The 60,948-nt window shown below is 38.3% G+C and overlaps 1 protein-coding gene across 1 annotated transcript; it reads right to left on the minus strand.

The window, feature by feature from the left end:
• Window positions 1-36,194: 36,194 nt before the first annotated feature.
• Window positions 36,195-45,774, minus strand: LOC128053040 (protein LEG1 homolog). The gene is made up of 6 exons (XM_052645459.1): window positions 45,459-45,774; window positions 44,028-44,114; window positions 41,570-41,754; window positions 40,948-41,084; window positions 38,930-39,168; window positions 36,195-36,298 (listed from the first exon to the last, which is right to left on the minus strand). Exons 1-6 carry the CDS (start codon window positions 45,772-45,774, stop codon window positions 36,195-36,197), a joined length of 1,068 nt encoding a protein of 355 aa, XP_052501419.1.
• Window positions 45,775-60,948: the final 15,174 nt, after the last annotated feature.

Here is a 60,948-nt window from a genome sequence, read left to right on the forward strand (position 1 = left end):
CATCTATCTATGCAGCCCCATCATACTGTGAAAATTGATCATTGTGCTCAGCAGTATGGGCTTCCCAGATGGCTCAGAGATAAAGAATTTGCCTGTAATGCAAGAGATGCAGGAGATGTGGGTTTGATCTCTTGGAGGAGGAAATGGCAACCCAGCCCAGTATTCTTGCCAGGATAATCCTATGGACACAGAAACATGTTGGGCAACACTCTGCTGCAGCTGCTGCTAAGTTGCTTCAGTGGTGTCCAACTCTGCGACCCCATAGATGGCAGCCCACCCGGCTCCCCCGTCCCTGGGATTCTCCAGGCAAGAACACTGGAGAGGGTTGCCATTTCCTTCTTCAATGCATGAAAGTGAAAACTGAAAGTGAAGTCGTTCAGTCGTGTCCGACTCTCAGAGACCCCATGGACTGCAGCCTACCAGACTCCTCCGCCCATCGGATTTTCCAAGCAAGAGTACTGGAGTGGGTTGCCATTGCCTCCTCTGGGCAATAGTCTATGGGGTCTCAAAGAGTTAGACAGGACTGAGCTCAGCCTTATAGGTCCTTGGTTGTGGGTGGCAGAGTGAGGAGTAAGTACCGCACGTCTCCTGGCTTCTTTAACACAGGTAAACATGTTTCAAGCATGCATGTGTACTCATGTCTGACTCTTTGTGACCCCGTGGACTGTAGCCCACCAGGCTCCTATGTCCAGGGAATTTTCCTGGCCATGAATACTGAAGTGGGTTGCTGTTTCCTACTCCAGGGGATCTCCCTGACCCAGGGATCGAACCTGTATCTCTTGCATCTCCTGTTACGGCCAGTGGTCTTTACCGCAGTGCCACCTGGGAAGTCAACACAGGTAAACTTTTCCTTGAAGAACTTATTTCAATCCTAGTTAAAGAATATTTTATTTGTTACAAGACAATAGTTATTAAAGATGACAGAGAACATACACACAAAGCAAACTTTATTTTCAATCTCCCAAAATCTTTCATAGATGAGCATGAAGTATACTACATCTTTCAAATTCAAGAAAGCCAGAAACAGTACATAAAAGGACTTGCATTATTAGAAATGTTATATATGATTTCGAGAAGGCAATTGCAACCCACTCCAGTACTCTTGCCTGGAAAATCCCATGGACAGAGAAGCCTGGTAGGCTGCAGTCCAAGAGTTTGACTTGACTGAGCGACTTCACTTTCACTTTTCACTTTCATGCATTAGAGAAGGAAATGGCAACCCACTCCAATGTTCTTGCCTGGAGAATCCCAGGGAAGGGGGAGCCTGGTGGGCTGCCGTCTATGGGGTCGCACAGAGTTGGACACGACTGAAGCGACTTAGCAGCAGCAGCAGCATATATGATTTCCACTAGAAAGCGCTTGATGATTTACGACTGAAATAAGACATGCATTCTCTTAATTTTCTAATCAAAGAATTGTACTTAATGAAAGTACAGACTTAATTGTGCTCACATAACAAATAAAAATACTAACTATTCATTATTATTTGAAAATTAACAAACTGGCCTATGAGTTTTATGCATTTGCCAAAGTTGTTGAGAAAGGATTCTCAGTGGACTTCAATAATCAAACGTGGGGCATAATCTTGTTTTTATGGGCACAAACAATGGAAATAGATAAAAGTGAAACATCAGAAAATTTCAGAAATCATAAATAACAATATATTACCATATCAAATCACTAAATAATCCTTATGGTCCTGGAAATCAGGGTCCATTTCCACTTAAAAAGGAAGAAAAATGGTACAGAGAAGCAAGCTAAGTCAGCATATAAGAATTTATGAAAGATTTCTCATTGTAATTTTTTTTCTGTTGAAAAGTTGTTTCATGATTTGTCTTCAGAGACTAATACTAAAAGAGTGAATAATTTCTATACATAATATAAAATAATTACAGGATGTGAGATTACCTATAGTTTTGTATACAGCACAACCTGTGAACCAAGTCCAAAGTTGGCCATTGAATTCCTGTCTAATACCTGTATGGATTCCCAGGAATCCAGAAACTAGCTGAGTGACTCCTACATATCAGGGTTGGGGGTGGGGAAGCAACCCACACTGAGACAGGAAAGAGAAGCTGTGCCATAAACTCCACCCCTGGCACAGTGACACACATCTGGGATGGATCTTACAACTCCCAGCTTCCCGCTAAGGATTGAAGGGTTTGGACCTACATTTGCTTTCCCAACTTTTAGGACTTCCACCTGAGAGACGAACCCCAAAACATGTAGCTTTGAAAGGACAACAGGGATTCCATCTATGGAACCCACAAGGCTAAAGTGAACCAAGAGGTACTTTTCAAGGGGCTTATGTAAACTCACTGTGGCAGAGTCCTCAGAGTCCACAGCAGAGGCAGCAGACTGAAACAGGCCCAGGCTTCCCATGAAGGAACTCTATTTTTTATCTTAGTAACTGCAGACTACGAGCAGTCTTCTAATTTAACACCCATCAAGATGCTGGCTACATCACACTCCAGAGACTGGAGTCCCAGTGGGTTCCATCTTCACAGTCTTCCTCCATCTCACTACAGATTGCTAATATCTCCTGGAAAGGAGCTTGTGCACACATTTGGTGCCCCACTTGTTTTTTACAGCTGCTGTGTTGGGGATACCCTATGAGTCCCTGGCTGTGGTCTTCAGCAAACTTTAAGCTCACAGGTTCCACAGGACTGTAATGAACCAAAACTATTGGCTGAGGATCCAGCTTGCCATCAACATACATCTAGGTTCTATCTGAGATCCTCCCCTTTGGGACAGTGGCTGGTCTCAGCATACCCTCAACTCCTTTCAGCCACTAAGAACAAAAAAACATTGCTTAGACAATCATGAAGGATTGAGAAACAACCAAAAGCTGGGTCAGGGTTAAATGATAAATTTCATCTTCCATACGAGGCCGCTCCTTCAAGATGGAAAGAAGTGGCTGTTTTTTGCTTTTGTTTTTTAATTGGAATATAATTGCTATACAATGTTGTGTTAGTTTCTGCTGTACAACAAACCAAATCAGCGTTATGTGTGTGTGTATATATATATGTATATATCCCTTCCCTCTTGAGCCTCCCTCCCAGCTTCCCCCATCCCACCTCTCTAGGTCATCACGGAGCACCAAGCTGAGCTCCCTGTGGTATACAGCAGCTCCACTAGCTATCTATTTAACATGTTCTGGAGTTTATACGAACAGGGAAGCCTGGTGTGCTGCAGTCCCTGGGGTCTCAGAGTTGGACACGACTGAGTGACTGAACTGAGAGTATATGTGTTAATGCCACTCTCCCAATTCATCCTACCCTTTCCCTCCTTCCCCCAACCCCAGCCTCATGTCCATTTTCAAAATCTGTGTCTCTAGTCCTGCCTCACAAATAGGTTCATCAGTACCATTTTTCTAGATTACATACATATGCATTAACGTACAATATTTGATTTTCTCTTTCTGACTTATTCACTCTGTATGACAAAGTGTAGTTTCATCCACACCACTACAAATGCAGGGGTGGCTGTTTTATACAATGTGTAGAAATCAACACAGAAAATCTAGAAAAGTGAAGAAAAAAAAGGAATATATTCCTAATGAAAGAAAAAGACAACACCTCAGAAGAAAATGCTAATGAAACAGAGATAACGGGTTACCTGATAAAGAGTTCAAAGTAATGGTCATGAACATGCTCACTGAGGTCAGGAGAGCAATGCATAAACAAAGTAAAAAGTTTAGCATAGAGAAAATACCAGAAATCACAGAGCTGTAGAATACAATAGCTGAACTGAAAATTTCAATAGAGTAGTTCAATGACAGAATGTTGAAGTGGAAGATTGGATCAAAGAGGGGCCAATGAAGCTCATCCAATGAAAGATGCAATGGGATTCCCTGGTGGTCCAGTGATTAGGACTTTGCAATTCCACTGCAGGGGGCACGCATTCAACTCTTCTTTGGGAGACTAAGAATCTGCAAGGTTTGCAGAATGGTCCAAAAAGAGAAAAAAGAATATTAAAGATAGCTTAAGGACTTATGGGACAAAATCAGTTCAGTTCAGTCGTTCAGTCGTGTCTGACTCTTTGTGACCCCATGAATTGCAGCACGCCAGGCCTCCCTGTCCATCACCAACTCCCGAAGTTTACCCAAACTCATGTCCATCAAGTTGATGATGCCATCCAGCCATCTCATCCTCTGTCATCCCCTTCTCCTCTTGCCCCCAATCCCTGCCAGCATCAGGGTCTTTTCCAATGAATCAACTCTTCACATGAGGTGGCCAAAGTACTGGAGTTTCAGCTTTAGCATCATTCCTTCCAAGGATAATCCCAGGACTGATCTCCTTCAGAATGGACTGGTTGGATCTCCTTGCAGTCCAAGGGACTCTCAAGAGTCTTTTCCAACACCACAGTTCAAAAGCATCAATTCTTCGGTGCTCAGCCTTCTTCACAGTCCAACTCTCACATCCATACATGACCACTGGAAAAACCATAGCCTTGACTAGACGGACCTCTGTAGGCAAAGTAATGTCTCTGCTTTTTAATATGCTGTCTAGGTTGGTCATAACTTTCCTTCCAAGGAGTAAGCGTCTTTTAATTTCATGGCTGCAATCACCATCTGCAGTGATTTTGGAGCCCAGAAAAATAAATTCCTCCACTGTTTCCACTGTTTCCCCATCTATTTCCCATGAAGCGATGGGACCAGATACCATGATCTTCATTTTCTGAATGTTGATCTTTAAGCCAACTTTTTCAGTCTCCTCTTTCACATTCATCAAGAGGCTTTTAGTTCCTCTTCACTTTCTGCCATCAGGGTGGTGTCATCTGCATGCCTGAGGTTATTGATATTTCTCCCAGCAATCTTGATTCCAGCTTTTGCTTCTTCCAGCCTAGCATTTCTCATCATATACTCTTCATATAAGTTAAATAAGCAGGGTGACAATATGCAGCCTTGATGTACTCCTTTTCTTGTTTGGAACCAGTCTGTTGTTCCATGTCCAGTTCTAACTGTTGCTTCCTGACCTGCATATAGGTTTCTCAAGAGGCAGGTCAGGTGGTCTCATATTCCCATCTCTTTCAGTATTTTCCACAGTTTATTGTGATCCACATGGTCAAAGGCTTTGGCATAGTCAATAAAGCAGAAATAGATGTTTTTCTGGAACTCTCTTGCTGTTTCAATGATTGGGGACACAATCTAATGGTCCCATATTTGCAATATAAGGGTCCCAGAAAGGGAAGAGCGATAGAAAGGGGCAGAAAATTTATTTGAAGAAATAATGACTGAAAAGTTTTTTAACCTGGGGAAGAAAACAGACATCCAAATCTAGGAAGCCTAGAGAGTTCCAAATAAAATGAACTTAGGACCCATGCCAAGACACATTTTAATTAAATTGTGAAAAGTTTTAACAAGAAGAGACCCTTCAAAGCAATAGATAAAAGCAGCTTGCTGTGTAGTAGGCAACCCACAAAGGACTGTCAGCAGATTTGTCAGCATGAGCTTGTTGGCCAGAGGGAGTGGCACAATGTATTCAAAGAGCTGAAAGAAAAAACGTGGCAAACAAGAATACTCTTCCTGGCAAAGCTGTTGGTCAAAACTGAAGGGAGCAGAAAAGCAAAAGCTGAAGTCCAATACCATAAATCAGCCTTACAAGAAATGTTAAAGGGATGCTTTAAAGCTGAAAAAAAGGATGCAAATTAGTAACAGGAAAATATATAAAAATATGTCCCATGGATAAAAGTAAAATGCAGCTAAATTCAGAATAATTGAATGTTATAGCAGTTAATCATTTATAAATCTAGTATGAAGGCTAAAAGAAACTATAGTTATTTGTTAATGGATACACAAGACAAGGGGCTTCCCCGGTGGCACTAGTGGTAAAGAACCCACCTGCTAATGCAAGAGACATAAGAAACATAAATTCAATCCCCTCATAGGAAAGATCCCTTGGAGTAGGACATGGCAACCCACTCCAGTATTCTTGCCTGGAGAATCCCCATGGACAGAGGAGCCTGGAATTCTACAGGCCATAGGATTGCAAAATGTCAGACATGACTGAAGCAACTTAGCATGCGTGCATGCACACAAGACAAGAGATGTCAGTTATGACATAGAAAACATAAAACGTGGGGGGGGGGGTGGAGTGTAAGAGTAAAAATGTAGAACTTTAGAATGTCTTCAAACTTAAGTTGTAGACTTAAGGTAGACTGTTATAACATATTTTATGTAAATCTCACTGTAATCTCAAAGCAAAAATTTATAGTAGATACAAAAATGTAAAGAGAAAGTCATCTAAGCATACCACTACAGAAAATCATCAAATCACAGAGAAGGAGAGCAAGAGAGGAAAGGCACAAAGGAATTTTAAAACAACCAGAAAACAATTAAGAAAATGGCACTAAGTCTATATCTATCAATAATTAGTTTAACTGCCAACAGACTAAATTCTCCAATCGAAAGACATAGAGTGGCTGAATGTATAAAAAATAAGATCCGGCTGTATGCTGCCTACAAGAGACTCATTTTAAGCCTACTAGGACAGAAAGTGAAGAGTTGTAAAAAAATATCCAATGCAAACGGAAAAGCTCAGGTAGCTCTACTTATACCAGAAAAATAGACTTTAAGACAAACATGGCAATAAGAAATAAAAAAGATGATTGCTATAAGAATAAATGGTCGATCTCACAGGAAGATGCAACATTTGTAAATATTTGTTTACCCAACATCTTAGTACCTGAATATATAAAACACAGTAACAAATTTTAAGGCAGAAATAAGCTGCAAAAAGTAATACCAGAAAACTTCAGCACACAACTTTTATTAATGGATAGATCATCTTGGCAGATGTTTCACTACATCTAGGATTGAAGAGTATTTTGGAGACTATTAGAGTTTGCAAACCACTGATCCAGTAATGGATCGAGGCTTCTTTGTTTGGTCTACAAATATAAATATTTAAAATATCAAATTATTTGTGAAAATATAATAATGATAAATTTCATGAGAGTATTTATGATTTAGATTTAAATTTCTGAGACTCTCCTAAAAAATATAATGTAGGATATGGTGGGACCACATTTCTGCATGTCACCAGACTCCTGAAGTTGAGTAGCAACTGCCTCTTCTTGAAATGGTGTTTATAGCTAACATCACTACTAATTTTGTTTTTCCTTTTACTTTGTTATTCTTCTTCTTTGTCTCCACCCTAGATTTATCTTAAGGGGAAATTTCAGGGGCCCCAGTTTCCCTCCATTTGTTTTCACATGGTTGGATCTGCAAACACCTGTCCCCAGTGAAAGAGACTGTGCAGTGAGGGCCATATCTTATTTACTCTTTCTACTACTGTTTAAGAGGCAAAACTCAGGCTTTCAAGGGAAAGTATGTTTCTTACTTTAATTTGTAAGAAACCTCACCCTGGGTTTCATAGCTGAAAGAAACTTTGTCATATATCCTATAATACTCTCACCTCATGCAGCAGAGATATTTTGGTACCACATTGCCCTGAGAAGCTGTGTCTACTCAGTGGCTAAGTCCTGTCCAACTGTGTGGGAACCCATGACTCTAGCTGGCCAAGCTCCCCTGTCCATGGGGTATCCCAGGGAAGAATACTGAAGTGGGTTGCCATTTCCTTCCCCACGGGATCTTACTGATCCAGGGATGGAAACTGGGTCTCTGGTGTCTCATGCTATGGCAAGCAGCTTCTTTACCACTGAGCCAGATGGAAAGCCCAGGCTCTCAGTCATGTCAGCAGTAAAGAATTTGCTGAGACTTGTAAGCAGACAAAAACTTCAACAAAAAATACTTGTTTTTCCAAAGAATAAGCTTTTTCAGTTTACAGGAATTTATATTATTAAAAACTGAATTTTTAAACTAGAAAGTCTATAAAAAATGTAAAGAAAAGGTATACCATATACTTTTACTAATCAAAAGAAGTGTTTAATAGGTCCTAAGAGATCCTGAATCCTGGAAGATAAATGATTATACTGACTGCATACTCCATCAGCATTCGGACAGTAAAACAGATTAGATATGACTTTCAGTAACAAACAAAGAAAAAAAGCAACTTTTCTTGCTGTTAATTAAAATGTACATACCTGTTTTAAATAGCTCTCCATATATTAAAGTTACGGCCCAATGTACATTCCCTGTATTGTTTTTTCCAAATGAAGTAAAATATTTGTCTGATTCTGTTATAAGGATATATATATTCTTAATCGATCCATATATTTCCAGGGATCAATGATTATCTTGTTATTCTGCACTGGAAATTCTGCTATGTCTCCATTAATCTGGTCCCCAAAAGGGAGATAGTTGTTGTTTGCATTGGTGGTTGGCACTGGATCTGGGGCCAATCCCACAGAAAAGAAGCTCAGGAAGAGAAAAGTAGGGATCAGCAAAGAAGACCACATCCTGTCACTGCCTGTTGTACTTCAGTGTAAGTCTCAAACAAAAGCAAGTTGTATAGCAGATGGGAGGTAGTCTTCTGGCCAATTAGAAAATGACGAATAAAGTGCCCAACAAGCACCTGAATTGATGAGCAAATAAATGAGCATTTGCTAACACAGATTTAGCAATTAAAACTGTTAAAGGATTCAAACAAATTGTAAAATGCTTCAAATAAATTATTTGCACAGATAATTTATTGCAAATAGGCATTATTTCCTATAGTTCAAATTATGTAATCATTGTCAGTTTTTCTAAAACAACGTATTAAATTTAACCCAAAGGAATACTTTCATGTTTTCCTGTTTTCCTGTGAAATAGTTGACATATGTTATTGCCTAAGTTTAAGGCATAAAGCATGAAAGGTTGCTTTACATATTTTGTAAAATAATAACCACAAAAGTTTCAGATAATGTTCATCCTCTCATCTAAATACAATGAAAAGAAAGAAAAAACAGGGAAAAGCACTTTCTTCTTGTGAAGAGAACTCTTAGGTTTTACTGTCCTCACAACTTTTCAGTATATAATACAACAGTGTTAGGTTTCCCTGCTTTCTCAGTGGTAAAGAATCTGACTCCCAAGGCAGGAGGCCTGGGTTTGATCTATGAGTTGCAAAGGTCCCCTGGAGAAAGAAATGTCAACCCCCTGCAGTATTCTTGCCTGAGTAATCCCAAGGACAGAGGAGCCTGGCAGGCTATGGTCCACAAAAACTCTACATGACAGAGCGTGCACTGGCACTGCAGTGTTAGCTATAGTTATCGGGGTGTACATTACAACCCTAGTATTTATCTTATAACTGGATGTCTGTACTTTCTGACCAGCTTCTTCATTTCCCTATCCTCCTGACCACCTCCTCTGGTAACCCCAAATGTGATCTTTTCTACAAGCTTTTTTTCCTTTCTTTCAGATTCTGCATATGAGTAAGATCATATAGTTTTTTTTCTTTCTCTGACTTACTTCACTTAGTACAATACCTTAAAGGTCCATCCATGTTTCAACAAATGTCAGGATTTCCTTGCACTTTATGGCTGAATAATATTCCATCGTATGTGTTTACCACGATTTCTTTATCCTTTCATCCATCAGTGGACACCTAGATTTTCAAGACTTGGCTCTTGTAAATAAAGCAGCTATGAATATGGGGTGCAGATATCTTTTGTTAGTGTTTTTGTTACCATTTGGATATACTCTCAGTGCAGGTGACCTCAGTTTGATCCCTGGGTCAGGAAGATCACCTGAAGAAGGAAAGGATTACCTACTCCAGTATTCTTGCCTAGAGAATCCCAAGGACAGAGGAACCTGACGGGCTATAGTCCATGCGGTCTCAAAGAGTCAGACATGACTCTTTCATACTCTAACACTTCCCATAATTCCAGAAGTACAATTGCTGGGTCATAATGGTAGTTCTACTTTTTATTTTTTGTGGCTCCATACTGTTTTCCATAATGACTATACCAGTTTACAATCCCACCAAAAGTGCACATTCATGCTAGCATTTGTTATCTGTTGTCTTTTTGATAATAGACATGGTGAGGTGGTATAACTGTGTGAGGTGGTATCTCATAGTGGTTTTCAATTGCATTTTCCTAATAACTTGTGATGTTGAGCATCTATTTATGTACCTACTGATCTTTTGTATTTCTTCTTTGGAAAAATATCTTTGTGTTTGCCCTGAGTTGTTTGAGCTTTTTGTATGTTTTGGATAGTAAACCCTTATCAGATAAGAGTTTTGCAAATATTTTTTCCCATTGCCCTGGTGGTCTTTTCATTTTGTTGATGGTTTCTTCCTCTTTTTCGTTTGATGTAGTCTTTCTGATTCATTTTTAAATTTGTTGCTAGTGGTTTTTTGAGTTATATTCAAAAAAACATTAACAAGACTACTGATGAGCTTTGTTCCTATGTTTTCTATGTTAGCTCTTCTCTAAATTTTTGGTAAAATTCAGCTGTGAAGCCATCTGGTCCTGGGCTTTTGTTTGTTGGAAGATTTCTGATTACAGTTTCAATTTCCATGCTTGTGATGGGTCTGTTAAGATTCTCTATTTCTTCCTGGTTCCGTTTTGGGAAGTTGTACTTTTCTAAGAATTTGTCCATTTCTTCCACATTTTCTCCTGTAATTGACATCTAATCTTACTGCATTGTGGTCAGAAAAGATGCTTGGAATGATTACAATTTTTTTTTTTTGAATTTACCAAGGCTAGATTTATAGCCCAGGATGTGATCTATCCTGGAGAAGGTTCCATGTGCACTTGAGAAAAAGGTGAAATTCTTTATTTTGGGGTGAAATGTCCTATAGATATCAATTAGGTATAACTGGTCTATTGTATCATTTAAAGTTTGTGTTTTCTTGTTAATTTTCTGTTTAGTTGATCTATCCATAGGTGTGAGTGGGGTATTAAAATCTCCCACTATTATTGTGTTATTGTTCATTTCCCCATTCATATTTGTTAGCATTTGTCTTACATATTGCAGTGCTCCTATGTTGGGTGCATATATATTTATAATTGTTATATCTTCTTCTTGGATTGATCCTTTGATCATTATGTAGTGTCCATCTTTGTCTTTTTTCACAGCCTTTGTTTTAAAGTCTATTTTATCTGATATGAGTATTGCTACTCCTGCTTTCTTTTGGTTTCTATTTTCATGGAATATCTTTCTCCAGCCCTTCACTTTCAGTCCGTATGTGTCCCTTGTTTCAAGGTAGGTCTCTTGTAGACAACATATATAGGGGTCTTGTTTTTGTATCCTTTCAGGCAGTCTTTGTCTTTTGGTTGGGGCATTCAATCCATTTACATTTAAGGTAATTATTGATGAGTATGGCGACTGAACTGAACTAATCTGATGATCCTGTTGCCATTTACTTTATTGTTTTGGGTTCGAGTTTATACACTCTTTCTGTGTTTCCTGTCTAGAGAAGATCCTTTAGCATTTGTTGGCGAGCTGGTTGGGTGGTGCTGAATTCTCTCAGCTTTTGCTTGTCTGGATAGCTTTTGATTTCTCCTTCATATTTGAATGAGATCCTTGCAGGGTACAGTAATCTGGGCTGTAAGCTATTTTCTTTCATCCCTTTAAGTATGTCCTGCCATTTCCTTCTGGCCTGAAGAGTTTCTATTTAAAGATCGGCTGTTATCCTTATGGGAATCCTGTTATGTGTTATTTGTTGTTTTTCCCTTGCCACTTTTAATATTTGTTCTTTGTGTTTGATCTTTGTTAATTTGATTAATGTGTGTCTTGGGGTGTTTTGCCTTGGGTTTACCTGTTTGGGACTCTCTGGGTTTCTTGGACTTGGGTGATTATTTCCTTCCCAATTTTAGGGAAGTTTTCAACTATGATTTCCTCAAGTATTTTCTCATGGTCTTTCTTATTGTCTTCTTCTTCTGGGACTCCTATGATTCAAATGTTGGGGCATTTAACATTGTCACAGAGATCTCTGAGGTTGTCCTCATTTCTTTTAATTCTTTTTTCTTTTGTTCTCTCCGTCTCATTTACTTCTACCATTCTGTCTTCTACCTCACTTATCCTATCTTCTGCCTCCGTTATTCTACTGTTGGTCCCCCCCCAGAGTGTTTTAGATCTCATTTATTGCATTATTCATTATATATTGGCTCTTTTTTATTTCTTCTAGATCCTTGTTAAACCTTTCTTGCATCTTCTTGATCCTTGTCTCCAGGCTATTTATCTGTAACTTCAATTTGTTTTCAAGATTTTTGGATCATTTTCACTATCATTATTCAGAATTATCTACCAGGTAGATTCCCTATCTCTTCCTCTTTTGTTTGGTTTGGTGGGCATTTATCCTGTTCCTTTACCTGCTGGGTATTTCTCTGCCTTTTCATTTTGTTTACATTGCTGTGTTTGCAGTGGCTTTTCTGGATTCTAGCAGTTTGTGGTTCCTCTTTATTGTGGAGGTTCCTCACTGTGGGTGGGGTTGGACAGGTGGCTTGTCAAGGTTTCCTGGTTAGGGAAGCTTGTGTCGGTATTCTGGTGGGTGGAGGGAGTTGGATTTCTTCTCTCTGGAGTGCAATGAAGGGTCCAGTAATGAGTTTTGAGATGTCAGTGGGTTTGGTGTGACTTTGGGCAGCCTGTGTATTAAAGCTCAGGACTATGTTCCTGTGTTGCTGGAGAATTTGTGTGGTTTGTCTTGCTCTGGAACTTGTTGGTCCTTGGTTGGTGCTTGGTTTCAGTGTAGGTATGGAGGTGTTTGATGAACTCCTATAGATTAATGTTCCCTGGAGTCAGGAGTTCTCTGGCATTCTCAGGGATTTGGACTTTAGCTTCCTGCCTCTGGTTTTCAGTCTTATTCTTACAGTAGCCTCAAGACTTCTTCATCTATAAAGCACTGATGATAAGACATGTAGATTAATGATGAAACGTTTCTCCACAGTGAGGGACACCTGGAAAAGTACACAGAATTACATGGAGAAAAGAAGAGGGAGAAGGGAGAGAGAGGTGACCAGGAGGAGAAGAGGGGGAATCAAAAGGGGCAAGAGTAAGCTAGCCAGTAATCACTTCCCTATATGCTCTCCACAGTCTGGATCCCTCAGAGATGTTCATGGCGTTACACAGAGAAGAGAAGAGGGAGGAAGGAGACAGAGGTGGCCAGGAGGATAAACAGGGGAATCAAAAGGAGAGAGACAGATCCAGCCAGTAATCAGTTCCCTAAGTGTTCTCCACCGTCTTCCACACACAAAGAGATTCACAGAGTTGGGTAGAGAAGAAAAGGCGGGGGGGGGGGGGGGGGGGGGAGATAGAGGCCACCTGGTGGAGCAAAAGGAGAGTCAAAAGGGGGAGAGAGCAATCAGGCCAGTGATGTCACTCCCAAGTAAAAATGGGTACTGAAATTTGGGTTCTTAAATGTACAAAGTTGATAACAAATACCAAAAATCAAAGATTAAAAATCTAGAGTAGAGGTTAGATTCTCAAAAATACAGTAAAAAGTCACAAAACTATAATATATATATATATATATATATATATATATATATATATATAAAGTTTGCTTTAAAAGTAGGGTCTCTTTTTTTGCAAGGTAAAAATAGGTTATAAAATGAAAATTAAAGGAGTAATGGGGGACTTAAATACTTTTTTTTAATTAAAAAATGATAATAGCAAAAATATATCTAGGACTTTTTCTGGACCTGTTGCGGACAGTGTCGGGTCAGTTCATTTTCAGATAGTTCCTTGGTCCAGCTTGTACTTCTCAATGTCTATAGGCCCCTTCCTATGTAGTTGGTGCTAACTACAGGGTTTTAGTCTATTGCACCTGTCACTTCCAAAGTGGTTCCCTCTGTTTATTTTAGCTTCTTCTGTTTGCTGGTCTCTTCAGTGTCAAATTTCTTCCCTGACACAAGGGGGGCAGTGATGATCATTTTTTTTTAGGCTCACTTGTTCAGTCGTGCTATGGGGAGGGAGGAACACTGCAACGAATATCACTGGTGTGTGCTCACAGTGATTCAGCCACACTGGGTTTGCCCCTACTCATGGCATATGTGCTTTCCCAGTCTACACTGTTCAGGCTCTAGGTTACTCTGCCAGGAACTGTCTGATGCAGGCCCTGGGCTGCATGCACTCCCCAGGTTTAAGCCGCTCAGGTTCAGGTTCTTGGGTACTCCACAAAGGCACAGACTTGGTTGGGCCTGCATTTTGTGCCCATCCCAGGTCTGAGCAGCTCAGGTGACTAGGTGCTTGGCAAGCGCAGTCACCCCCAGTTGAAGGCTGCAACTTACCGCCTCCCCCATCCCAGCCCTTGGTTTTCTGGGTGTACAAGGAGCATGCCTTCTCAGGTGTGCCATGTGTCTCTTCTGGGGAGCTGATCTCTGGCTGTGACTCTCCCGGCGGATGTCAACCATCCAGAATCTCAAGAAGTCTTGGTTAGCAATGAAGTCTGCATGCAGAATTTGGTATAGGATGCCTCTCTGGGGCCACAATTGCCCCCGGCTGCCCTCCCTTGCCTGTCTCTGGTGGGAGAAGGGCTGGTCCACAGCCAGCTAGCTCTGCTCAGTCCTTTGTTCTGTGAGCAGCCCTGGTGGTGTCTTAGGTTAAGACTTTTTGTGGGATAGCTATCCCACAGTCTGGGTTGCTATCTGAAGCTAGTTCCCTCAGGTTGCCCTCAGGGCATTCAGGCCTGGTCCTTACCCAAAGCAATGCAGCCCACACCTTCCTGTCCAGCCCCTGCTTGCTAGTGGGGGATGCGAGCATCTGGGCTGCTGCTCTGCTGGGAGTTGCTGTTAGGCACATAATCTGTGGGTTTTAGTTATTTATTTATTTTTCCTCCCAGTTATTTTGCCCTCTGAAATTCCAAAGCTGGCCACAGACCCGCCGGAGAGAGTTTTTCCTGGTGTTTGGAAACTTCTCTCTTTTTTAAGACTCCCTTCCCTGGACGGATCTCCATCCCTACCTCTTTTGTCTTTCTTTTTATCTTTTATGTTTTGTCCTACCTCCTTTCAAAGACAATGGGCTGCCTGTCTGGGTTCCTGATGTCCTCTGCCAGCATTTAGAAGTTGTTTTGTGAAATTTGCTCAGCGTTCAAATGTTCTTTCAATGAATTTGTGGGGGAGAAAGTGATCTCCCCATCTTATTCCTCTGCCAAGTTGAGTCTTGTCATATTTATCTGATTATTTTATCTGTGTATTTGAGTAATAGGATTTCTTTTCAAGGCCTTATAAGTTTGTTCTTGCAGAGATTGTTCTTTACAGTTAAGCTCAATTTGGTTTTCTGGGCGTGTCTGCTGGTAATGTTTTCAGGCAGGAGGATCCTGCTATTACAGTCTATTCTAGGGCAAGACACATGTTCCACCTTTGAGGATGGAGATGGGATGGGGTGCACCATTGGCTGAGGACAGTTGGCTAGGACTTCTGGCTTGGTTTCCTACCCAAATGAGGTTGCAGAATGGAATCTATGACTGCATGAGTTCTCTGGTCAGGACTGGGTACTATATTCTGTAGTAGGTGGGACTATGAATTAGCTTGCCTACTCTGGCAGAACAGCAGATCAGGACACAGGGATTGTATAACTCACTTTTTCTGATCCAGATTCAGCCTGAGTGTGCACTGAATTCTCTGCTGAAGCCACTAGCTTTGCTCTGCTTCACTATCTCCCAGAGTTTGTTCAAATTCATGTCCACTGATGAGTTAGGTTCGATCCCAGGGTTGGGAAGATCCCTTGGAGGAGGGCATGGCAACCCACTCCAGTATTCTTGCCTGGAGAATCCCATAAACAGAGAGGCCTCGTGGGCTATAGTCCATAGGGTGGCAAAGAGTCAGACAAGACTGAAGTGACATAGTGTGCACAAATCGGTGATACTATCCAACCATCTCACCCTCTGTTGCTCTCTTCTTTTGCCTTCAATCTTTCTCATCATCAGGGTCTTTCCAATGAGTTGTGTGTGATTTTTGTCTATTCATCTGTCAATGGACAATAAATTTCCTTCCTTACTTTGGCTATTGTAAATAATGCCAAAATGAACTCTAAAAGGCAAATATCCTTATGAATTTTTTTTTCTTTGAGTAAATATCCAGAAGTGAAACTGCTTAATCACATGGCAGTTCTACTTTTAATTTTTTGAGAAGCCTCTATACTATTTTCCACAGACTCATAGATATTGTATTCTTGCCTGGGAAATCCCATGGACAGAGGATCCTGGCAGGCTACAGTCCATGGAGTCAGAAAGAGTCTATCAGGACTTAGTGACTAAACAAAAGCAACAATTATACAGGGAACAAACAGATTATTGCTGGGGGTGAGGTGGGGAAAATAGGTGAAGAGAATTAGACGTACAACCCCCCAGTTACATAATAAATAAGCCACAAAGATGTAATATGCAGCACAAGAAGTATGGTCAATAATATTGTAATTACTGTACAGGGACAGATGGTTACTAGATTCATTGTGGTGATTATTTCATAATGTATACAAATGTCAACTCATTATGTAATACACGTGGGACTAACTTGATATTGTATGTCAACTATTTTCAAGAATAAATAACGAGTGTTCCTGAAGCAACTCTAGAGTCACCTTTGCCTGGGACTAGTTTTCTTTACTACTAAAAAGTGACATTCATGGAGTGTTTAATGAATATTTTACTTATTCAACAAAAACTCCATATGGCTGGAGGAAACTTGAATGAATGATGGCCTTCTAGGAACTTAGGGAATTTGAAGGCTTATGCACCCCCAGAAAATGTTTTTCTTTTGGTCTTTTAGAGTTTCATTCTATACGTATGCCAATTGCTATTCAAATTGAAGATTGGAGGGGAGGAGAACTCTAAGCAAATTTCTGAAGTTCTGTCTTTGCATGCTTTCCTTTTTATTCTGGCATTATTCTTTGAAAATTCTGATAGCTTTAATTTCCCTAAAGTCCAACCTTTTTCTCCTCAAGTCAGGATAAGCTCTGGAGTCTTGGGTTTTTGCTTCTTGAGCTTAGCAAATAGCAGAAAAATATGGCTTTTATAGGACTCATTAGATTTGTTTCCTTTTTTCTAAACCATTACTTCCCTCTTCTGATTGCTTTCTCATGTCTGGAAATAAATTTTATATATTCTATCCTGGTTTTTAGTTTTTATGCAAGCAGCAATTCCAGTTGGAGTATCTTTGTAATAGGCTGAAGCAGAATTTCTTAAACTTAAAATATATGAGCATCTGGAATAGAGTTTCTAAGTTCTTTATTCTCAGGGACACTAGTGACAGATCTTGGTATAATATTCATAAAAGAGGCAAGGTTTCAGTGTTTGGGTCCTATCAGTAGCACTTTTACCTTAGAAAGTCAACTCTGAACTATTCAAGAGCAAAAGGCCCAATCTGATAATTCTTTTTTTCCTAGACTTGAAACCAGTTACTCCTTGAGTGACAATCAGGAGGATAATTTTTTCTTCATCAGAACACTACTGACATTAAGAAAAAAATATCATAGACAAAGTAAATATTCTGAATCTTACTAAAAAGACTTTTGCCCATAAAAATATTTTAGATACACATCAAGAGGATGATATATAATTTTGAAGATTAGAAGATAAATATAGAAAGAAACAAAAGACTTTTTTCTCAACGCTTTGAACATGGACCACATGATCTAAAATTTTCTAGTAATTGCAAGTCCAGAAACATTGTTGAAGTTCAAAAATCTAAGAAAAAGAGATCTGATATGAGAAGCAAGTTCACTTCAGTTCAGTTCAGTCGCTCAGTCGTGTCCGACTCTTTGTGACCCCATGAACCGCAGCACGCCAGGCCTCCCTGTCCATCACCAATTTCCGGAGTTCACTCAGACTCACTTCCATCGAGTTGGTGATGCCATCCAGCCATCTCATCCTCTGTCGTCCCATTCTCCTCCTGCTCCCAATCGCTCCCCAGCATCAGAGTCTTTTCCAATGAGTCAGTTCTTCACATGAGGTGGCCAAAGTATTGGAGTTTCAGCTTCAGCATCAGTCCTTCCATAGAACACCCAGGGCTGATTTCCTCTAGAATTGACTGGTTGGATCTCCTTGCAATCCAAGGGACTCTCAAGCGTCTTCTCCAACAACACAGTTCAAAAGCATCAATTCTTCGGTGTTCAGCTTTCTTCACAGCCCAACTCTCACATCCATACATGACTGCTGGAAAAACCATAGCCTTGACTAGATGGACCTTTGTTGGCAAAGTAATCTCTCTGCTTTTGAATATGCTATCTGGGTTGGTCATAACTTTTCTTCCAAGGAGTAAACGTCTTTTAATTTCATGGCTACAATCACCATCTGCAGTGATTTTGGAGCCCCCCAAAATAAAGTCTGATACCTTTTCAACTGTTTCCCCATCTATTTGCCATGAAGTGATGGGACCAGATGCCATGATCTTCGTTTTCTGAATGTTGAGCTTTAAGCCAACTTTTTCAATCTCCGCTTTCACTTTTATCAAGAGGTTTTTTAGTCCCTCTCCACTTTCTGCCATAATGGTGGTGTCATCTGTATATCTGTGGTTATTGATATTTCTCCTGGAAATCTTGACTCCTGCTTGTATTTCTTCCAGACCAGCATTTCTCATGATGTAATCTGCATAGAAGTTAAATAAACAGGGTGGCAATATACAGCTTTGAAGTACTCCTTTTCCTATTTGGAACAAGTCTGTTGTTCCATGTCCAGTTCTAACTGTTGCTTCCTGACTTGCATATAGGTTTCTCAAGAGGCAGTTCAGGTGGTCTGGTATTCCCATCTCTTTCAGAATTTTCCACAGTTTATTGTGATCCACACAGTCAAAGGCTTTGGCATAGTTAATGAAATAGAAATAGATGTGTTTCTGGAACTCGTCCTTTTTCCATGATCCAGCAGATGTTGGCAGTTTGATCTCTGATTCCTCCGCTTTTTCTATATCCAGCTGAACATCTGGAATTTCACGGTTCATATATTGCTGAAGCCTGGCTTGGAGAATTTTGAGCGTTACTTTACTGGCATGTGAATTGAGTGCAATTGTGCGGTAGTTTGAGCATTCTTTGGCATTGCGTTTCTTTGGGATTGGAATGAAAACTGACATTTTTTCAGTTCTGTGGCCACTGCTGAGTTTTCCAAGTTTGCTGGCATATTGAGGGCAGCACTTTCACAGCATCATCATTCAGGATTTGAAATAGCTCAACTGGAATTCCATCACCTCCACTAGCTTTGTTCGTAGTGATGCTTTCTAAGGCCCACTTGACTTCACATTCCAGGATGCCTGGCTCTAGGTGAGTGATCACACCATCGTGATTATCTGGGTCATGAAGATCTTTTTTGTACAGTTCTGTGCATTCTTGCCACCTTTTCTTATTATTGTCTGCTTCTCTTAGGTCCATATCATTTCTGTCCTTTATCGAGCCCATCTTTGCATGAAATGTTCCTTTGGTATCTCTAATTTTCTTGAAGAGAACTCTAGTCTTTCCCATTCTGTTCTTCTCCTCTATTTCTTTGCACTGATCGCTGAAGAAGGCTTTCTTATCTCTTCTTGCTATTCTTTGGAACTCTGCATTCAGATGCTTATATCTTTCCTTTTCTCCTTTGCTTTTCACCTCTCTTCTTTTCACAGCTATTTGTAAGGCCTCCTCAGACATCCATTTTGCCTTTTTTGCATTTCTTTTCCATGGGGATGGTGTTGATCCCTGTCTCCTGTACAATGTCACAAACCTCAGTCCACAGTTCATCAGGCACTCTATCTATCATATCTAGTCCCTTAAATCTATTTCTCACTTCCACTGTATAATCATAATGGAACTGATTTAGGTCATACCTGAATGGTCTAGTGGTTTTCCCTACTTTCTTCAAGTTAAGTCTGAATTTGGCAATATGGAGTTCAAGATCTGAGCCACAGTCAACTTCCGGTCTTGTTTTTGCTGACTGTATAGAGCTTCTCCATCTTTGGCTGGAAATAATATAATCAATCTGATTTCGGTGTTGACCATCTGGTGATGTCCATGTGGAGTCTTCTCTTGTGTTTTTGAAAGAGAGTGTTTGCTATAACCAGTGCATTCTCTTGGCAAAACTCTATTAGCCTTTGCCCTGCTTTATTTTGTACTCAAAGGCCAAATTTGCCTGTTGCCCCAGGTGTTCTTGACTTCCTACTTTTGCATTCCAGTCCCCTTAATGAAAAGGACATCTTTTTGGGGTGTTAGTTCTAAAAGATCTTGTAGAATGACTTAAAAAAGAAACCTTTATCCTTTGACCAGCATACCCTTAAAGCTGCAGATGAAATCTCTTTAACAATTGAGCTCACATTCCTGGAACACTAAATGCTTGCTAGAAAAGTGTCAAGGAATGGTAACAAAATCTGGGTAGGTTAGTACAAAATATTTAAGGTAATATTAGGTGAATTTTGAAATGATGTGGAAATTCTTGTATAAATCGGGATTCTTGTATCTTTTTGTTGCCTTTTTATTTTTTGTATAGTTCCTGGTGTGCTAGGCTATATTAGTTAATTAGCTACAAATGAGGAAGCCCGTAGGTTTGTGAATTTCACCTTAAAGGACAATGAGGCCTTTGAGGTCTGTCACTTCGTGTGCTGTTTTACACCCTTCTTTGCAGTTTTTTGGGGCCAAAACTACTTCTTAATAGTGGTTCCATGGAGTGGACTCTTTAAAATGGAAGGATACAGATGCTAACTGATTCTGGTCTCCTCCCTCAAGAGTATAGTCCAAACTCCCTTAATGAACATCAGTAGAATTTTTAAGTCTGACTGACTAAGCAAACAAGAAATATTGTTACTATATAATATTTATATAATATAAATTTTTAAATATTCATGGCAAAAATCTTATCCACAAGCCATCATTATCCTCATTTATATTTCACTTTCTTGGTATTTCTTATCTGTTTTATGTCTTTTAGATATAGTTTGATATTTTAGGACTTCTCAGTTTACCCCAGCGAAAGCCATATATAGATGCCTATCTTTGGATATGCATTTCAACGCAACAGTTTTCTGGAGCTAACCGTAGCTGTATATTAGCTTCCAATTTTTCTGTAAAGTTTTAAGGAATAAAAGAACTCATCAGAAGAGTAAAATTAGCTCAATAGAACGAACATATACAGTAGCAGAATAGAAAATGTATTGACACTTTTATGATGATCATCTCAATGATATTTGAATTCTTTGATAGAATGATTATCATTTTATGGAAAAATAAAAGAAGTAGTGAATTCACTTTGATGTCAAGCACAAGGAGACGAAAACACATTATTTGACCACTTTCATTTACTTTTCTTCTAATCTGTAGACTATATCAAATAATGTTAAATTCTAAAAATTGCCTGCATCTCATATCTCTTCTTGCTCCAACTGTATAACCTCACTAGTTTGCACTGTTAAGTGATTCAATTTTCTATAAAGATTGTGTTGTTACAATATCATTTCATGCACTTAATCATCTTGCATCATAGAAAAGTTCTGAGATTCAGCACAATGGTTTGGGGGACGCGGGTTTCTCTGAGACTTGTCCTAGGCTTATTTTGATGAGTTGGCCCCAAACTTGCATCAATCTTAATTACCTACTTTGTCAGAAGAACATATAAGAGAATCTTGGAACAAATAAGAGAGATGTTTTTCCAGGTTTTGCTGGGAGAAGTTGGGGTAGTGGAAGGAAGTAAAAAGAAATGTCTTCTGGAGATGTAATATTCAGTAAAAACAGTATTCTTGGTGATTTGAACACTACCCTGCCCAGTATGCAGGCCAAGAAGCAACAGTTAGAACTGGACATGGAATAACAGACTGGTTCCAAATAGGAAAAGGAGTATGTCAAGGCTGTGTATTGTCACCCTGCTTATTTAACTTCTATGCAGAGTACATCATGAGAAACGCTGGGCTGGAAGAAGCACAAGCTGGAATCAAGATTGCTGGGAGAAATATCAATAACCTCAGATATGCACATGACACCACCCTTATGGCAGAAAGTGAAAAAGAACTAAAAAGCCTCTTGATGAAAGTGAAAAAGGAGAGTGAAAAAGTTGGATCAAAGCTCAACATTCAGAAAACGAAGATCATGGCATCTGGTCCCATCACTTCATGGGAAATAGATGGGGAAACAGTGGAAACAGTGTCAGACTTTATTTTGGGGGGCTCCAAAATCACTGCAGATGGTGACTGAAGCCATGAAATTAAAAGACGCTTACTCCTTGGAAGAAAAGTTATAACCAACCTAGACAGCATGTTCAAAAGCAGAGACATTACTTTGCCGACTAAGGTCTGTCTAGTCAAGGTTGTGGTTTTTCCAGTAGTCATGTATGGATATGAGAGTTGGACTGTGAAGAAGGCTGAGCGCTGAAGAATTGATGCTTTTGAACTGTGGTGTTGGAGAAGATTCTTGAGAGTCCCTTGGACTGCAAGGAGATCCAACCAGTCCATTCTGAAAGAGATCAGCCCTGGGATTTCTTTGAAAGGAATGATGCTAAAGCTGAAACTCCAGTACTTTGGCCACCTCATGCAAAGAGTTGACTCATTGGAAAAGACTCTGATGCTGGGAGGGATTGGGGGCAGGAGGAGAAAGGGATGACTGAGGACGAGATGGCTGGATGGCATCACTGACTCGATGGACGTGAATCTGAGTAAACTCCAGGAGTTGATGATGGACAGGGAGGCCTGGCGTGCTGTGATTAATGGGGTCGCAAAGAGTCGGACACGACTGAGCGACTGAACTGAACTGAACTGAGCTGCCCAGTATAAAAAAGAGAACTGGCGGTCTTGGGATATGGATACAATGTGTCAGACAATTAGACCCAACTAACTCACAGACACTGGAAGGATTTTCTTTCAAGCATCTGCTAGCACTTGGTTACTAGAAAGAAGTAGTTGGCAAATGGACTCTGTTTGTTACTGAGGCAGCACACTTGCCATCAGTTCTATGCCAGGACACAGAGTTTCCTATTGCACTGCAAAAAAAAAAAAAAAAAAGTTACAAACTTAGTGACTCAAGAGACACAGATTTATGATATTATACTTCTGGTTTCAAAAGCCCAAATATTGGCTTCACTGAACTTAATTCAAGATGTTCACAGGACTGATTCTTTTTGAAGCTTCTGAAGGCAAAATCAATTTCCTTGCCTTTTACAGTTTCTAGAGGCCACATAAATGTCTTGAGATCCCTCCCTTTCATCACTGCAACCTGTGATCTGGTCCTCCCATCTACTACCACATCTCACTCGGATTATCAGGCATCTTCTTTATAAGGATCTTGTGAGTCCACTGGGCTGAACCTGATAATTCAGCTTAATGTCCCCATCTCAAGATCCCTGAATTAATCACATCTGTTAAGTCTCTTTTGTCATGAAGTGTAACATATTCTCAAGCTCAGGGTTTAGGATATTGTATTAATATTAGTTTTCCAAGGGCTGCCTTAACAAAATACCACCAAGTGACTTAAACAACAGAATTTATGTTCTCACAATTCTAGAGTCTAGAAACCTAAGATCAAGGTGCTTCTAGGATTGATTCCTTTCCAGGGCTGTGAGGAAGAGTCTGTTTCATGCCTCTCCTCTAGCTCCTGGTAATTTTCTGGCAATCTGCCATTCCTCAGCATGTAGAAACATTGTACAAGCTTCAATTTAATATACTATCACTGAAAAATGTATTTATTATAGTGCTATTATGTCATGTCCAGGATATCATGAATTAAAAATGAAACTACATCCCTGTGGTATCTAAGTCCCACTGTTTTGAGCCAGAACCATGTGCTATGCCCATGAGTTGTGCTTCACAATGATACATGAGTACCTGTGTTGTGAAAACTTATTGCTTAGTGTCTAGCTTATTGTTATCCTCCAAGGCCAGATGGAACCAGAACTTACTAAGCAGTACCTCTGGTGGTTATCTTGATAACAGGATATAAATGGTATATAATTAGTATATAGAGTGAAAGTATTTGAGGAGTCAGGAGACTTAGGAAAAAATAGGAAACTAACTGATATGAGGTGTTATAAACTTTATGTTAACCTTTCTGTCACCACTATAAGGTGACCTGGAAAAAGTCAGTTTTCATTCAAATTCCAGAGAAAGGCAATGCCAAAGTATGTACAAACTACCATACAATTGAACTCATTTCACATGCTAGCAAGGTAATGCTCAAAATCCTTCAAACTAGGCTTCAACAATACATGAACCAAAAACTTGCAGATGTACAAGCTAGATTTAGAAAAGGCAGAGGAACCAGAGATCAAATTGTCAACCTCTGCTGGACCACAGATAAAGCAAGAGAATTCCAGAAAAACATCTTCTTCTGCTTCATTGATTATGTTAAAACCTTTGACTGTGCAGATTACAGCAAACTCTGGAAAAGTCTGGGAATACCAGATCACCTTACCTGCCTTCTGAGAAACCTCTATGCATGTCAAGTTCAAGAAGCAACAGCTAGTACTGGACATGGAACAACGAACTGGTTCAAATTGGGAAAGGAGTATATCAAGGCTATATATTGTTACCCTGGTTATTTAATTTATTTGCATAGCTGATCATGCAAAATGTCAGGCTGGATGATTCAAAACTCAAATCAAGATGGCTAGGAGAAATATCAACAACCTTAGATATACAGATGATACTACACAAATGGCAGAAAGCAAAGAGGAACTAAAGAGCCTCTTGATGAGGGTGAAAAAGGAGAGTGAAAAAACTGCCTTAAAACTCAGCATTCAAAAAACTAAGATTATGTCATCTGGTCGCATCACTTCGTGGCAGATAAATGAGGAAACAATGGAAATAGTGGCAGATTTTATTTCCTTGGGCTCCAAAATCACAGCAAACAGTGACTGCAGCCATGAAACTAAAAGACACTTGTTGCTTGGAAGAAAAACTATGAAAAACCTAGACAGTGTATTGAAAAGCAGAGACACCCTTTTGCCAACAAAGATTCATCTAGTCAAAGCTATGGTTTTTCCACTAGTTATGTGCGGATATGATCATTGGACCATAAGGAAGGTTGAATGCCCAAGAATTATAGTCCAACTCTCACATCCATACATGACCACTGGAAAAACCATAGCCTTAACTAGACAGACCTTTGTTGACAAAGTTATATCTCTGCTTATTAATATGCTGCCTAGGTTGGTCATAACTTTTCTTTCAAGGAGTAAGCGACTTTTAATTTCATGGCTTCAATCACCATCTGCAGTGATTTTGAAGCCCAGAAATATAAAGTCAGCCATGGTTTCCACTGATTCCCCATCTATTTACCATGAAGTGATGGGACCAGATGCTGTGATCTTAATTTTCTGTGTGTTTAGCTTTAAGCCAACTTCTTCACTCTTCTCTTTCACTTTTATCAAGAGGCTCTTTAGTTCTTCTTCACTTTCTGCCTTAAGTTCAGTTCAGTCCATCAGTCGTGTCTAACTCTTTGCGATCCCATGAATTGCAGGACGCCAGGCCTCCCTGTCCATCACCAACTCCCACCAAACTCACGTCCATCTAGTCGGTGATGCCATCCAGACATCTCATCCTCTGTCGTCCCCTTCTTCTCCTGCCCCCAATCCCTCCCAGCATCAAAGTCTTTTCCAGTGAGTCAACTCTTCGCATGAGGTGGCCAAAGCACTGGAGTTTCAGCTTCAGCATCAGTCCTTCCAATGAACACCCAGGACTTAGGATGGACTTGTTGGATCTCCTTGTAGTCCAAGACACTCTCAAGAGTCTTCTCCAACACCACAGTTCAAAAGCATCAATTCTTCAGTGCTCAGCTTTCTTCACAGTACAACTTTCACATCCATACATGACCACTGGAAAAACCATAGCCTTGACTAGATGGACATTTGTTGGCAAAGTAATGTCTCTGCTTTTGAATATGCTATCTAGGTTGGTCATAACATTCCTTCCAACTTACTCCAAGGAGTAAGCGTCTTTTAATTTCATGGCTGCAATCACCATCTGCAGTGATTTTGGAACCTCCCCAAAATAAAGTCTGACACCGTTTCAACTGTTTCCCCATCTATTTGCCATGAAGTGATGGGACCGAATGCCATGATCTTCGTTTTCTGAATGTTGAGCTTTAAGCCAACTTTTTCACTCTCCTCTTTCACTTTCATCAAGAGGCTTTTTAGTTCCTCTTCACTTTCTGCCATAAGGGTGGTGTCATCTGCATATCTGAGGTTATTGATATTTCTCCCAGCAATCTTGATTCCAGCTTGTGGTTCCTCCAGCCCAGCGTTTCTCATAATGTACTCTGCATGTAAGTTAAATAAGCAGGGTGACAATATACCACTAATACCACCTAATAAGGCCACATAATTTTGGCACTTGGGTTTAATTTCTCTGTGTCATGTGGAATCTTCCCAGACCAGGGGTGAAACCTGTGACCCCTACATTGGCAGGTGAGTTCCTATCCATGACACCACTAGGAAGTAGAAAAACCTGTTGTTGTAACATTACCATGTATCTTGGGTAACAATCTAAAATATCCAAATTTATATAACAAAAATAGAGTTGATTATATAAGAAAATATATAAATTTACCTTTGAAAGGTAATATATGCAGCTATTTCCATCAACAGCTTGAGAAGGTGTTGGGTGGTAAGGGAAAAAATATAAGAAAACAAGGAAATATAAGGATATCCAGAGGGTTATGATATTGGCTAATGTGCTATTTTAGGAAAACCTAAGCTTTCTTTCAGATAATGTAGGTTCCATTGGCTACATAAATCAGTTATCTTTTGCACACAAGAGACTATGGAGTTATCTTTATAAGAATTATGATCATACACTTGAGGAATATATTGCAAAGTGGCTAAAAGTCACATTAGAATAATAATACAATAATCTCCCAAGAAAGCTTAAGGAATCTTTTAATAATTCTGGTCACATTTTTGAGTGGCCAAGAGAAAAACATCCAAGATTTATATGAGAGAGTACTGACTATGAAATCCCATCCCATTCAAGCTTATTTAAGAATTTTTTCATGAATTCTTGCTATTATATCAGGCAAAGCTATAGGAAATTGTACCCTTAGTATTTTTCTGAATAATTTCAATAATTTGGTACATACTTACAAAATGTCTTTCTGCCAAGGACTGTGTTATTCTGTTCTCACAGGAATGAAGTGAAGTCGCTCAGTTGTGTCCTACTCTTTGCGACCCCATGGGCTGTAGCCTACCAGGCTCCTACGTCCATGGGATTTTCCAGGTAAGAGAACTGGAGTGGGTTGTCATTTCCTTCTCCAGGAGATCTTCCTGACCCAGGGATCGAACCCAGGTCTTCTTCATTGTAGGCAGATGCTTTACCGTCTGAGCTACCATTGAATTGTACAGGGAATCTCACAGCGAAGTAGTTACAATTACATTCTTTACATTCTTCCTTAGAGGTGTTGTTGTTCAGTTACCAAATCATGTCTGACTTTGCGCAATCCCAGGGACTGAGGCATGCCAGTATTCCCTGTCCCAGATGTGTAGAAGCCTATAAAGAATTTGTTCTGAAGAAATTTTGCATGCCAAGCCTATGATTTATTGACCCACCTTTGACTGGGCTTCCTTGGTGGCTCAGAGGTAAAGAATTTGCCTTCATTGCAGGAGTCTCAGGAGATGTGGGTTCTACCCCTAGATCAGCAAGATCCCCTGGAGAAGGAAATGCAGCCCACTTCAGTATTATGTGCTTCTCGGGTGGCTCAGATAGTAAAGAATCTCCCTGCAATGCAGGAGACCCCTGTTCAATCCCTGGAAGAAGATCCCCTTGAGTAGAAAATGGAACCCACTCCAGCATTCTTGTCTGGAGAATCCCCATAGACGGGAGCCTGGCAGGCTACAGTCCATAGAGTCGCAAAGAGTTGAACATGACTGAGCGACTAACTCTTTCACTATGTCTTTCCACTTCTTTAATTTGCTTTTGTTGCCTCTGCATTGGGCATCTATTCCAATGTCAAGGAGCTTGCCATCTATATTTTGTTTTAGGACATTTATAGTTTCAGGTGTTATTCTCAAGCCTTTCATAAATTTTGAGTTAAGTTTTGTGTATATTGTGAGATAGTCATCCAGTCTGTTTTTTTTTTTTTTGGACACGTGAGTCTTCAGGTTTCCCAATTCCATATATGAAAATAACTGCCCTTTCCCCATGTAACTCTTGCTTCCTTTGTTGTAAATTAATTGACTGTATATGTTTGGGTTTATTTCTGGCTCTCTATTTATTTGTATTAATCTTTGTGCCTCTTTGTATGGCAATGACATATATTTTTGGTTTGTTGTTATTGTTCAGTCGCAAAGTCCTGTCTGACTCTGAACCCTATGACCTGTAGTACACCAGGCTTCCCTGTTCTTCACTATCTCCCAGAGTTTCATGAAAGTCAGGTCCATTGAGTCCATGATGCCATCCAACCACTTCATCCTCTGTCGTCCCCTTTTCCTCTTTTCCACAATCATTCCTAGAATCAGGATCTTTTCCAGTGAGTCAGCTCTTTGCATCTGGTGGTGAAAGTATTAGAGCTTCAACTTCAGCATCAGTCCTTCCAATGAATATTCAGGGTTGGTTTCCTTTAGGATTGATGGGTTTATCTCCTTCCTGTCCAAAGGACTCTCAAGAGTCTTCTCTAGAACCACAGTTAGGAAGCATCAATTCTTTGGCACTTAGCCTTCTCTATGATACAACTCTCACATCCATACATGACTACTGGAAAAACCATAGCTTTGACTAGACAGACCTATGTTGGCAAAGTGATGTTTTTGCTTTTTGAATACTCCAAGTTTTTCATAGCTTTCCTTCCAAGGAGCAAGCACCTTTTAATTTCATGGCTGCAGTTACTCTCTGCCATGACTTTGGAGACCAAGAAAATAAAATCTGCCACTGCTTCCATTGTTTCCCCATCTATTTGCCATGAAGTGATGGGACTGGATGCCATGACCTTAGTTTTTCTAATGTTGAGTTTTAAGATAGCTTTTTCACTCTTCTCTTTCACCCTTATCAAGGGCTTTTTTAGTTCCTCTTCGCTTTCTGCCATTAGTGTAGTATTATCTGCATATCTGAGGTTATTGACATTTCTCTTGGCAATCTTGATTTCAACTTGTGTGTCATCCAGGTTGGCATTTCCCATGATACACTGCATTGAAGTTAAATAAGCAAGGTGACAATAGACAACCTTGTCATACTCTTTCACCAATTTTGAACCAGTTTGTTGTTCCAAGTTTTGTTCTAACTGATGCTTCTTGTCCTGCATATAGGTTTGTCAGGAGACAGCTAAGGTTATCTGGTATTCCTATCTCTTTAAGAATTTTCCACAGGTTGTTGTGATCCACAAAATCAAAAGCTTTAGTATAGTCAATGAAGAAGAAGCAGATGTTTTTCTGGAATTCCCTTGCTTTTTTTCATGATCCAGTGAATGTTGGCAACTTGATCTCTGGTTCATCTGTCTTTTGTAAACCCAGCTTATACATCTGGAAGTTCTCAGTGCCCATCCTGTTGAAGCCTATCTTGAAGGATTTTGAGCCCTGACTTGCTAGCATGTGAAATGAGTATGATTATATGGTAGGTTCAACATTCTTTGGCATTGTCCTTCTTTGGGATCGGAATGAAAACTGCCCTTTTCCAGTACTGTGGCCACTACTGATTTCAGTTCATAGCTTTAAACCAGAGAGTGTGATACTTCCACCTTTTTCTTCTATCGCAATTTTGTTTTGGCAATTTGGGTATTTTTAGGGTTGGATACATTTTGTCACCTCAGTTATTAGTTTTCTTTTTATGTAAAGACATCTTACTTGTATTGAGACATTGGTAAACCTATTTTTGACTTTCAAAAGGTGGCTTTTGCTTAATATGTCCTTCTCTTGGGGAACAACAGATAATATAAAACATCGTTTATTTTCATAGGGGACCATTTTGGTTGAGAGGTAGTTAAGGAATACTGGGTTTTGAGGGGAAATTAAAAAGTGGCACAATATTGGGAAAAGGTATGACAGGTGGTCAGAAACACCAGAAGATAATAGCCTACATTGTTAGATTAGTGCCATTAGCAGTGATTTAAATATGGTGAGTTTCAGACAATTTGAACTCATTTTTATTATGTGCATTTTTCATTTAGGGGCTCCAATTATAACAAAGATTATATTTAAAAGGAAATTTTTAGTTTTGTTTAGTTTACACTAGAGTTCAGTTCAGTTCAGTTGGTCAGTCATGTCCGACTCTTTGCGACCCAATGGGCTGCAGCACTCCAGGCTTCCCTATCCATCACCAACTCCTGGAGTTTATTCAAATTCATGTCCATTGAGTAGGTGATGCTATCCAACCATCTCATCCTCTGGCATTCCCTTCTCTTCCAGCATTCAACCTTTCTCAGCATCAGTTTAGTTCAATTCATTTGCTCAGTCATGTCCAACTCTTTGTGACCCCAAGGACTACAGCACACCATGCCTCCCTGTCCATCATCAACTCCCATATATTACTCAACTCAGGTCCATTGAGTTGGTGATGCCATCTAATCATCTCATCCTCTGTCGCCCCTTCTCCTCCTGCCTTCAATCTTTCCCAGCATCAGGGTCTTTTCTAATGAGTCAGTTCTTTACATCAGGTGGCCAAAGTATTGGAGTTTCAGCTTCAGCATCAGTCCTTCCAATGAATATTCAGGACTGATATCCTTCAGGTTGGACTGGTTTGATCTCCTTTCAGTCCAAGGGACTCTCAAGAGTCTTCTCCAGCACCACAGTTTAAAAGCATCAGTTCTTCGGCACTCAGCTTTCTTTATTGTCCAATTCTCACATCCATACATGACTACTGGAAAAACCATAGGTTTGACTAGATGTACCTTTGTTGTCAAAATAATATGTCTGCCTTTTAATATGCTAAGTTGTTCATAGCTTTTCTTCCAAGGAGCAAGCATATGTTAATTTCATGGCTTCAGCCACCATCTACAATGATTTTGGAGCTGAAGAAAATAGTCTGCCACTGTTTCCACTCTTTCCCCATCTATTTGCCATGAAGTGATGGGACCAGATGACATGATCTTAGTTTTCTGAATGCTGATTTTTAAGCCAATTTTTCCCACTCTCCTCTTTCACTTTCATCAAGAGGCTCTTTAGTTCTTCACTTTCTGCCATAAGGGTGGAGTCATCTGCATATTGAGATTATTGATATTTCTCCCTGCAATCTTGACTCCAGCTCATGTTCCATCCAGCTCAGCTTTTCTCATGATGCATTCTGCATATCAGTTTGATAATCAGGGTGACAATATACAGCTTTGAAGTACTCCTTTTCGCATTTGAAACCAGTCTATTGTTCTGTGTCCAGTCTAACTGTTGCTGCCTGACCTGCATACAGGTTTCTCACGAGGCAGGCCAGGTGGTCTGGTGTTTCTTTCTCTTAAAAAATTTTCCAGTTTATTGTATTCCACACAGTCACAGGATTTGGCATAGTCAGTAAAGCAGAAATAGATGTTTTTCTGAAACTCTCTTGGTTTTTTCATGATCCCATGGATGCTGGCAATTAGATCTCTGGTTCCTCTGCCTTTTCTAAATCCAGAGTGAACTTCTGGAAGTTCATGTACTGTTGAAGCCTGGCTTGGAGAATTCTGAGCATTACTTTACTAGTGTGTGAGATGAGTGGAATTGTGCATTCTTTGGCATTGCCTTTCTTTGAGATTGGAATGAAATCTAACTTTTACCAGTCCTGTGAACACTGCTGAGTTTTCCAGATTTGCTGGCATATTGAGCACAGCACTTTTACAGCATCATCTTTCAGGATTTGAAATAGCTCAACTGAAATTCTATCACCTCCACTACATTTGTTTGTAGTGATGCTTCCTAAGGTCCACTTGACTTCACATTCCAGGATGTCTGGACCTAGGTGAGTGATCACACCATTGTGATTATCTTGGTCATGAAGAAATTTTTGTATAGTTCTTCTGTGTATCCTTGCCACCTCTTTTTAATATCTTCTGCTTGTGTTAGGTCCATTCCCTTACTGTCCTTTATTGTGCCCATCAATTCAGGAAATGTTCTCTTGGTATCTCTAATTTTCTTGAAGAGATCTCTAGTCTGTCCCATTCTATCAGTTCAGTTCAGTTCAGTCACTCAGTCGTGTCTGACTCTTTGCGACCCCATGAATCGCAGCACTCCAGGCCTCCCTGTCCATCACCATCTCCGGAGTTCACTCAGACTCACATCCATCGAGTCCATGATGCCATCCAGCCATCTCATCCTCTGTCGTCCCCTTCTCCTCCTGCCCCCAATCCCTCCCAGCATCAAAGTCTTTTCCAATGAGTCAACTCTTTGCATGAGGTGGCCAAAGTACTGGAGTTTCAGTTTTAGCATCATTCCTTCCAAAGAAATCCCAGGGCTGATCTCCTTCAGAATGGACTGGTTGGATCTCCTTGCAGTCCAAGGGACTCTCAAGAATCTTCTCCAACACCACAGTTCAAAAGCATCAATTCTTTGGTGCTCAGCTTTCTTCACAGTCCAACTCTCACATCCATATATGACCACTGGGAAAACCATAGCCTTGACTAGATGGACCTTAGTTGGCAAAGTAATGTCTCTGCTTTTGAATATACTATCTAGGTTGGTCATAACTTTTCTTCCAAAGAGTAAGCGTCTTTTAATTTCATGGCTGCAATCACCATCTGCAGTGATTTTGGAGACCCCAAAAATAAAGTCTGACACTGTTTCTACTGTTTCCCCATCTATTTCCCATGAAGTGATGGGACCAGATGCCATGATCTTAGCTTCCTGAATGCTGAGCTTTAGGCCAACTTTTTTGCTCTCCTCTTTCACTTTCATCAAGAGGCTTTTTAGCTCCTCTTCACTTTCTGCCATCAGGGTGGTGTCATCTGCATATCTGTGGTTATTGATATTTCTCCCAGCAATATTGACTCCAGCTTGTGTTTCTTCCAGTCCAGCGTTTCTCATGATGTACTCTGCATATAAGTTAAATAAACAGGGTGACAATATACAGCCTTGATGTACTCCTTTTCCTATTTGAAACCAGTCTGTTGTTCCATGTCCAGTTCTAACTGCTGCTTCCTGACCCGCATACAGATTTCTCAAGAGGCAGATTAGGTGGTCTGGTATTCCCATCTCTTTCAGAATTTTCCACAGTTTATTGTGATCCACACAGTCAAAGGCTTTGGCATAGTCAATAAAGCAGAAATAGATGTTTCTCTGGAACTCTCTTGCTTTTTCCATGATCAAGCAGATGTTGGCAATTTGATCTCTGGTTCCTCTGCCTTTTCTAAATCCAGAGTGAACATCAGGGAGTTCATGGTTCATGTATTGCTAAAGCCTGGCTTGGAGAATTTTGAGCATTACTTTACTAGCATGTGAGATGAGTGCAATTGTGTGGTAGTTTGAGCATTCTTTTGCATTGCCTTCCTTTGGGATTGGAATGAAAACTGACCTTTTTTCAGTCCTGTGGCCACTGCTGAGTTTTCCAAATTTGCTGGCATATTGAGTGCAGCACTTTCACAGCATCATCTTTCAGAATTTGAAATAGCTCCACTGGAATTCCATCACCTCCACTAGCTTTGTTCGTAGTGATGCTTTCTAAGGCCCACTTGACTTCACATTCCAAGATGTCTGGCTCTAGATTAGTGATCACATCATCATGATTATCTGGGTCGTGAAGATCTTTTTTGTACAGTTCTTCTGTGTATTCTTGCCACCTCTTCTTAATATCTTCTGCTTCTGTTTGGTCCAGACCATTTCTGTCCTTTATTGAGCCCATCTTTGTATGAAATGTTCCCTTGGTATCTCTAATTTTCTTGAAGAGATCTCTAGTCTTTCACATTCTGTTGTTTTCCTCTATTTCTTTGCATTGATCACTGCAGAAGGCTTTCTTATCTCTTCTTGCTATTCTTTGGAATTCTGCATTCAGATGCTTATATCTTTCCTTTTCTTCTTTGCTTTTCACCTATCTTCTTTTCACAGCTATTTGTAAGGCCTCCCCAGACAGCCATTTTGCTTTTTTGCATCTCCTTTCCATGGGGATGGTCTGGATCCTTGTCTCCTGTACAGTGTCACAAACCTCAATCCATAGTTCATCAGGCACTCTATCTATCAGATCTAGGCCCTTAAATCTATTTCTCACTTCCACTGTATTATCATAAGGGATTTGATTTAGGTCATACCTGAATGGTCTAGCGGTTTTCCCTACTTTCTTCAATTTCACTCTGAATTTGGTAATAAGGAGTTCATGGTCTGAGCCACAGTCAGATCCTGGCCTTGTTTGGTTGACTGTATAGAGCTTCTCCATCTTTGGCTGCAAATAATATAATCAATCTGATTTCGGTGTTGACCATCTGGAGATGTTCATGTGTAGAGTCTTCTCCCATTCTGTACCTTTCCTCTATTTCTTTGCATTGATCACTGAAGAAGACTTTCTTATCTCTGCTTGTTATTCTTTGGAAGTCTGCATTCAAATGGGTGTATCTTTCCTTTTCACCTTTGCCTTTCACTTCTCTTCTTTTCACAGCTATTTGTACGACCTCCTCAGATGACCATTTTGCCTTTTTGGATTTCTTTTTCTAGGGATGGTCTTGATCCCTGCCTTCTATACAATGCCATGAACCTCCATCCATAGTTCTTCAGGCACTGTGTCTATCAGATGTAATCCTTTGAATCTATCTCTCACTTCCACTGAATAATCATAAGGGATTTGATTTAGGTCATACTTGAATGGTCTAGTGGTTTTTCCTACTTTCTCCAACTTAAGTCTGAATTCAGCAATATAGATTTCATGATCTGAGCCACAGTCAGCTCCTGGTCTTGTTTTTGCTGACTGTATGGAGCTTCTCCATCTTTGGCTGCAAATAATATAATCAATCTGATTTTGGTATTGACCATCTTTTGATGTCCATGTGTAGTCTTCTACTGTGTTGTTGAAAGAGGGTATTTGCTATGACCAGTGCATGCTCTTGGCAAAACTCTAATTAGCCTTTTCCTTGCTTCATTCTGTTCTCCAAGGCCAAATTTGCCTGTTATGCCAGGTATTTCTTGATTTCTCACTTTTGCATTCTTGTCCCCTATAATGAAAAGGACATTTTTTGGGGTATTAGTCTAGAAGGTCTTGTAGGTCTTCAAAGAACCATTCAACTCCAGTGTCTTCAGCATTACTGGTTGGAGCTTATACTTGGATTACTGTGATACTGAGTGTTTTGCCTTGGAAACAAACAGAGATGTTCTGTCATTTGTGAGATTGCATCTGAGACCTGCATTTCAGGCTCTTTTGTTGACTATAATGGCTACTCCATTTCTCCTAAGGGATTCCTGCCCACGGTAAGTAGATATAATGGTCATCTGAGTTAAATTTACCCATTCCAGTCCATTTAAGTTCTCTGATTCCTAAAATGTCGATGTTCACTCTTGCCATCTCCTGTTTGACCGCTTCCAATTTGCCTTGATTCATGGACCTAACATTCCAGATTCCTATGTGAAATTGCTCTTTACTGCATTGGACCTTACTTCTGTCACCAGTCACATTCACAGCTGAGTGTTGTTTTTGCTTTGAATCTGTCTCTTTAGTCTTTCTGGAGTTATTTCCCCACTGATTTCCAATAGCATATTGGCACAACTGACCTGGGGAGTTACTCTTTCAGTGTTCTATGTTTTTGCCTTTTCATGCTATTCATGGGATTCTCAAGGCAAGAATACTGAAGTGGTTTGCCTTTTCTTTCTCCAGTGGACCACGTTTTCTCAGAAGTATCCACCATGACCTGTCCATCTTGGGTGGCCTTACATGGCATGGCTCATAGTTTCATCAAGACAAGGTTGTGGTCCATGTGATCAAATTGGTTATTTTTCTGTGATTGTGGTTTTCAGTCTGTCTGTCCTCTGATGGAGAAGGGTAAGAGGCTTATGGAAGCTCCCTGATTGGAGAGACTGACTGAGGGAGAACTGGGTCTTACACTAGAGTAGCTTAGAAATTTTCTACTTGATGGTGAAATGATTTATCCATGTGCTCAGACACTAAAACAGCAGCCTCATTCATTACATGAATTGAAAAATGTGCTCATATGGCAATGTACTTGGAATTCAGTCCTAGAATATAAATTACTTAAAATGTCTCTGCAATGCCCAAAGTTGTGTCTTATAAGAATAATCTTTTAGAGGAGAATTATCCCTGCTTACCTGGCAATCTATGAATGAGCGCTGAAGATAGTATCAAAATCTTAAATATCAATAGTGTAACCTGTCTTTGGCACAGACATTGACATATTCATGTATAACTTAGGCATTCTATGAAACTAATTAGCTTCAACCAGGTATGTAGCTCAATTCTGAGGGGAGGGTGGCAGGGGGATTATTGGCTTTAATTTGAAAATACAAAGATCAGGAGGGATAATAAGAACAACAAACTTTTCACAGTCATTATAACATTTGATTGCTTTTATTCATGGAATTAAACTAATCTACACATAATAGCATAAATTTAGGCTACTCAATTGGTATTAAAAGGAGCCTTTTAATGAAGAAACGTCCCATAGCCCGAGCAAATTTTGAAGTCATGAGCTTCTTCCAAATTGTTAATAATAAACCTCCTGTGAAAATAGAAACATGTATGTTTCCAGTTAATAAAATTTTGAATACAACTTTGAAATCTAAAAGTATACAAAACAAGATAAAAATTCTTTTTTTTAATTTTTTTTAAGTTTTTTATTTTTTTAATTTTAAAATCTTTAATTCTTACATGTGTTCCCAAACATGAACCCCCCTCCCACCTCCCTCCCCATAACATCTCTGTGGGTCATCCCCATGCACCAGCCCCAAGCATGCTGTATCCTGCGTCAGACAGACTAGCGATTCAATTCTTACATGATAGTATACATGATAGAATACCATTCTCCCATATCATCCCACCCTCTCCCTCTCCCTCTGAGTCCAAAAGTCCGTTATACACAGCTGCGTCTTTTTTCCTGTCTTGCATACAGGGTCGTCATTGCCATCTTTCTAAATTCCATATATATGTGTTAGTATACTGTATTGGTGTTTTTCTTTCTGGCTTACTTCACTCTGTATAATCGGCTCCAGTTTCATCCATCTCATCAGAACTGAATCAAATGAATTCTTTTTAACGGCTGAGTAATACTCCATTGTGTATATGTACCACAGCTTTCTTATCCATTCATCTGCTGATGGACATCTAGGTTGTTTCCATGTCCTGGCTATTATAAACAGTGCTGCGATGAACATTGGGGTACATGTGTCTCTTTCAGTTCCGGTTTCCTCGGTGTGTATGCCCAGCAGTGGGATTGCTGGGTCATAAAGGAGTTCTATTTGGAATTTTTTAAGGAATCTCCACACTGTTCTCCATAGTGGCTGTACTAGTTTGCATTCCCACCAACAGTGTAGGAGGGTTCCCTTTTCTCCACACCCTCTCCAGCATTTATTGCTTGCAGATTTTTGGATCGCAGCCATTCTGACTGGTGTGAAGTGGTACCTCATTGTGGTTTTGATTTGCATTTCTCTAATAATGAGTGATGTTGAGCATCTTTTCATGTGTTTGTTAGCCATCCGTATGTCTTCTTTGGAGAAATGTCTATTTAGTTCTTTGGCCCGTTTTTTGATTGGGTCATTTATTTTTCTGGAATTGAGCTGCATAAGTTGCTTGTATATTTTTGAGATTAGTTGTTTGTCAGTTGCTTCATTTGCTATTATTTTCTCCCATTCAGAAGGCTGTCTTTTCACCTTGCTGATATTTTCCTTTGTTGTGCAGAAGCTTTTCATTTTAATTAGATCCCATTTGTTTATTTTTGCTTTTATTTCCAGAATTCTGGGAGGTGGATCATAGAGGATCCTGCTGTGATTTATGTCGGAGAGTGTTTTGCCTATGTTCTCCTCTAGGAGTTTTATATTTTCTGGTCTTACATTTAGATCTTTAATCCACTTTGAGTTTATTTTTGTGTGTGGTGTTAGAAAGTGATCTAGTTTCATTCTTTTACAAGTGGTTGACCAGTTTTCCCAGCACCACTTGTTAAAGAGATTAAAATTCTAATTACAGGATTTGTAATATATTAGTAACACTGTCTGATCATTAGGCTTGTCAAAGGATACAGGGAAATGCATTGTGTTGGACAATCTAACAGCATCAAAGAAGGGCTATTTCTCCTCGTGCTCATTTGGCAGCATATATAATAAATGATGAACTGTTTCCCTTATTTGAGAATGAGATGTATTCAAAAAATTCTCACACAATGTAATAACCACAATATCTTATGGAATAAGTTAAGCACAAACTGTTGAGAACCATAACTCCTTTCTTACTCTTGTTTGTAATGTTTTGTTTCTAGAGTGAACCTTTTCCTGTGAGAATGGAGACCTGGTTGCTGTCCAACTGTCACTAAAACTAAGTGATATTTGCAACTTAGTTTCCCTGATCCTTAGGATTAATCCATGAAAAAATGGGCTGGAACTGAAGAGACTCCACAGTTCTAATTCTAAATAATTGAGATTTAAATGTGTAAGATTCACTAGTTCATAAAAACTTTCGTATTTTCAACACAGGTTATATTAGATAGTAAGAAAAGTGAAAACCTCAAAAACTGAATTTAAACAAGCTGTAGTTTAAGTTTGCTTCAACTACTTACAAAGTATATCATTTTGGACATGTTATTTAATGTCAAATGAACTTTTTCTTCAAAAATTTAAACAATGCTATCAGATTCATACTGTACCTAAGGACAACAAATAAAATGATGTGTGAAGACAGAAAGCTTAATATCCATTATTAATTGATGCTCAAAAATTTAATATAACTGCACCCAGTCTTCCTACTTGCACCCCAACCATCTCTGTTTCTTATTATATTCTCTGTCTTGGTGGATGAGCACACTTTACACTGGGGAGAATGACACAACAATAATGAGCCAGATTTTCACAGACTAGCAGTTTTGAATCCTAAGTGAGAACCCAGAATATTTTGGGGGTAGCAATAAGAATTTTAAGAAGAGACATACAAAAGTGTCGATTTTAAAACTGTCACTATTGCAGAAGCTACATGATATGTGTGGTCCTGGAAGGGTAGTTTTCCATAACTGTCGTAATATTACTCAATATATCTATAATATAGCAGGTACTCAATCATTCCTATTTAATGGATCATTAAATATATTTAGTTCTCAAATGACTTTGGTTTATTTAGGCTTCATGGATAGTATAACTCATAATCATACCTGTGCTTTTATTTATTTTTGTAAGGAGTTTTACTACAGTCATCAATGCTTTTTCCCGTCTGCTGAAGTTACTCGTGAGAACATTGCGATCCTGATCCGTGAGTAGCCTGTGTGGGAATCCCACTAGGAATTCTGCTGAACTTTCAAAGTATGGGCGATATAGTACTGCCTCAATAAATTCTGCGGCCAGTAGAAAGTCCATGGTGAAGTCTCGTTCAGTTTCAGAAGAATAGAATGAGCTAAAGGAAGGACACAAAGTTAGCTGCATGAGTTACAAAATACTTCATTTAAACACAAATTAAACTCTAAATGTGTCTTTTCTCCCATGTTCCTTAGGAATTTTATGCTCTTTATTAAATAGTTGACTGAACCGAACCTACAGTTTCAGTATATTGTAAATAATCCTCACACTATCTTCTACATTGTGCCTACATAAGCTGAAGACTCTAAGTGAAAGTAAAGTCACTCATTAATGTTCGAATCTTTGCTACCCCAAGGACTGTAGCCTACCAGGCTCTTTCCTTCATGGGATTTTCCAGGCAAGGGTACTGGAGTGGGTTGCCATTTCCTTCTCCAGGGGATCTTTCCCATCCAGCGGGCGAACCCGTGTCTCCTGCATTACAGGCAGATGTTTTACCCTCTGAGCCACCAGGGAAGAATCTATTACATAGCAACAGAGATGGCAAAACTTTGAATCACAATTTTTAAAAATTGTAGCATCTTAACCAACTCTTACTTCCACTAATTTATTCTTGGCGCTTTCTCATTGTGTTTCTCCTATATCTAATTTCTGTGGCACTAATGTCTACTGTCACTTGTTTTTCACAAACATAGTTCAGGGGCTGGATACTATGAACCAGTATAATAAACAGGTTATCGAATGGCAATTTCTGAAAATTCTTCAACAACATACATAATTGACTCATGTTTACTGTGTGTATATGCTTATATAATTGCTCCTAATTCCTAGAAAATAAGAAGTGGACTAGAAATTTGCCACAGTAATCAAATCACCTTCTTGAATAGGACATAACAGGGGCCAAGGCCAGAGGACAAACAAACAACAGATAGTTTCTCTTGAGTTCATCTAATTTAAAGACTTAAATGGCACGCTCAATTCTCTCTTGCAGAAAACAACCATAAAAACTGAATAAAATATTAAAAACATGTTCTATGATGTCAGAGTGGACAACAATACCAAGAAATCATGAGTTCAAAATTTAAGAAAAAAGGTATGATAGTCTGAAAATTTACATGTTGAAGTTCATACTAAAGAGGAAGAGAGACTAGAGTGCAGATTTTCTCTCTCTCTCTCTCCTCCATGTGAAGACACGGATGCCATGATGCAAGAAGGCAGTCATCTGCAAGCCAGATAGAAGGCCCTCAGCTGAAGTTGACCATGCTGGCACCCTAGTTCTGAACTTAAAGCCTCCAGAATTTTGAGAAAATAAATTTCTGTGATGTAAACCAACTAATTTATAGTATTGGTATTGGTGATGGCAGCTCAAGTTCCTAATAAGAAGGGAAGACTCAAGGCAATGATTGATTTTGAGAGGTATTGCTCTAATGTTGACATGATGAGAAGAGTCTTTGATAACACTGTAGAGGTGAGAGAAGAAACATCACAGTTAGTGATGAACTATATTAATAAATAAGACTCTGCACACACAGAGAAACATACAAAAAAATACCAAGCCATTGAAAATCACTGGGTGAGTTTTTTCTTTAAAACCAGAAAAAGAATAAAATATTAAAGGAAAACAATTAAGAAATTGGTCTATACTGAAAAATTTTCAAATTAAGAAGACATCATTGAAAGAGTGTACTGACAAGTATTAACTAAGAAAAGCTACATTCAAGATATACAACTGATATGTGACTCTTAGGTGAACTGCAAATAAAAATGGAAAAACCATTTCCTGATATTATGGAAAATATGAGCAATGAACATTTGAGGCAACCAAAACTTTGCCAGAATAAACAGAGTTTAGTTACATCAGATAAAGCAATTCTCTTACACATCACTGAACTTCGGTTTTGCCACATCAAGAGCAGCTTGATGGGCCGCCCACATCTTGAAGATCGCTGTGTCCTCATCTGTGTCATACTGAGGAATACCACTGGTAGTGGAAACTATCTTTCTGGATTGTAGATACTGTAGAATGAATAAGATTTATGTCATTAAAAGATTTTAAATTAAATTAAAATACATTTAATTACCAGTATCATGAATTCCTGAAAAAGAACATGTGACACACTCATCCAGCTGATTGTTCACAAATGAAATTTATTTTCAGAATAGATATTAACACTTAAAGATGTCATTTAACTTTGTTTGCTTTGTAGAAAGATTTATGCTGTTCTGTTTGCCGAGGCAAACATAATTTGGTGATTATTACATGTATTCTATTGAAAAATGTTTTTATAAATACAATTATGCCAATTTGCTATTAACTATTTAGGATCACTTCAAAATACTAAGCAGAGCGATTAGAGGGGGAAGGGACAAAGCTCTAACATAATTTCAAATGCATATAAATGTGAAGTTTAATCTATTTTTAAATCATAAATCCCAACAGAAGAACTTCATTCAGTGTTTTCATTCATTCCATTCATAAAAATATCATTACATTCTTTTACCTTATAAAACCTGTTGTATATATCCATAGCTTGTGGATAGGCTGCACGACATTCCTCAACTGAATAACAGAAGTTAGATCTGTACTCCTCTCGAGACAGTAACTCTACCTCATATGGCAAATTCCCCAAAAACTCAGATTCAATAGCAGCAAGGAAATACATAATAACCACATAGTAGCTAATGCCTGTAAAAAAATAAGATGGAGACATCTGGAGCCATTAACTATCTATACAAACTAGGAGTTAACCAAATGACTAATGCTTAATCTATATAATTCATCTTCTTTATTCTCCAAACTATCATGTTGAATTTATTGGCTCTAGGAAATACATATGATTATGACAACTTAGGGTTAATCACAGTCAAGAAAGTTTCTATTAGGGGCACATTTTGGATACAGGAAGTTGTATATGAATCTACTCAGTTCAATCCAGTTCCAAATTATTTATGTTCTGTATTTATTTATCCCTTACACAGGAAGCAAATAATCAGATTTGGCTCAGGAAAATATTTACTTCAGTTTGGGTATATATGTAGATGATATTTGTGGAGATTCTTTGCCTAGACTGAGGAAGAAATTTCGATATAACCATCTTGTTCTATCTCAGCTCTCTTAAGGATGGTTCTAAATCCCAACCAAATCTCTTCCCAAACAACCTTGAATACATTTTCTCATTTTCAGTTTGACTTTCTTCCAGTTCTTGAGGCTAATTCATTTCAACCAAGTCCTCACTCTAGTACATTCTGTTATTGGACTATTTATCTACTTCTTAATTCCTCGGTTCATTTTGTCTACCAGGATTCTGGCAGCTCCTGGGCCACGGTTATTCTTAGGCTTACTCCTCAGCCAGGATTTGGTCACAGGCATGACTCCACACCTTCTGCTAATGAAGCACATCCTTCCACATTCTTGCTTGACAATAAGAGAACTATTTTGATTGTTAATCTAGATGTCAAGCAGAAGCCAGATACTGGTGATACAAAACATAAGGGAGAAGACACAATTGATAGATAGGTATTTCAAGGAATATTTTCAAGCCTTTTGATGACAAGTCATTTTCTCATTAGATGAAACCTGGTGTACTAGTTGACATCATTTCACTTATTTCTACTTTTAGCCTTAATTTTCACCTTTGAGGGGACGATTCTCAGTATAAACTTTACTTTGGACTAGAAGAATTTTGTTCATTGCCAAGTACAATCTTTATTTTGAAATGTACATTTATAAGTTGACTTTTCCAAAACTTTGTACCTAATGAAGATTTATTTCTGCATAAACCAATGAGAAGGAGCAGATATGCTAGGTGTCCCCTACAGTGAAATTGGTCTTTAGGGCATGAAACGTCTTGCAATTGAAATAATAAATCATTATTAAATTCTTGCTGTTTTTTCAAATTAGGGGTTTAGGGAGGAAAACTTAAGTGATTAAGGAAATGAATTGAGAGAGAAAGATGAATGTTTAGACTTCCTATTACTAACTTTGTGATAAAAAGTAAATTACTCAACCTCTTTCACTTCTTCTTGATTATCTGTATTATGAGAATATTAATTTAAGATCAGGGCAAAAGTTGAATTAAATCTCTCTACATGGCTAAAGTGAGGTTCTGGAATATGTAAGTGTGAAATAATAGCTAGTTGTAGAAGAAGCTAGGAGTGGATGGAATATGCAATAGAAAATTTGAAATACTAGGTACTCAGACTCACGTCCATCGAGTCCGTGATGCCATCCAGCCATCTCATCCTCTGTCGTCCCCTTCTCCTCCTGCCCCCAATCCCTCCCAGCATCAAAGTCTTTTCCAGTGAGTCAACTCTTCGCATGAGGTGGCCAAAGTACTGGAGTTTCAGCTTTAGCATCATTCCTTCCAAAGAAATCCCAGGGCTGATCTCCTTCAGAATGGACTGGTTGGATCTCCTTGTAGTCCAAGGGACTCTCAAGTGTCTTCTCCAACACCACAGTTCAAAAGCATCAATTCTTTGGAGCTCAGCTTTCTTCACAGTCCAGTATCTATCTAAAATTAACGAAGGCTCCCCAGGTGGTGCAGTGATAAAGGATCCACCAGCAAATGCAAGAGATGGCAAGAGATGGGGGTTCAATCCCTGGGTCAAGAAGATCCCCTGGAGTAGGAAATGGAAATCCATTCCAGTATTCTTGCTTGGACAGAGAAGCCTGGTGGGCTACAGTCCATGAGGTCTCAAAGAGTTGGACACGACTGAGCACATGCCCACATCTCTGACACAAAATGACAATGTGTCTTTAATTTAGATATCACCATAGCAGAGTTATCATTCATGTTTTTTTTTAATTGATCATCTCCTGGGAGATTGCACAGAAAATTGTATATATTTACAAAGGAAATATCGAGATTTAACCAAACTTAGCCTTCCCATAGAAAAGCCGAGGTAGCAAGGCCCACAACCACAGATCAGTAAAGAAGCATGGTGAAATGTAACACTTACCTCCCCAGCCACTGTTGATAGATATGCAGCTAGAGACTCCAGACTCATAAGCACACCGTGAACTATTGGGAGGCTCTGAAAATCTATCTACAGAGTAAACAGGGCAGGTGAAAAGAGTTAAACCTTGAATAGAAAGTCGTAAGAAAGAAAAAGACTCACATGCTCCCTTCCAAAGAGTAAGAAGAGGGTTATTCCTGCTAATGATATGGTGTATTCATATGAACAGCATTTCATTCACTTTGAAAGCTCAAAGCTTCTCAGAAATTTGAGCCTGTACAGACCCTTTCTTGCATTTTTTTTCTGTTTTTTTTTTTTTAATTTTTCTTTATTATTTTCTTTATACCATATTTATTTTCTTTACCAACTCCTTCTTGACTAAGCTGGACCTGTTGAGTGTTTCACAAGGCAGTCTCTATGGGTCCTTCTTTTCATCCTAAATCAATAAAGACTTCATTGCAATAATTCAAATGTGCAAAGGTGTTTTTTCTTTTTTTCTAATGAAGGCACCACTTTCTAGTCCTTGGTTCATTCCAGACTCCATCTAGTAACATCCAAAGAAGACAATTTAAAAAAGCATTTCATGAGAATGGGAAGCTGATTCAGTTCCAGAATCTCAGTAATAAGACAATTGATTGAAGAACTAGTGAGAGCACAATACAGATGGAAAAATTCACCCCAACTGAGGCAGAAAGGAGAGAAGCTTTCTCCCTTTCTCAGAGAGGATGCTGAGTTTTGAACATCACACTTGACTCCCCATCCTACTTGTTTAAGTGCAGGTAGAGAGTGCTGGGTTCTGGACCAGTTCCTCCCTGTTTTCAGCCCTTTTTTCCTGCCTGAACCTAACAACTAACAGGAAAGAGACTGTGCAGTGAGGGCCATATCTTATTACTCTTTCCACTAATATTTATGAGGCAAAGCCCAGGCTTTTAAGGGAAAATATGTTCCTTACCTTAGTTTATGTGAAACCTCACTCTGGGCTAAAAGAAATTCTGTCTTATTTCCTATAAAAAGCTCACCCCATGAAACAGAGTTATTTATAGTGTCACATTTATCTGAGAAGCCTCACAGCGTTTGTAAAAAACAAGATTTTTTTTCATCTAGAAGGGAATATTTCTTCTTCAAACAATAAGCTTTTTCAGTTTACAAGAATTTATTTTAAAAGCTGCAGGAATTTATGTTTAAACCAGGAAGTCTATGAAATGTAAAGCAAAGGTGTGACAAATAACTTTACTAATTAAAAGAAGTATTTGATTAGATATTATGAAAGCCTGAGTACTTAAAGATAAACGATTATATTGACTCTATTGGTTATATTGACTGAATGCATGAGCATTCAGACAGTAACACTTAAATAGATTAGCTGCAATGCTACTCCTAGTATCAAAGAAAGAGAAAAGCAATTTTCTTAGGGAATAATTCAAATATGCATACCTGATTTAAATAGCCTTCCATAAAGTAAAGTCAATGCCCAAAATACATTGCCTGTATCATTTTTTCCAAATGAAGCAAAATATTTGTTTGATTCTGTTATAAGGATCTTAAATATTCTTAGTCGATCCATATATTTCCAGGGATCAACAATTATCTTGTTATTCTGCACTGGAAATTCTGCTATGTCTCCATCGGTTTGGTCCCAAAAAGGTGGGTAGTTGTCATTTTCATGGGTGGTTGACCATGGATCTGGGGCCAATCCCACAGAAGAAAAGCTCAGGAAGAGGAAAGTGGGGATCACCAAAGAAGACCACATCCTCTAACTGCCTGTTGTACTTAAGCCTAAGTCTCAAACAAAAGCAAGTTATATAGCAGATGGGAGGTAGTCCTTGGGCCAACTAGAGAGTGATGAATATCTGAGCAGGTAATACACTGACCAACTAGAACCTGAATTAATGAGCAAATAGATGAGCGTCTGCCAATATAGATTTAGTGATTAAAACTGTTAAAGGCTATTGCAAAACACTTCAAATAAATCATTTGCACAGATCATTTTTTGCTCATAGGCAATTATTTCCTGTGGCTTAAATTACATAAACATTGTCAGTTTTTCTAAAATATTGTATTAAATTTAACCCAAACACTTTCATTGTTTTCCAGTTTTATTGGGAAACAATTGGCATACATGCTTGCCTAAACTTAAGCATACAGCATTATAGTTTGATTTACACGTATTGTAAAATGATTATCACAATAGTTTCAGCTATCCATCTTCCCACCTAAATACAATAAAAAGAAAAGAAAGACAAAAAGGGAAAACATTTTTCTTGTGATGAGAACTGTTAGGATTTACTGTCTTCACAATTTTTTAATATATTATATAGCACTGTTAGCTATAGTTATCTTGTTGTACATTACATCCCTCATACTTATCTTGTAACTGGAAGTTTGTACTTTCTGTCCAGTTTCCTTCTGTTCTCTATCCTCCCAACTGCCTCTTCTGGTAACCACAAGTATGAGCTCCTTTTCTACAGTTGGTCAGTTCAGTTGCTGTCATGACCAACTCTTTCCAACCCTATGAGCTGCAGCATGCCAGGCTTCCATGTCTATCACCAACTCCTGGAGCTTGCTCAAACTCATGTCCATTGAGTTGGGGATGCCATCCAACCACCTTATCTTCTGTCATCCCCTTCTCCTCCTGCCTTCAATCTTTCCCAGTGTCAGGGTCTTTTCCAATGAGTCAGTTCTTTACATCAGGTGGCCAAAGTATTGGAGTTTCAACTTCAGCATCAGTTCTTCCAATGAATATTCAGAACTGATTTCCTTTGGGATTGACTGATTTGATCTCCTTTCAGTCCAAGGGACTCTCAAGAGTCTTCTCCAACACAGCAGTTCAAAAGCATCAGTTCTTCAGCACTCAGCTTTCTTTATAGTCCAACTCTCACATTCATACGTGACTACTGGAAAAACCATAGCTTTAACTAGTTGGACCTTTGTTGGTGAAGTAATGTCTCTGCTTTTTGATGTGCTAAGTTGGTCATATCTTTTCTTCCAAGGAGCAAGTGTCTTTTATTCATGGCTTCAGTCACCATCTGCAGTGATTTTGGAGCCCAAAATATAAAGTCTGTCACTATTTCCATTGTTTCCCCATCTGTTTCCCATGAAGTGATGAGACCAGATGTCATGATCTTAGTCTTCTGAATGTTGAGTTCTAAGCCAGCTTTTTCACTCTCCTCTTTCCCTTTCCTCAAGAGGCTCTTTAGATCCTCTTCACTTTCTGCCATAAGAGTGGTAACATTTGTGTATCTATGGTTATTGATATTTCTCCCGGTAATCTTGATTCCAGCTTGTGCTTCATTCAATCTGGCATTTCGCATGATGTACTCTGCATACAAGTTAAATAAGTGGGTGATAATATACAGCCCTGACGTACTCTTTTCCCAATTTGGAACCAGTCTGTTGATCCATGTCCGGTTCTAACTATTGCTTCGTGACCTGCATACAGATTTCTCAGGAAGCAGGTAAAGTGCTCTGGTGTTCCCAACTCTTTACAAATTTTCCAGTTTGTTGTGATCCACACAGTCAAAGGTTTTGGCGTAGTCAGTAAAGCAGTAGTAGAGGTTTTTCTGGAACTCTCTCTATGAGAACTATGAATACTTTTTCTACCAGTGTTTTTTTTTCTTTCAGATTTTGGATATAAGTGAGATCATACAGTATTTGTCTTTCTCTGCTTTATTTCACTTAGCATAATGCCTTAAAGGTCTTCTATCCATGTGGTAGCAAATGTTTGCATTTCTTTGCACTTTAAGGTTGAATAATATTCCATCGTATGTATTTACCAGAACTTCGTTATCCTTTTATCCTTCCATGGACATTTAGGTTTCCCTGTCTTGGCTATTGTAAACACTGCTGCTATGAAATTGGGGTTGTAGATATCTTTTCATTAGTGTTTTTGTTTCCCTTTGGATATACTTCTGGAAGTAGAATTGTTGGATCATATGGTAGCTCTATTTTTTATTTTTTGAAGTCCTTTCATAATGTTTTCTCTAGTGGTTGCACCAGTTTACCATCCCTGCTCCCTACAGTGCACAAGAGTGTCATTTTGTTTGTATTCAAGCCACCATTTGTTTTCTCTTGTCTTTTTGACAGTTCATATTCTAATAGTGTGAGGTGATAACTCATTTTGCTTTTCATTTGCATTTTCCTAATAATAGCAATAATGAGCTTTTATTTATGTACCTGTTGATCTTTTGTGCATCTTCTTTGCAGAAATGGCTATCTTTTTTTCTGAATTATATGAGTTGTTTTTATATTTTGAATATTAGTCACTTATCAGATACATGGATTGCAAATATTTTTTTCCCATTATGTACACTGTCTTCTCAATTTACTGATTGCTTCTGTGTTTTAGTTTGATGTTGTCTTGCTTGTTTATTTTTGAATTTGTTTCCTGTGCTTTCTGTATCATTTCAAAATAGTATTGACAAAACTCATATCAGTGTGCTTTGTTCCTATATTATTTTAGAATTTTCTTCAAGGAGTTTCATGTTTTTAAGTATTATATTTAAGTCTTTGATTCAATTTGAGTTAATTTTTATAAGTGTGTAAGATATGGGTCCAGTTTCATCCTTTCACTCAAATTTATTCAATTATCCCAATACTATTTATCAAAGACATTGCCTTTTTTGCATTGAGTGTTCTTGGCTCCCTTGTCTGATCTTAGCTGAGTGACTATGCTTGGGCTTATTTCTGGACTCCCTATTCTGTTCCACTGGTCTATTTTTCTGTTTTTGTGTCAGTGTCATAAAGTTTTGATGATTATAGATTTATAGTATAGCTTGAAATCAGGAAGTGTGATACCTTCTACTTTGTTACTCTTTCTCAGGTCTTTTTTGGCTATTCTGCATCTTTCATGGTTCCATACAAATTTTAGGAATGCTTTTTCCTACTTCTGTTTAAAAATACCATTGGAATCTTGATAGGGTTTGCATTCAATTTATAGGTGGTTTATTTAACTATCAACATTTTGACAGCATCATTTCTTCCACTCCATGAACACAGGGTATCTCTCCATTTATTTACTTGTTCTTTGATTATGTTCATCAATGTCTTACAATTTTCAGAGTAGAAATCTAGGCTAAATTTACTTCTATGCATTTTCATTTTTTATTATACTGTTATAAATGGGATTGAATCTTTTATTTATTATTTTAAAATTTTTGTTGTTAGTGAATAGAGATGCTACTGAATTTTGTATGTTAATTTTAAGTCCCTAAACTTCATTGAATTCACTGTTTAGATTTGTCTTAGTCTCTGAAGTATAAGGATGAGGCTTCAGCCTCATGTCCATATTTTAGGATTCTCTCACTGCTGTCTTATTCCTAAATAGATGTTAGATGTTCTTGTGACAGAACTGCCTATGTCCCCCTCTTGGTGATCTCACTCTTCAATACTTCCATTTCTATGTAAGAGATATCTCCCAGGTGACACTAAACCCAACTCTGCCAAGAGGATAAAACCATATTTTTCCCCTTAGGACAGATTAGAAGATGAAACTTAAAGCTTCTCTATGATCCAGTACAGTTTGTAATGTACTTTTTTGTTGACTTGATAGCTTAGTGGTAGGGAGGAATGAGAACTAGCATTTCTTTACTTCTGATTACTTGTTAGGCTTTTTAAAAATATTGTTTCATGTAATTTTACAATTATTCTATTATCACTATTTTAAAGATTCCTGTCACTATTTTAGAGATTATAAAAACAGGGCCAAAAAAGATTTAGGCATATTGCTTGGTGCTTACATATGGATAGAAATTATGGTTGTGTCTAAAATGTAGAGCTTTGTGTAGCGTACATGGAAGTCTCACCCTTCAGTTAGTATTGCTCTTGTATTGTCTAATGTATCTTCAGGAACAAGACTTGAAAATTAAAAAAAAAACTTTTACATTTAATTTAATATATACATTATTACTTAACCTAAAAAACAGTAACAAAAATTTTAGACATCTGGCATGCAATAAAAAATTTTAAGCAGGCCAAAATTAGTAAAACATGACCAATATTGGGAGAAAGAGCAACAAATAAAATCAACACAGAATGGAAAATAATTAGAATTATCAAATAAGAACTGAAATTAAGAGAAATAAATTTTATTGAATGTATAAACCCAGTCTAAGAAACTCAACAAAAAATAAAGACTATAACTGCCAAGGCACATTATAATCAAATTATAAATATCAAATTCAATCATAAAGAGAAAATTTTAAAATCTGCCACTACTAAAAAGTCACTGGAAACAGTAAAAGCAAGAGAGCAGCATCTGTAAATCACTTAAAAGAAAAAAAAAAAGACCTGCTTCCATACTCACAAAAAATGTTTTTCAAAAAATGAAATCTACATAAAGACTTTTTAAAGCATACAAATTCTAAATCAATACATCATAAATAGATACTCACTACATGGAATTATTAAAGGATGTTCTTTGAATAGAATAAAATGATACCAGAAGACTACCAAACATAATAACTACATATATAAATATGAGATTTTTTTTCTTAATATTATTTAAGTCTTTAAGATATTATTGACTTAAAAATAACTATTTTAATATTGCAGCATTTAAAACATGTGAAAGTAGAATCTATAACAATAATAGCAAAAAGGGGAGAAATAAAAGTATGTCTATTATCCAGTCAAAGATTATAATACATAAAGGAACAAGAAAGAATGCCCCATTTTGCCACATGGACCTGGGAATTCTAGCAAGAGTAATTAGGAAACAAATAAATAGATAAACGGTATCCAAATTGGAAAGGAAGAAATAAAATTATCTCCATTCTTTGATGATATAATCTCATATGTGGAATAAGAGAAAGAATCCACAGATTTCCACAAAATAGCTGATAGAACTAATAAACAAGTTCAGCAAAGTCATAGGATATAAAACCAAGACACAAAAATGAGATGTTTCTGTGCAGTTACAATAAGCAATCTGAAAAGAAAATTACTTACAATACTATCCAAAAGAATAAAATACTTATATTATTGTCCTCAGTCACTTAGTCAAGTCTGACTCTTCGTGGCCCCATGGACTGTAGCCTGCCGGCCTTCTGTCCATGGAATTTTCCAGACAAGAATACTGGAGTAGGTGGCCATTTCTACTCCAGGGAATCTTCCCAACCCAGGGATCAAACCCATGTCTCTTATATCTCCTCCCTTGGCAGGCAGATTCTTTACCACAATACAACCTAAAGTTAACTGAAAGAAGCTAAAGACTTGTATACTGAAAACAATAAAAAGTGCCTGAAATAAATTAAAGAAGAGTCAAATAAATGGAAAAATACCTCTATTCATGAATTGGAAGACTTACTATTGTGAAGATGTCAAAACTATCCAAAATGATCTGTAAAATCCCAATGGCATTTAGTGCAAAAACAGAAAAATCCATCCTAAAATTCATCTGGAATCTGAAAGGACATTGACTATCCAAAACAATCTCAACAAAAGAACCAAGTTAGAGCCCTTATACTTCCTGATTTCAAGCCTTATTATAAAGCTATAATAATCAAAACAGCATGACACTAATATAAAAGACACATAGACGAATGGAACAAAATAAAAACCCCAAATGAACATTTATGGTCAAATGATCTTCAGCAAGGTTTCTAAGATTATTCAATGGGAAAAAGACACTCTTTTCAAATCCTTGTATGTGGAAAATTGGATACCCACATGCAAAAGAATAAAGGTGGATCCTTACACCATTTACAAAAATGAACTCAAAATGGAGCAAAGATCTAAAAGTAAGAGCTTAAAATAAAATTCTTAGAAGAAAATATTTGGCAAAACTTCACGACATTGTATTTGGCAATGATTTATTGGCTATGTGATCTATTTTATTCACAACACTTCTGATACCAAATATGTAGGTTTTTTTCTCATACCAATCAATTCTTCAACTGAGTCTTCTATAATGTAATTCAATTTTGACACTAACTACTCAGAGTTAACTGAAGACTCTATTGGTTAAAGAGCTCGGTCCCACAAAACTTCTCAGATCAGATGCCAGTCATAAGATCAGACCCCTAGGTTACTCACTCTTCTGTTTAACTTGACTATGAAGTTGGCGGTGTTTCCACAATCTACCTCTGTCAGGCCCAATAATTAGTTAGAATGGCTTGCAGAATTCGGGAAGGTGCTTTATTTACTATGGCACCCCACTCCAGTACTCGCCTGGAAAATCCCATGGACGTAGGAGCACGGTAGGCTGCAGTCCATGGGGTCGCTAAGTCAGACACGACTGAGCAACTTCACCTTCACTTTTCACTTTCATGCACTGGAGAAGGAAAAGGCAACCCACACCAGTGTTCTTGCCTGGAGAATCCCAGGACAGGGGAGCCTGGTGGGCTGCCGTCTATGGGGTCACACAGAGTCGGAAATGACTGAAGCAACTTAGCAGCAGCAGTAGCAGCAGCAGCAGCATAGGTTTGTTATAAAGAATAAAGCTCAGGAAGTAACAATGGAAAGATACACAAAAGGCAGGGTGAGGGAAGTAGAGTTCCCATGTCCTTTCTGTGCTTATACCTTTCCCAGTACTTCTATGTTTTCACTGAGCTGGGAACTCATTTAGGACTTTTTGGAGGGATTTGAGTGCGTAGAATTTATTGATGAAATTACTGGCCATTAGCAGTTAATTTAATCTCCCATCCTTGGAGGTTGAGGATAGGACTGAAAGTTCTCAGTTTCCAATCAGAACTAGGACTTTCTGCTAACCATCCCCATCCTAAAGCTATTGAAGTCTCCCAGAAACATTGTATTAGAATGAAAGAGAATCTTATCATGTATCACTTAAGAAATTCCAAGGATGTTAGTGTCTTTATTTCAGAAATCAAGAACAAAGCCCAAGTATCTTTCTATGACATCATACTATAACATGAAACATAGAAACAAAATAAAAAATACTCAAATCAAACTCCTAGAGATAAAAACTACCATGTATGAGATGACAAATATACAACCAATTAGATAAACAACTGGTGATATTAACAACCAATTAGTGCTGAAGGAAGATTAGCAAACTTGAAGACATAACAATAATAACAAAAGAGCCTACAAGGAACAAAGAAAAAAATAATTAAAAAATGAACAAGACATCAGTGAGCTGTGGGTGAACTCCAATTACCATAAAATATATGTGATATTAGTCCCAGAAGAAGGGGCAAGATAAAACTATTTTAGAAATAGTGGCTGAAAATTTTCTAAAGTAAACGTCGACATTCTAAGAATCAGCAAACTAAAATGGACTGGAATGGGTGAATTTAACTCAGATGACCATTATATCTACTACAGTGGGCAGGAATCCCTTAGAAGAAATGGAGTAGCAATCATGGTCAACAAAAGAGTCCAAAATGCAGTACTTGGATGCAATTTCAAAAACGGCAGAATGATCTCTGTTTGTTTCCAAAGCAAACCATTCACTACCACAGTAATCCAAGCCTATCCCCCAACCAGTAACACTGAAGAAGCTGAAGTTGAATGGTTCCATGAAGACCTACAAGACCTTTTAGAACTAACACCCAAAAAAGATGTCCTTTTCATTATAGGAGACTGGAATGCAAGAGTAGGAAGTCAAGAAGCACCCAGAGTAACAGGCAAATTTGGCCTTGGAATGCAGAATGAAGCAGGGCCAGGGCTAATAGAGTTTTGCCAAGAGAACGCACTGGTCATAGCAAACACCCTCTTCCAACAACACAAGAGAAGACTCTACACATGGACATCACCAGCTGGTCAACACCGAAATCAGATTGATTATATTCTTTGCAGCCAAAGATGGAGAAGCTCTATACAGTCAGCAAAAACAAGACCAGGAGCTGACTGTGGCTCAGATCATGAACTCCTTTATTGCCAAATTCAGACTTAAATTGAAGAAAGTGGGGGAAACCACTAGACAATTCAGTATGACCTAAATCAAATTCCTTACGATTATACAGTGGAAGTAAGAAATAAATTTAAGGGACAAGATCTGTTAGAGAGAATGCCTGATAAACTATAGATGAAGGTTAGTGACACTGTACAGGAAACAGGGATCCAGATCATCCCCATGGAAAAGAAATGCAAAAAAGCAAAATGGCTCTCTGGGGAGGCCTTACAAATAGCTGTGAAAAGAAGAGAAGTGAAAAGCAAAGGAGAAAAGGAAAGATATAAGCATATGAACGCAGAGTTCCAAAGAATAGCAAGGAGAGATAAGAAAGCCTTCCTCAGTGATCAATGCAAAGAAATAGAGGAAAACAACAGAATGGGAAAGACTAGAGATCTCTTCAAGAAAGTTAGAGATACCAAGGGAACATTTCATGCAAGGATGGGCTCGATAAAGGACAGAAATGGTATGGACCGAACAGAAGCAGACGATATTAAGAAAAGTTGGCAAGAATACACAGAACTGTACAAAAAAGATCTTCATGACCCAGATAATCACGATGGTGTGATCACTCACCTAGAGCCAGACATCCTGGAATGTGAAGTCAAGTGGGCCTTAGAAAGCATCACTACGAACAAAGCTAGTGGAGGTGATGGAATTCCAGTGGAGCTGTTTCAAATCCTGAAAGATGATGCTGTGAAAGTGCTGCCCTCAAGATGCCAGCAAATTTGGAAAACTCAGCAGTGGCCACAGGACTGGAAAAGGTCAGTTTTCATTCCAATCCCAAAGAAAGGCAATGCCAAAAATAATCAAACTATCGCATAATTGCACTTATCTCACACGCTGATAAAGTAATGCTCAAAATTCTCCATGCCAGGCTCCGGCAGTACTTGAACTGTGAACTACCAGATGTTCAAGCTGGTTTTAGAAAAGGCAGAGGAACCAGAGATCAAATGGCCAACATCTGCTGGATCATCGAAAAAGCAAGAGAGTTCCAGAAAAAACATCTATTTCTGCTTTATTGACTATGCCAAAGCCTTTGACTTTATGGATCACAATAAACTGTGGAAAATCCTGAGAGAGATGGGAATATCAGACCACCTGACCTGCCTCTTGAGAAACCTATATGCAGGTCAGGAAGCATCAATTAGAACTAGACATGGAAAAACAGACTGGTTCCAAATAGGAAAAGGAGTATATCAAGGCTATATATTGTCACCCTGCTTATTTAACTTCTATACAGAATACATCATGAGAAGCACTGGGCTGGATAAAGCACAAGCTGAAATCAAGATTGCTGGGAAAAATATCAATAACCTCAGATATGCAGATGACACCACACTTATGGCAGAAAGTGAAGAGGAACTAAAAAGCCTCTTGATGAAAGTGAAAGAGGAGAGTGAAAAGTTGGCTTAAACCTCAACATTCAGAAAGCTAAGATCCTGGTATCTGGTCCCATCACTTCATGGGAAATAGATGGGGAAAAAGTGGAAACAGTGTCAGACTTTATTTTTTGGGGGCTCCAAAATCACTGCAGATGGTGATTGCAGCCATGAAATTAAAAGATGCTTACTCCTTGAAAGCAAAGTTATGACCTGCCTAGATAGCATATTGAAAAGCAGAGATATTACTTTGCCAACAAAGGTCAGTCTAGTCAAGGCTATAGTTTTTCCAGTGGTCATGTATGGATGTGAGAGTTGGACTGTGAAGAAAGCTGAGCTCCAAAGAACTGTGTTGCTTTTGAACTGTGGTGTTGGAGAAGACTTTTGAGAATCCCTTGGACTGCAAGGAGATCCAACCAGTCTATCCTAAAGGATATTAGTCTTGGGTGTTCATTGGAAGGACTGATGCTGAAGCTGAAACTCCAGTACTTTGGCCACCTCATGCGAAGAGTTGAGTCATGGGAAAGGACCCTAATGCTGGGGGGAATTGGGGGCAGAGGGAGAAGGGGACGACAGAGGATGAGATGGCTGGATGGCATCATCTACTTGATGAACATGAGTTTGGGTGAACTCCAGGTGTTGGTGATGGACAGGGAGGCCTGGTGTGCTGTGATTCAATGGGTCACAAAGTGTCAGACACGACTGAGTGACTGAACTGAACTGATAACTCATACACCCAACAAGATGAATGAGCTCTGTATAAAATAACCATGAAGAAAACTACACCATGGCATATCATAATTAAATAATTCAAAACCAATGATTAAGGTAAAACCTTAATATCAGAGAGGCTTAAATACTTATTATGTAAAAAATAAACGAAGGTAAGCTGATTTCTTCTCATACACACACACGCAATAGTGCAATACCTTTAAATAAAAAAATAATAACCTAGAGTAAATAATAATCTAAGTAAATAATAATCTAAAATATTTTTAAAGAAATAAAATAAAGAATCATTCAGACATATCCAAGCTGAAAGAACTGGTCACCTGCAGAGCCACAGTGCTAGAAATGTTAAAGGATGCTTAGGCAGAAGAAACAACAAATCTTATGGAAACGTGGATCTGCAGAAAGGAGGGAAGAACACAGAAAATGGCAGTTGCATGGACAAACACACATGACTTTTTTCCTTAAAATGTAAAACTCTGAAAAGATAACTAGCTATTTGAACAAAAATGGTGAAAATGTTATGAGGTTCATAACTTATATGCAAGGTAAATATATTATGCTTAGAAGGGGAAAATGGAAATATATTAAGATGCTTATACTATACATGACATGGTATAAAAATCACTTGGAAGCTGACTGGGATAAGTTAACCATGTATGTATGTTATAACCCTGAAGCAATCACCAAAAGTATGAATCCAAGTCATCGATAATAAGCTATATGTTTATTGAGCCTAAGACTCAATATTAGTCAAGATGTAAATTCTCCTAAATTTGAAACATAGATTCAGTCAATGTGGCCTACGTTTGTCTCAAAACAAGCTTCTTGCAAATGTGGATGAGCCATGTTTACATTGCTCAAAATTTATATGGATTACAAAATTTATATGGAAAGGCAAAGGAACTCAAAGAGTTGAAACAAATGCTCCCACCCCCGCCAAAAAAGAATGCAGTTGGAAGACTAGTTGATTTCAAGACATTATAAAGTTAGAGTAATCAAGACAGAATAGTATTGATGAAAGGATATGTCAATGGAACAGAATAGAGAACTGAGAAATAGACGATACAAACACTGTCAATTTATTTTTGACAAAGATGCAAAGGTAATTCAATTGGAGTATTTTTAAGAAATGTTGCTTAGAGTAAATGGATATCCATATGCAAAAATATGAATCCTGTATGCCTCACAGTTTGTATAAAAAATGGCTCAAAATGGATTATTGACATACATATAAACTGCACAACTAAAACTTTCAGAAGAAAACACAGGAAAAAAGTCTCCATGATCTTGATTTTAGTGATGTTTTGAGATATAACACTGAAAGCACAATCTAAACAACGAAAAAAGCACATGTATGTAGATAGGTAGACAGACAGAGATTTACCAAAATTAAAATTCTTGCTCAGCAAAGGGCACTATTAAGAGAATAAAAAGGAAAGTCACTAATAGAAAATATCTGCAAGTAACATAGCTACTGTAGGTCTTATATCTATAATGCATAAGGAATTCATAAAACTTAAGATTTAGACAACAATATACCAAATTAAAAATGGGTATAAGGGCTTCCCTGGGTGCTCAGGTGGTAAAGAATCTCCTTGCCCATGCAGAAGACCTGGCTTCTAATCCATGGGTCCAGAAGATCCCTGAAGAAGGATATTGCAACCCACTCCAGTATTCTTGCCTGGAGGATTCCATGGACAGAGGAGCCTGGTGGGCTATGTCCCTGGGGTCACAAAGAGTCAGACACAACTGAGTAACTAACACACACACACACATAAAATAAACTAAAAATGGAAAACAATCCAGGAGTTGCTGCACAGGTGAATAGATAAACTAGAGTGCATAGTTTATCATAATGGAAATCTAGTCGATCATAAAAAGGAACAAATTATTGATTCAGGAAACAAAAAAGGGTCAAGTGCATTTTGTTAAACAACAAAAATTCAAGAGAAACATAGGGTGTAATACTTTTCATATGAAATTATAGAAAAGACAAAAATATGGGATGAAAACCACATCTGTCATTGCCAGTAACTGGGTCTGGAGAAAAGATTGATTACCAAAGCGTAGTAGGAAGGGGTAAATTTTTCTGTGACAGAATTGTTATATGTGATACTATGGTGCAGGGGACACACGTGTGCGTGCTCAGCCATGTCTGACTCTTTGCAATCCTCTGGACTGTAGCCCACCAGGCTCTTCTGTCCATAGGATTTTCCATGTAAGAATACTGAAGTAGGCGGCTGTGCCCTCCTCCAGGGGATCTTTCTGACCCAGGGATCAAACCTGAATTTCTTGTGTCTCTTGAACTGCAGGCAGATTTTTTTTACCACTTGAGCCATTGGGGAATGTGCTAGGGATATGACTCTATGCATTTGTCAACATCCATAGATCTGTATACAAGAAAGAGTGGATTTCCCTGTGTGCAAATTCTATAAAATTTTGATAGGATATACTATAAGAAGATGAAATGTGGACTGTAATAAATCTATCTGCATGTCACAAACACTGAAAAGTGTGAGATTGAAAAGAGATCGTCTGAATAACTTTGTAAAACAATATTTTGCCTAAATGAGTGAAACTAAAGAAAATAAGGCCTCCCCTAGGCTACATATGACAAAAATGCTGAGGTCTTCAGTCAAGAGTTCATAATGTGAAAATTATTCAAGTTCTTTAGAGGAGACTGTATCAATATCATTGAAGACTAACACTAGGAGAATGTAAAAAGAAAAAGAAAGCACAATGGAGTGTCTCACCAATTGTTAGTTGTCAAGAAACTTTTGCTGATTTAGTAGACGCTTTGATCATATAAGATTAGTGACATTAGCAAAAGACTCAAACTCAATGATAAACAACTTATATACATCAGATCTCTATTTCGGGAGGTCATCCTAAAATTTTGCAAAGTTCCACCACCTCAAAGTATATAATATATAATTTATTAAGATTTGCCAAAAATGAAAAGAAAGCCTATAGAAGTTTGAAGGATTGTGTTAATAAAAGATGAGACTGTACATAGAATACTTTTGAAAAAAGAAATCAGTATGTCTCCTGTTCTAAACAGGCAAGAGAGAAAGGTCATACTTTTATAAACTGATCATTAAGGAAATAAGATTACATCAGATTATCCTAGCTTAATGATACTAGCCCATGGGTTCAATTGTTTACTTGCCCAGGTTTCATGTCCATGAGATTCAACTTCCTTTGGAGAGTCCTCTGCAGGGACAAAAGTTCCCATCTTCAGAGCATGAATGTACAGCCATGTTTGCCTATCTAAATCAGTCCTGTGTTTAAAATAAAGTTTTATTTTGTTTTGTTTGGCTTGATTAATGTGAACCAAGTACATAAGTGCCATCAATGTCGGGCATAAAAACAAATTAAACTTTGCGTTCATGAAAAGAAACAGCAGATCCTGGGCAAGGACTGAGGAAATTTTACCTGAGGAAGGTCACTTCCTCTGTGGTCAAGGTCATTCCGTCCATGGCTTCTTAAATGGTTCCATCTGTTCAATTTTCCAGTAATGGAACAAAAATTTATTGAGTGTCTATATTATGAGCCAGGTATTGTGTAAGGGTCTAGGAACAAAAAATTGACAAAGACATAGCTTATTCGATGGTGGTGCTATGTCCAGTTTAAGAAAGTAGATAAATGAACAAGGCTCATGTTGTAAATGCTTACATACTTGTGAGTTCAGAATCTTCTGAGAACAGAGTAAAAGCATTTTAGAAGGAAAGGAAAGGCAAGAACTAATTCCCAATTTTTAGCTACACAAACTTGAAAGGAAGGGGGTCCTTGCTGAGGGTGCTACTGTTGCCTAGGGTGGGATGCTAATGTCATGTAGTACAGAGGGAAGGATGGGTGAAGGACTTCCAGAGAGATAGAGAGAAATCTCACACAAAGAGAAATGATCTATATCCATATTCAGATAAACACTCATGTAGTGGAAAATAAGCCATTTCTGAGCCTAGCTCTTTTTTAAAATTGAAATATAGTTGATTCACAATGTTTTGTTAATTATTTCTGTATAGCAATGTGATTCAGTTATATATATACACATATGCATGTATATATATATATATATATATCCTTTTGCATTATGGTTTATCATTGATATTGAATATAATTCTTTCTGTGCTATACAGTAGGACCTTGTTGTTTATCCATGCTATATGTAAAAGCGTACATCTGCTAACTTCAAACTCCTGCTCAATCTCTCCCCAAAACGTTTCCCCTTTGGCAACCACCAGTTTCTTCTCTATATCTGTGATTCTGCTTCTATTTCACAGATAGGTTCATTTGTGTGATCCTTTAGATTCCATGTATAAGTGATATTGTATGATATTTGTCTTTTTCTGACTCATTTAACTTGGTATGATAATCTCTAGGTGCATCCATGTTGCTTTAAATAAAATTATTTCATTCTTTTGTATGACTGAGTAGTATCCTATAGTATATATGTACCAAATCTTCTGTATCCATTCCTCTGTCAGTTGACATTTGAGTTGTTTCCATGCGTTGACTATTGTGAATAGTGCTGCTATGAACAGAGGGGTGCATATGTCTTTTTGAATTGTAGCTTTGGCCCAGGAGCAGGACTGCTGGATTATATGGTGATTCTATTTTCAGTGTCCCGAGGAAACTCCATACTCTTTTCCACACTGGATAAGCCTAGCTCTTAATCCCATTAAGGAGAAATGAACTGTTGTACATTAAATATTCATTTGATTTTCTATATATGCCACTATGAGGTAATTCAAGAGAGGGTTGCTGCAATATTGTGTTGAGTTATGGGGTTTTTATAATGTTCAAAAACATAAATCACTGATAGAAAAGTCATTAATGGAATTTTTCCTTCTAGTAAAAACATATATAATATACATATATATGTATATGGGTCTGCATTTACAGCTGTCTTATTTCAATGATTTTACTTAAATAAGTGGTATGATTTGCTTCAACATTA

The sequence above is a fragment of the Budorcas taxicolor genome, chromosome 9 (genome assembly GCF_023091745.1).
Source record: "Budorcas taxicolor isolate Tak-1 chromosome 9, Takin1.1, whole genome shotgun sequence".
Taxonomy (NCBI): domain Eukaryota; kingdom Metazoa; phylum Chordata; class Mammalia; order Artiodactyla; family Bovidae; genus Budorcas; species Budorcas taxicolor.

Bases quoted from the DNA above. Each gene is read 5' to 3' on its own strand.
- LOC128053040 (XM_052645459.1), bottom strand. From the start codon at position 45,774: ATGTGGTCTTCTTTGGTGATCCCCACTTTCCTCTTCCTGAGCTTTTCT. The intron at 41,755-44,027 runs GTAAGTGTTACA...ATTTTTTTACAG, and splicing joins TATCAACAGTGGCTGGGGAG to GCATTAGCTACTATGTGGTT. The intron at 39,169-40,947 runs GTAAGAGAATTG...TCCTTCCTTTAG, and splicing joins AAACCGAAGTTCAGTGATGT to CTCATTCTATTCTTCTGAAA.